Raw genomic sequence first — 65,424 nt, 5'->3', positions numbered from 1 at the left:
TCATCATGAGCTGGATGATGGTGTTGGAGACACTCTTTGATATCCAGCTGGCACTGCTCCACGCGAAGGTTGAGTGAACCACCCACTGCATAGTGATTCTAGAGAAGCTAGAATCTGTGCCAAAACTGCATCAGATTGAAAAGGTGGAGGAGTAGTCTGTGATTAAGATGCAACAATAGGCATCTCAACATGGATAGGAGGAGGCGGAGGAGCTTCATTTTGACCATCAAGTCTCAGCTGGGCATTAGACTTCATCAAGGTTTGATTGCCGAGGGGTTCCTGGATCTTCATCTTGGGCTCTCCAGTGACGTCCAAGCTAGAGTGCATGGTAATCTGAGTGATCAAGCAGCTAAAAGGAAAACCTGTAGTTTTCTCATCTCAGGCCTCCATCATGATATTAAGAATATGTTTGTACAGGTAGAATGGCAATCTCATGATGATGGCATAAAGAAACTAAGCCCTCTTCTCAATCATATCACTCCTCCTAATAGTAGGCCAGAGATTGTGCTGGACAAGCTTCGCGAGCAGGAGATGCGGGGGAGAAAAAGCACCAATTTTGATGTTGGTCGCTCGCTCTTCGCCCTGAGGTATGGCATGAAAGAACTCCCTAAGATCCTCCAAAAAAGTAGCCACCAAGACCTCATTTAAAGGACTAGCTGAAATCTGTAGCATTGGTACTTCAATGATTCGGCTGATGACCTGTGGATCGACCAGTATCATATGTCCCTCAACAGTAGACTGAAGGACAATCCCACTATCCTCATCCTGCACTACCTTCAAATGAGTGTAGAACGATGTAAGAGTAGTTGTAGAGATAGCCTCAGTGATACGTCTTAATAATTTCACTGATAATGTCAAAAGGAGCTACCATGGCATTGCCGCTAACTACATTCTACTTTGGAATGACTGGCCTGTTGGCAATTCTAGCTCTAGAAGCAACATTGCCTTCTTCTATCCTCTGTCATACCCTGCGCTGAGAGCTGCTAGCAGACATGATTCTGCAAAGAATAACAAAATATTTGTCAAAATAAAATCAAAGATATTAGGTCCTGTTAGTAAAAAAAACAAAATCGGCATTATAATGGCAATAAAATGGACTTCCCAAAAATTACAAACAAGCAAAATAGTCCAACACAGTCCAAATAAATGCCATAACAAATAATCCCAACTTAGCAGCAGATATCACAAAACAAATTTGAAGTTTTTATCTCAAGAAGATTCCATAAAAATATCTTAACAGTTAAAATAACTGAAAAGAAAATAAAAGATAGACCAAAATACCTGGAAATGAGATAAATGACATAAAAGGATAAAAGAATCCGAGATATTGCGAGAAACCAACAAAGAAACTCATCAAAATGTCAAAAAGGCAAGAAAATTCGAGAGAAAAAAAAAGAAGGATGCAGCGGCTAGGGCTGAAACACAATTTGTAACCCTGTAGGGTAACCGTTTGGACGCATTACTAACCTGTCCGAATGTGGGATGCACTTAAGCGTGTGACAAGGCCGCGCGCATCTAGACGTGTCTCCTAACCATCCGGCTATCTAAGCAGCACCCATTCGGATTCAAGGGGAGATCGTTCGGACGCTTCACACCGAAAAAACAGAAACTTAAAAAATTTGCAGAAAAATTATTTTTCCTAGTATTAGCTTCAGAACACACATGTATAATCAACTAATACAGTAGTCAAATAGCATTGCAAAAATATGTAAAGATATAATTAAGAGTTAAGAGTTCTTAAATAAATTACTCAACTCATGCAATGCGTGTGTGTGTGTGTGTGTGAAGACTTTTCCAATAAGGTATGAAGTTCACTGATATGACTTAAAGCAACTAAATTTTCTAAACAAGAGAGAAAATTAATGAAGATCATTCAAAAGTCAAACCATATTATACAAGGGCCTAACAACTCTCATCTGATACACTCTCCCTAAGATGCAGAACTTTTCTTTTACTTAGTCCTTTCGTGACTGTCTATTTTCGCAATGATTTGGTCACTGACTGTTTCTATAGGGACAAGTTCAAGAACATATTTATAACATAATAAGTGGTGGATCTTTTTGATTATCCATATATACTGATTTTTTTTAAATGCTTTTATCACTTGATGCTGCAACCTAGAGAGAATGCTAGAAGTTTTAGGTTCTAGTTCAACTAGCGAGTTGGACAATTTGACCATCTTACAAAAAAAATCTCTCTCATAAGAATCTTTAGAAGCAAAAAGTTAGAGAGAAAAAAAAAATTACCTTAGGGGAGCCTTGGATAGTGCACAAATTCATCGCATGAGAAAAGTAACTATCTAGCATTTAGATGCACAGGAAAACTTGGCAAATATTAGTTATAAACTCTCAATCATATATAAAAATAGTCAATTAATGCACTACGAATTGAGATATCTGGTAAAAATACATGCAATATCTGACATGCCAAGAAAAGAAAAAAAATAAAATTCCTGCATCTTCTCCCCCATTTTTTTTTTTAATTTTTTATTAAAAACAATAAAAACATGCTACATAGGTGAAAAGACAATCATAAACATAGCATGTGGTAAGATTAAACCTGCCTTAAAAGAGAAGGGATCAAAATTATCAATACAAAAAAATAGTTGTCCGACATGCTTTTTCTGTCTTTCCCAAATAATACATGCAAAATTTTCTCAAGAGCAACAAGAGAAATAGGGGTCAAATAGCAGTGGTTCCTAAATTGCAAAGCAAACAAAGATATAAGAAGTAAAATCATGCAATGCAATCAAACTTGATGCTCTAGGATTAGAAACCAAATCCTAGGCATATGTACCTTCACCAACTTGGTGAGTCCATTCCCCCTCAAGGGTTAAATGTATGCCTCCTTCCTGACCCATGCCTGCCTTCCTTTTGGTGGTTGTTGACAGGACTTCATCTGATGATCCATCCACTATATGATGCTCTGCATCCAAATAGCCAGCTCCCTATAGAACTGATCATCCTTCATCTTTTGGGGCTTCTTCATGAAGTGCCTCGATTTGTTTGTCTTGGGTTTGCCATTCTGATTGGCAAGATCAAATCTCTGCTGATGCCGTTGATGTTGAAGAGCCTGACTCTGTGGGGCTTGATTCCTTGGAGCTTGATCCCATGGAGCTTGATATTGGGGGGCCTGATGCCGTGGAGCCTTATACTGGGCGAGAGGTCTTATGCCGAAATTTGTTTGTCTGGGCACCTCTTTCTTGACCTTTGATCTCTGAGCCTTGAGAAGAGTCTACTGGGGTTGGACATGTCAGCTTAGGCCACAATAATGACATATGGGAGGTCATCTAATTGTTGGAGGCTTCTGAGCAATTGGAATATCTCCACCAATTACGTCATTTCCTTTGTCCACTATGGTGAGTGGAGGCTCGAGGATTGTGGGCTTAACAAAGACAGTCCTAGAAGTAGAGGGAATGTCAGAGGGAGGAGCTACATACCAGAGTCCGGTCTTATCTGTTGGGCTCTTCTGGATTGACAGCATATGGGTCAGCTTCTCATCAGTGACCCTCTCCAACTGAAGCTATGTCTCCAGTAACTTCTCCTCTAGGTCTTGTATCTTGAGCAGCAGTGAACTCTTTTCAGTCTGTAAGCTATTCAGCTCATGGATGTGCTGCTTACGAGTCTCCCTCAGCTTCTCGAACTCTACATAGAGGATTTTGTATGCCTCTTTGAGTTCTTGCCCGTCTTCATCACTGCTCCTAGAGTAGTAAGAATCCTCCTCTTCATAGGGAGCCACAAAGGCTAGAAACTTGTCTTGATCAGGAGATTCTTCTTCTTCGAACTCATCACTAAGAGTCGCATTATATGCCTTCCCATTTCCCTACTTGAGATTCCCACAATCAGCCCGTGTATGCCCAAAATCTGAGCATTCAAAACATCAGGGGCCTCTTGGGTCTTTCTTCTCAGCTTCCTCAGATTCAAACTCTCTGAAGGCCTTCTTCAATTTTTCAGAGAATTTCTTCTTGAAATGATCATTCCTCATTAATCTTCCAAAATTCTTGGCCAGCATTGCCACTACATCTTCTTCTTTCTCAGAGTCTTCTTTATATGAGACTTTGGCTTTTTTAAATGCCTTGAGGGCAATAGCCTTCACCTTCTTGACTGGGGGTAGGGACAGCTCATAGGTTTGAAAAGATCCCACCAACTCTTCAATCTTCAACACTTCTAAGTCTTTGCTTTCTTCAATGGTAGTCACCTTGATTCTAAAATGCTTAGGCAAAGATCTTAGAATTTTACAGATGAGTTTTACATCCGAGACAGTCTTCCTAAGACTCACCATCGAGTTTCTTAGGTCGCTCATCTTGGAGTAAAACTCTCTAAATGTCTCATCATCCAACATCTTAATCTCTTCAAATCTAGAAATTAACATTTGAAGTTTGGCAGATTTAACAAGTTTTGTGACTTCATATGTTGTTTCTTAGATTTGCCATGCTTCTTGAGCAGTTCCACAGTTTGAAATTTTAGTAAATTCAGATGATGAAAGGGCTTGACATAGAGCATGGAGGGCTTTATCATTAGAAAGTCGTACGTTCCTTTCATTTGCAAGCTTAATATTCGTATCCACTAGCTCAGTCCAACCGGTTTCAATAGTTTTCCAACAATCAATAAATTTTAAAAAGAAACGCATACAAGCTTTCCAATAGCCATAGTTGGTGCCATCAAAGGCTGGAATAGTTGTAAGATTTTCAGACATATTAAAATAAAATAGAAGTCAACAAGAAGGATAACACTCAAGAATTAAATCTAAACAGAGTGTAACAAGCTCTGATACCAATTAAAAAATAAAGTGACTTCTGATTTAATGTGCGTGTGTGCAACGTGTGACAAAATACTGTAAAAGCAGAATTTAAATGACACAAATATGTAGAAACTCAATTAAGAGAAAAATCACTTCGGTGCAGCCAAACCTAGGATATCCACTATTCAGAAGATAGAGCTAGTTACAAAGTAGTAGCATTCACATACCCTTATGCAGTGGTCATACCTTGAACTCTAACGTGTAACCCAACACGAACGCCTCCCAACCAAGTCACCTACTTGAATGGGTCTTTAATGGAATCATTTACCTTAAAGCTTCTCCTTAAGATAGACTTCACAAGAACACAGCAACAACACTTCGACAACAGCTTAAGAGGAACCAAATTAGCACAACAACTTCTAAAATATACTCTTTAAGCACTACGGAATTCAATACCGAATTCTTACAAATTACATGCCTAGAGGCCTCTATTTATAGGTACAGAAGACCTAAATAGAGTCTGAGGGCGTCCGAACAGTAGCTGAGGGAGTTTGGACGAACAACTGTGCAACCAGCTTTCCATATTCACTAAAATTCTTTCTTGAATAGAGTTGCATCCGGATGGTGTTGCCCTAGAGTCCGGATGGTTGCATTTCTGCTGCACACAATTTCCATAATAAGGACTAAGCGTTCGGACAATGCAGACTGACGTCCGGACAGTTGTAAATCTTCTGTACGTCTTGCCTTATCAAGGATAGTGTCTAGATGGAATAACCACGTTGTCCAGACGGTTGCAGTTGTCTTCCCATATCTATGTTTGGAAAGGAAATCCTTTTACTTGTCGAACACTGAAAGGCATCCGAATATGTTGCTTAGACGTCCGAATGGATGCAACATGGAACAGTTCGAATCTTTTGGACACAGATGGAAGTCTAGACGGAAAGTTCTCATCGTCCAGATGGAAAACCACGCCGTCCAGATGGATGCTTGAGACTTGAACTTCATTCTTTTGAATTCTGCACAGGTCTTCTTGAAGTACAAAACCGAGGTGTAGACTCTGAATATAACAACATCTCTGTTTAATAAGCATCATTACATAGAAGTGATTTTGTCCAACAGAATGCAGCCAATCACAAACTAATGCCAGTGTTCGGTGAATTATTTGATTCAAGATTCCTTAATTTGCATTTGTTATACCTAGTTTATGTTGTATATATAACGTCTTGTTGTAGTTTTGTGTTATTTCTTATTTTTAGGTGTTAATTGAAATCTAGTTCAAAACACTTGAATTAGGCCTGAAAATACATCAAGGGTATTTTAGTCATTTCCAGAGTTCAAGGTTGATCCTAAAAAAGATAAAAACCGGCTAAGGTAATTTGATTGATCGAGTATATGTACAGCCAATGATGCGAACAATTGATTAATTAGTTGAACCAACTTCGATTAGTTGAGATGAGATTGATCAATTCTCAGAGCACCACAAATTCAATCGATCGAACTACGATCAATCGACATTATATTCAATTTGAGAAAACCACTTTGCTAAAAAAGATCAATGATATAGAAGAGAGGCTTTTGGGGACACAATTGCAACTAGAGAGAGTCTTTAACGAGAAGCTAACTCACATGCTTTTCTTTCAAAAGTGCCCAACCGACAAGACCGAACTCGAGTATGTTCCTTCTTCTACTTCTGACACTCCTTCTACTTCCTAGACTATTTTTGTGAAGTCAGTTATTTCTGAGTCTCCACCCTCTAGTATGGATAAGGGAAAAATTGTTATGGAAGGAGAAGTTCCAATCATCCCTCAGCCTCTTGCCAAGCTTCCTATCAGAAGAAAGCCTCCCACATGCCATCATTGTGGCGAGCTCGGGCACATCAGACCTAAGTACCCACATCGGCAAACTCAAAGGAAGACAAATTGGCAGGATCCTAAAACTCCCATGTGTCACCAATGTGGAGTTAGCAGTCATGTCCGGCCTAGGGGTCCTCCGCCTCAAAAGAAGCCACCCAGGCATCATGGACTTCTCCCAAAAATCATGTTCCAAGGCGTCAATAGTAGCAAAAGCCTACTCCAGCAAAAAGGACTTAGGTCCCCAAGACGCCTTATGTGGAAAAACAAAGGATTGTAGAAAGGGAACTCGTCTATGAAGGAACACCTTTTGTCAGTTCTCTCATGTGAGATCTGGTAAGATATCTGGAGCTGTAACTAAACAAGGGAGGACAGAACAAGGAAGAGAACACCCACTCCCCGAGAGGGATCATACCTACCTAGTAAGTGAGGTCACACATGCCTAGGATTTTGGTTCCTAAATCCTAGAGCATGACAGGTACACTTGCATTGGATCGTTATATCATCTCATCTTATGTATGCTTTGCATGTTGTTGTGGAACTATCTTTTCTATCCTTATATACCATCTTGTTTATCTTAAGATATTTATGCAGGTATTAAATAGAGATGATAGAAAAAGCACGTCGAGCAGCTGCTTTTCTTTCTTGGTATAGTCAAACCTCTCTCCTTGAGGTCAGGTTTGCTCTTACCTTTCATGCTTGGACTAAATTGTCTCATTTCCTGTGTAGCATGTTCTTATTGTTTTTCTATTTTCAATTTCAACAAAAGGAGGGGGGGAGAAAGATGCAGATATTTATTCCTTATTTAGCTTTTCAAATATCTTATGTATTTTTACCTGATGTCTCAGTTCTTGGTACCTTAATTGTTTTAGCTTTTACATAACTGAGAGTCCATGTGTGATATCTTCAAAGTTTCCCTGTTGCATCTATTTGATAGATATTTGCTTTCCTAATGCGGTGAAAATGTGCACTATCCAAGGCTCCCCTAATGTACATTTTTTTATCTCTGATTTTTTGCTTCTGAAAATTCTTTTAAGAGAGTATTTATGTGCTAGGATTATCAAATTGATCAATTCGCTAGTTGAACCTAGCCCTAAAAATTCTAGCTTCCTCTCTAAGTTGCAGCACCAAAAAGAAATAAGCAGTTATACTTCTGAGCTTATTGTTACATGAATAAATTCACTGCTTCTGTGCTGATACTGCTATATATCTTGTCCTTCATGGTGCAAGTAAAATTCAAAATTGTGCTACTTTTTAGGGGGAGAGTATCATATGAGGGTGACTAGGCCCTAGTATGATAAGCTTTGACTTTTGACCGATCCAACTGTGAAAATTCTCTCTTTAGAAAATTTAGTTGCTTTAAATCATATCAGCGAAGATCATACCTTACTGAGAAAGTCTTCACACACACACGCATTGCATGAGTTAAGTAGACTGTTTAAAAAATTCTTCCGCAGAGAAATTTTTGCTAGCTAATTACTTAACTCTCTATTATATTTTAGCTTCAACATTCCATATCAATTTATAACCAATTCCCTTAATTAGAGCACCATTCGGTGCTCAATTCCACACCAAACCCCTTCATATAACAAATCACGGCTCATAGATATAATCAAGTGGTCCTACTAACACACTAAACCGCATAGCCACGTTCACAAGTTAATAAAAACCTATAAATAAGTCCCTTACTAAATTCGAGCCTTAAATCATACTTATAACATTCAAACAACTTCATCCAACTTAAACTTTTTTCGATCCAATAATTAACAATCAACATCATCAAATCACTAAACCAAAACCAGATTTGGGTTCCACAAAAAACACCCATCAAAATCAGTCATCAACTTGATCAAAGCCCATAGCCATAAACTCCAAAACAGCCCCTCATTCGCAACCAAAATTCCATCAACAAACCTCAAGAAAACATTATTAAATGCAATCGACCAACCACAAACATCACATGGCCATAAAAGAGAGGAACTCCAAAATCAACCCTTCAATCACAATCGGTTAGCACCAACCAAAATAGGGGAATCATCAAACCACTCTCCATGAAACTTTTCTACCTCAAATCCACAGAAATAATCACTCAAAACATAGAGGAACCCATTCGATCATCCCCTTTGTTAGTATTTTATGTTGGCTACATTCTGGATGACAAAAACAATTGATGTAACAGTTGCAATTTAACAGGACGATCGGTTCGTTTCAAAGTCTTCATGTTTTATGGATAGTGTTTATTTCAAGCCATGTGATTGGTCTCATGTTTCTAGAAGATGTTTATGAAGATTCCTTGCAAAATTCAAGTTAGATCAACCGGTTTCTATGCAACCGTTCTGACGGGCCTTTGAAGGCGTCCGGACACACCGCAGTGTCTAGAAGTCCGGATGTCAAAGCAACAACGTCTAGACATTAGGTCAACCTTCTCCAATTTCTACACGGAGTTGGATTTCAGTCGACACTATTTGTGAAGTTTCTGCAAGACGTCCAGATGACGTGGTAACATGTCCAGACGCTACCCAGCATTCCAGAATATTTCGGGTTTCTTTTCTAGTGCGAAAAGGAGAGACTGTGAAGATCGTTTGAATGCTTTGCCAAGCCGTCCGGACATGGTTTTGCTATGGGAAGAATTGCGCTATTCAGGAAAGGCGGTTGCAAAAGACTGTCCGGACGAGGCTAACTTCCGTCTGGACACCAACTTGCTAGAGTCTGAATTTAAGTTAAAATAGGATTTGTAAAGCCTATATAAAGAGGGCTCTAGGCTTGTTATTTGTAAGAATTCAGTATAGAATTTCATAGTGCTTAGAGAGGGTGTTTAGGGAGAATTGAAGATTTGCTAGCTCTCTAACTGTTGCCAGTGTGTGCTACTTTGTCCGTGTGAAGTCTATCTTAGGGGTTGACCCTAAGATAAAGGATTCCATCAAAGACCTCTTCAAGTAGGAAACTTGGTTGGGAAGCGTTCACGATGGGCTTCGTGTTATAGTTAAAGGTATGACTACAGCAATAGGTTTTGTGAGACGAGTACTTTGTAACTTGCTTTGTCTTTGGATAGTGGATTTCCTATGTTTGGCTGCCCCGGAGTGGTTTTTCTCTTCACAGAGTTTTCACTTCGTCAACAAATATCTTGTCTCTTTTATTTTCCGCATTTAAGATATTTTGTTGCACACAAACAGTCAAACACACACTTGGTTAAATTAGAAGTCATTATTTATTTTCACCCTTCAAAATAATCAAGAAACCCTTAATCATATCTCCAAAATTACTAATTCAAAATCCATAACCTAAAGCATTACACAGCCAAGCTCAACAAATCACCCAACCTCAACACATTAAACACACATAACCGACACTCAAAACACATACTAACGATCGGCTAAAAACAGGGGAACAACCAAAATCAACTAACATAATCAGCCATGAAAGCTACAAGAAACAAAACCATAAAATCATTAGAAATTAATTATAGCTTCTAGGCTTAAGAACCACCAAAAAATTCTACTAAAACACAACGGAAACAGCCTCATATCGCTAGAAAATCACCAAAAATAGCCCCTATTTGCTTCACCGGCGTCACCCACCGAAAATCGCACCGTCAGCTCCGACGACGTCGACTTGTAACACCCTGTATTTTAAGATATTAAATAAAATATCTTAAAATATGATTTATGACCTAATAATAATGTAAAGGAATAAATATGAATATTTATGAAAATAAATATTCATTTATTAAGGAGCCATAATAGTTTTAGTTTAATAAAAGTTTAAACGGACCTTAAACTTTGAAATAACGAAAATAGAGTCAAACGAACTCCGTTTTGGTCGATTCAAAATCCAGAACACTCTTCTTGGAGTCTTCTAGCTACCCTCCGAATTTTATAATTTTTGGACTCCATTTAGTACCCAAAAACATTCACAAAAAATTATACCTCTTAAATAGGACGAAAATTCATATATAATATTATGGGCTCATTTCTCTCTTAAAAACCTAGTCCAACCCATGTGAGACTCAGCCCACACGTTCACAACCCAGTCCACATGGCATCCCACACGTTGCTCAACCCATCAACATTTCAACCCAGCACCGTTGAATCCTAACCTTAGTCATTAAGCAAGTCTTGATGATAAGTCGATTTGCATTTTAGTTATAAATGAACTAAGTAGTTTGTTAGAGATAGTAAATATTAAGTTTTGTAATGATTGCTTCATAGCTAGCCTTGACACCCGTCGACCACCTCATCATGTAGGTGCAGCCCCCTTGTACGATCACATGGTTCTCTTCTCTTTCTTTCTTCACGTGTTCATGCAACACCTTACCAAACTTGCTGCCCAAGTTCAATTCCCATCCAATGGATTGAATTAAGCTCAAGAGATCTTGACCACTCAATTTAGTATAAAAGGAAAGGAGTAACCCCTTCATTTCACGCCAACTTCTTCTTCTTCTTCTCTTGGTTTTATTCGGTTTTTGCAGCAACTTCCCCTCTCTCTTCTGGTTTATGACTCACGTAGAACAGCAAGAGAAGTTCCTTTTCTTCTCTTCGTTGTTTCTGTTTTCTGCAGAAACTTATCTCTCAAGTTCTCTTCTCTCTCGGTCTTCATTGCAGAAAATCTCTCCCTTTTCCTTCTTTATTTTCTGTATAATTGCAGCAACCAATAGATGCTGAAAAACCAGCAGCACTTCTCTTCTTTACTTCACAAAAACAGCAAGTAAAACAGCAGCCTCTTCTCTTTGAAAAGCCACAGAAAACTCTCCCTCTTCTGCAGAAAAATAGTGCAGCAAAAGCTCTCTCTCTTCTCCTTGTTTCTCTCTCACTTTCAGCAGCACTTTCTCTGGTTTTATGCAGATTATTATTGCTGTATATTGCAGCAAACAAAACCCACAATCCATTTCTTTCTCTGTTTCAGATTTTATCAGAATAGTGGAAGAAGAACACCCACTCTTCCATGTTTTGGACAGCAGCTAAGGTGCAACAAAACTCCCCTTGTTCCCTCTCTTAAACAGCAGTGAAACAAGAGCAAAAACTCTCTCTTTTCTTCCTCAGTTTGTAGAAAAATCAGCAAGAAGAAAAGCCCTTCTTTGCTCTCACTCTTCTCGGCCTGTAACAGAAAAGAAGAGCAGAAACTCTCCCTTAATTTTCTATCTCTGTTTCTCTCATAAACAGCAAATAACCCTCCCCACTGCACAGAAAAAGAAAAGCAACAAAGCTGCAGAAAACACTCCCTGTTTACCTTCCTACTAGCAGCCCGGAAACAAAAAGAAAGAACCTGTTAGGGATAAAATCAACCCTAGAGACACGTGGATTCGAAGACATCTCGGAGTCATGTCTCGGACATTTGGTGGGTTCAAAGACATCTCGGAGTTATGTCTCGGACATTTATTCCACCCAGCAAAGAAAGATCGTCTAGGCAAAAAGACGTCTCGGACATATAAAGACATCTCGGAGGTATAACGACGTCTCGGTCTTTACATTCCAGGCAACGGTATCTCCTAGTTTAGATGGAACAAACATATAACGCTTCGGGGTAATAGTGCCTCGGGGTAATAGCGCCTCGGGGTAATATCGCCTCGGGGTAATATCACCTCGGGGTAATAACGCCTCGGTGTAATATCGATTCAGCGCGACAACATCTCGGCCTTATACAAACCTGTTATGGTGCGGCGATACCCCGAGATCTCCAAGTCGGAGCAAACATATCTCGGGTATCATCAACTCGGAGGTTGGTTACAGAGTGCCGCAGTTGTCTTAGAATGCAATGAGGATAGAATCCCAGAGGATCAGGGATAAACCACAGTTCCATAATTAATGGGATAAGATAGTTATAGATACAGGACAATATAGTTATTGATGCGAAATCCAGTTTAAAGAGATGCAAACGCAATCAACTTCGGACTCTACAATCCCAGTCGAATTCCCTGAAGATATGGTTAAAGTTCTACTAAGCTAGGACTCCAACTCCTAATCCAACTAGGTGTCAAGAATTCTAGTAAGATTGCAAATCTGGTAAGACTGCAAGTCCAGCCTATAAATACGATAGCCGCACCAGGTATGAGATCACGAATTCTCTAAGCTCTTGAGATTAAGATTAAGAATACTCTGCAGAAAATTGATTTGAACTGACTTAGGCATCGGAGTGGGCGTAGTCGGCACCCCCGACGAGTTGTTTGTTATTTTTGCAGATTACGAGGAGAACGAACATCGAGGAAGGCAACGAATCACAAGGCGACACGTCACCGTACCGGAAACTGTACCAACAGAACCCTCTCCTTTTACTTTATTTCACGTCCAGCAAAGCAGCAAGTTCTCAACTACTCTCTCTCTCTGTTTTTAATCCAGCCCTCTTCTCTGTTTCCACTTGGTCCAGCAGCAAGGAAGTTTCCCTTTCCACCCATGTGTATCCATGTGTTCGGTTTATAATGTTAATGAAAGGGAAAAGAATGAAGAAAACAAAGAGAAGAAACACTTTGTTGCTCGAACGGTTGCAACTCTTTTAAAAGGCAAACAGAAAAATACTTTATTTCGTGTGCTACAGCAAGGGTGCAGTTTTAGCCCTTTTTCTAGAAGTCTTTGTCAACAATTGTGTGGAAATCTTTTTGGAAGCAAAAGACGGTAAGTATCTTTATACTTACTGAGGATGATGCTGGTGGACTTTTCCTTAATATTGTGTTTACTTATTTATTTATTTGTTTGCGCATGTGATTTTACATATTTTCTATTTTAACTAAACTGGTTAATAACAAAACTGGTGTGCAAAGGCCATCAGTAGGGCATAGGCCCTGTGAAAGATCTAATAAATAACAACACTGGGATGCAAAGGCTACTAGTATTAATATAATAAGCTTTGAGTATAGGCTCTGGATGAAAGAAGCATAGGCTTCAAATATAAGAAGCATAGGCTTTAATTTGATGGATAAGCTTAGGTCCCTGATAAAAGAAGCATAGGCTTTAAATATACGAAGCATAGGCTTCAATTGGAAGGAGCATAGGTTCCTAGAATAAGCCGTTAACCGAGCAAAGGCTATAACTAGAATTAGGTAAGAAGAAAGTTGCTTTAATGAATAAAAATCTGCATATAAAACTGTCATATCACTGCTTTATTATTATTATTATTATATATATATTCAATTCATGCCCGGAACATGAATTGCATATACATATAATCATAGAGTTATATTTCATTGTGTTGCATTTCATAAATAAATCAGCATTCATTATATTATTGGAAACAGCTGACTCACTTAGGTATTTTTGTATTATTGTTTCTATCTGTATTATTTATTAATACAGGTTTTGAGGATGAAGAGTATCAGGACTATCCAGATGCTTAGATAGATATGAGTAGCAGTCTTTTGAGGCTAGGTTACCTCTTGTGTTGTGATCTCTTGGATGTGATGGACTACCCTGCTTAGTTTATCCTTTCATGTACATATGTCAAACTCTTTTTATATGTCTCTGATGCTATAATATTTTGGTATTACTGATACTTTATTAAGTGCCGCTTGTGGCACGTATGCTATTATTTGAGATGTATTTATATTATCAGAACAAAGGTTATTATTTTATATATTGAGGTTATTCAGTCAGCTCTGATGTGTCATTGTTAAGAAAAAAATATATTCCGCTGCCAATTTATAACTCTTATGATGTCGTAATGTCACGTGAAAATCGAAACTTTCACTTACGTCTTTTTGTAAAAGGCGGGGCGTTACACGAATGGTCTGGAAGGATCGGGTCTCTCTCTCAGGTTGGATCTCTCTCTGTTTTGGTTCCTCAGCTGGTCTCCCGGTTTTGGTCGAGAAGGAAGACAAGGAGAGGTGGAATCTAGAAAGGAGGAGGAAAGAAAGAAGAAAAGAATAAGAAAGGGGAATGGGTGCGTGCGAGGAAAGAAGGGAGAAGAGAGGATCGGCCGAGTGGGGGAAAAGAAGAGGGAAAAGAAAGAGGGAGAAGAGAGATGTGCGGGAGTGAGGGGAGAGAACGTGTGGTCCAAAGAAAAGAAGAAAAGAGATAGGGTGGGGACACGTGACGCAATATGACTGGCTGGGAGAAGATAAAGATACCCCTCCAACCAATCAGACGTGCCACATGGCAGAGGGAGATTGCCTTTTTTATTTAAACCCCCAACTACAACAAATTACAGCAAGGCCCCATTTTATTAGAATCCTATCTTTTAATAATTATCATTTAACCCCCACCTATTTTTAACTATACTTTAATTAATTTAATTGAATATTTATTCAACTAGGATCCACTATAATAATTATTCTAATTCTACTATTTCATTTTAAACTTAATTTATTTTCTTAACATAAATACTATCATCTAAAATGTAATTATTAGTCCCATCATTTAATAAATACAATTTATTAAATGCTAAATTCTTATTAATTTTTTTTTTTTATCTTTACATTTCATAATTTTATTTTATTTTATTTTTTATATATATAGTTGAAAATCATGGAAAAAAAAAAAAAAAACATGTTTTTATCATGTGAACAGGTCGTACTCAGGAAATTAAGCCCATGGCAATTGAAAAGTGATATATATTTTAGTCCTTCTGTTTGGCAAAATATATAAATCAATTCTTGTAGGAGATCAAATTGTAATTAGCTCTCTGATTTATAAACTTTGGCTAAAAACTATTTCGGGGTGGTTTGATTACTCTCATTTGGCCAAAGGGTTGACTGACCATTCCTCAAAATTCTCCTCTTTTTTTTTTTCTTTTTTTTTTTTCTTTTTTTTATATTTACACTTTTTTATTGTAAATGACACTTGTCGCAATATGATTAGTGTTGACATGATACACTAACTGTTTTTCTTAAAATTTTAGATAGAAGTTGAGTGTAAGAACATATTAATATTTTTGGCTTACCAAAAAAATATTCTAAACAAACTTTTTACCCCATAAAACTAAATGCAACTGAACAAAACTATAAGGATTGATTTTACATTTTTTTTTCCTTATGTTTTTATTATTGGAAGAGAGAGATTAAAGAGACCTGATATTGTCGGGGACAAACTACCATGAGTACTAATTATTATTTTCATGCCCACAAAAATAAGTGATCTTATAAGGCTATAAGTATTGATTTTACATTTTTTTTACTTGTGCTTTTTTCTTGTAATAAGAAGATTGATTAGAAATGAATATTATCAGTATATACTTGGTTGAGGTACATAAATTTTGTTTTCTTTTATATTTTAGAAAACTACACTTACCCCTTTTGGCTTAAACCATATTTGTGATGTTTTTCAAATTTTAAAGAGTGAAAATTGATTCCCTTTAATTGCCTAGCTCTTTCGCTTAGTCATTTCCATTATAATTTTTGTTAAATCCGACAAAAAAAATGTTTAACATGCGATGCGTGTGAATTGAATTATCCATTATACCCCTACAATCATGTGAAAATACAATTCTTCCCTTAGATTATTGGGGGAAAAAAAGGGGGGGGGGGGGGGGGGGGGGATCTAATCTCTTGCCATGGAGACCCCATGGCCAAACTAAGGGTCTTTGGCCATTAAGACCCACAGCTTGGTTGTGGGTAGTCTCCATGTAATGTCCGGAACATTATTTAATAATTAAAGTATAAATTTGAGTAAATAATTGATTAAACTTAATTAGGTGTATGTAAAATGCAAAAAAAAAAGACCAAAATTTATAAAATGAGTTTATGAATTAAATAAAAATAAGTTTATTTAGTGTGAAAAAATAAAACAAAGTGTTTTATTTTTATCTTATAGACTCGTAAATGGTAGTGAAAAAAAGAAAATGCAAGTGAATATTTTTGAAGTAAAAAAAAAATAAGAAACTAAATAAAGAAAATAAATTAAATGAGAGAAGTAAAAGAAAATAAGAAAAGTGAAATAATGGATTGAATAAAGAAAATAAAAATTAGAAAATAAAATAGAAATAAAAAAAATAGAAAAGTAAAAGAGGAAATGCTAGAATGCATAAGAAAAAAATAATAGACGTGGATAGCAACAAGACAAAAGAAATAAGAAAACAAAAAGAAATTTAATAAAAAGAAAAAGAGAACCAAGTAGAAGAAAAGTCAAACAGAAGAAAAAATAGAAGAAGAAAGTAAATAATATGTATATGTGGGGGCGCTGGTATGTGGGGCGACCAGCGCCCCACACATCAATCAAATGAAGGGCCGAATGGCCCTTCTTAATAAAAAAAATGAGTGAAAGGCCACCTGCCCTTCATGAAAATAAATAAATAAATAACTAAAAATAAAGGAAGGCAGCGCCTTCCACGTAAGAGGCTCACGCCTCTTTTCATGCTGTCCAAAAGAAGAAAAAGAAAAAGAAACTGGGGAGAGTTTCTTCATGAGTCCATTTGATTTCTCATAGAAAAATTATGATCTACAAAGATCTAACCGTCCAAACTTAAATTTGATTTCAGAAACGTGATCTACGAAGTCCAATCTACGTTTCTACCGATTAGTTTGAGGTAAAACGTTAAACTCTTGTCATTCAAAATTTTGAGTTAAATCTTGAAATGCGGAGTTTAATCTTGTTAATTCTTTAGGATTTGCACGGTTTAGAGCTTCCTAAACACTTCTCTAGTATTGGATTTCGTTTGGGCAAGTTTTGGTAAGTTTCCTAAAATTCTAACTTTTGGGTATTTAATTTTAATTGAGTTTTTATGTAGAATTAATGTTATTGGGTTAATAATATTATGATTGGGGTAGCGTTTTGGTGATTTTGGTATAAGATTGGAAACTTTAATTTGAAGGGTTAAATTAATTTAGGGTTTTTAAGTGTTTAAATCCTATATTGTTAATTTGTTGATTAATTATGATTATAGTGATGATTAATCCCCAAATTAGTTTTGGGTTTTATAAAAAATAGGTATTCATGGGAATAGGTTCTAATGTTAGTAAAAATAAATAGTTATAGGTATTTAGTTTAAATAGTATTTATGAGGTTAACCCTAAGATTTTCTTACGGGTTAATGTTATTTTAAATACAGTAGAATTTTATGTAAAAGTTTAATAAATATAATTCAAGGGTTAATATTATTGAGAAAATGTTAGTGAGAAATAATTTAGAGATTAATGAATATAATTTTAGAGCTAATATTATTATAAGTGCTAATGAAAATAATTTATGAGTTAGTGAAATTAATTGCGGGTTAGTAATTAATATTATGAGTAAATAGTTAAATAGTGATTTTAATATCTAACCTTTAGTAAATACTTTGGGTTAGTATTATTTGAGTTTTATTTAGTGTCTAGGACTTATGGGTAGACGTTTGGAACCCTAAAAATATTATGGGTTTTCCAATGGTTTAGCCTTGAGCGATTCAAGTGATAATTAGGGTGTTAATTATTTAAAGTGCTAAATAGTGCAATGTGTTATTCCACAGTGATACATTGCAAGGTGGTGTCTAGGAGACCTAATGCCTAAATTCGCGCAGCCAAGGTAAGTATTCTACTCACTGAGAAATTACTATTTTCATATATTATAGAATTGCAAAATATATGTGTTTTATAAATCCGAATTGACTGTATATTGACAATATGTTTTTGATGTTTTAAGTAGTTTCAATTATGTTGAAGTATCAATGATGTTAATGAGAAATGATGTGTGACTGAAAAGTGTGATTTACTGATTTGAAGGATTTGATTGTGAGATGTTGTAGGGATTTAAATTACGGAAATATTGGTAGAAGAATTGATGTGTTAAATTGTTTATGGATTTACATTGGAAGCATGAGTTTAAAGCATGTTCATGAAATTAGAAAGTATATGTATATTGTTTTAAAGCATGAGCATATGAACGCTAAACGTGCATCGAAGTGAGGTTTATAGCCCACGGGAAACTATACTTGAGTTAATTCCCATGAGGCTTGGATTAATTTCCATGAGGTACTTGGGTTAATTCCCATGAGGCTTGGATTAATTTCCATGAGAAACTTGGGTTAATTCCCATGAGGCATGGATTCATTTCCGTGAGGAAACTTGCATGAGCATGTATAACATTGTTTTTATGAGTGTGGTGTTTTTACATTATGAGTAGTTTTGCTAGACATATTAATATACATAAGAGTCTCAATGGAAAAGAGCTTATATATATTTCTATCGGATGGTTGCATGATTTAAATGCTATTGTTTTCTAAGTCTCATCTACATAGTATGTGTAAATGTTTTCTATTAGTCGGTGTTTGCTGTATTACTTATGGGGTTTTTCAAACAAAAGTTTATAAAATTGGTAGCTGTTATAGTGTATGTATGACTAAAAATGAAAAGTTGGTTCTTTGCGAAAACTCAATGAATAGTATACCTCTGAGGTCTTAGTGTGTTAATTTATGGTAAGACAGTGGGCTCATAATTTCACCTGTACGGATGCAGCAACGCCCGCAACCGTGCAGACATTTATACTTTGGTTGCAGGTTTTGCGGATATAGGTATTGACTCGTCCACCTAGCGTATGAGATTCTATGATTGGAGCATATTGCGACAGTCATAAGTTACGGACTCATGGGTAGTCCGCATTTTGGGTATTTTATTTATGGCTCGTGTCCTGCGTGGCACATGTATTTGTTGAGCCTGTATTTTGATATGTAATTAGTGTAATGTGTTTTATAAGCCTTAAATAGATAAACTTGTAAATGGCTCTTGTTGTTGATAATAGTTATGTATTAGATGTAATTCTGCTATTGATATGTGTTATGCTGTACATTGATATTTATATTCCGCTGTTAGATGTAACTCTGATTATCAGGTGCATGTTATGGGACATGTGCTATATGTTGGCTGAGCGACATGTAGTCGTGCCACTGTGAAAATCCGTTTGTATGTTAAAAAAAAAAAAAAAAAAAAAAACGGGTCGTCACACTCCACGACTAGACAGAGAGGCAAGGGCCGAAAAATGACCTGGCAATTTGAAAGGGTCGATTATAACTTTTTAAAGTTTGAGAATATTGCAAATGGGATGTAAGTTCAAGCCGGCTAAGAGCATTTTCCTTTTCTTCTTTTTTTTTTTCTTTTTTTTTTGGTTTCTCAAAATTGCATATTGCTATGGATTGTTGCTTATTTGCCACTAGCTAGGAAAACAAACTTCAAGGATGGAAAAGATGGCCGGTGATTCCATTGGAAAATAATTACCTGAATGCAAGGATTTTGTCATTAACATTCCACTTGCCACCTGAGAAGTGGCCGGGTTGTTGTATATAGCGGGTTCCCAAGAAACTTCGCAAGGTAAAGAAAGAAGCCTACACTCTTAAGCTAGTTTCAAATATAGGCCTATTTCATCACCGCGTTAATGAATTGAGGGATATGGAAATACACAAATCCTAAGATATTTGATGGATTTGGGAGGAACATATCTTCGAAAAGTCATTGAAGACAATGAAATAAAAATCTGTCATTGTTATTCAGAAGACTATATATAGACTCAACAGTAAATATTTTATGAAAATGATTCTATTGGAGGCCATCTTTATAATTGAGGTCTTATGGAGGAATACATATGATAAAAATAAAAAAAAATAAAAAAAAAACCATGGTTGAAATGTGGTATACAACATGACCTGATATTACTTAAGAATCAACTTCCTTTTTTTTGTTCTTGAGAAATTATATATGTTTGCCTTCAATGACTCTTTCAGTCGCAACCATTGTGAAGAAGGCAAGCAAATTGAGGAACACAAAAAGGACCTAAAGATATAGGATGCATGCTTCCTTTGTCAAGCTTTCCCGTTGTTTCTTTAAATGCTATGATCAGCAACAAAAGTCCATTAATTATAGGCAAGAAAATAAAACATTTCACAGATTTGCTAAGATATTTTGTTTTGTGCACCAGACCTGGAACAGTGGATCAGTGAAGAAGGAAGTCTAGATACTCGATATTATGCCACAAAGCTTGGCGATGCAGCATTAATGGAATTCAAATCAGTCAAAGATCATACTCGATATTATGCCACAAAGCTTGACGACGCAGGATTGGAATTCAATTCAGTCAAAGATCATACTCGATGTTGTACGTGCTACAAAGCTTGCTAGCGCAGGATTGAAATTGGAAGTAGTTAAAGATCATACAAACGTTTGCTTGAGATAGCGTTCCCTAAGAATTGATGTTTGGGACGCTTTCTATGCTATTTGGTCACTACAGAATTCTATCACATTTATTAAGATACTAGTTGGATGTCACGTGCAATGCATGTGCTTGGTTTCCGGTATTATGTATCACTATAATTGTTAACATTATAATTTTAATATCATAAATATATTATATTGTATACATATATTATATTATAGAATAGATTTAATATGTAGATTATTGATTAAGTATACATTGAATTTTATTAATAAATAAAGTAAAATTATAAAATTGAGTAAATATGATATACCAAAAAAAAACAGGAGAGAGTTAATTTAGATAGTACGCATATGTTGTTACTTCAAACCAAATTATCAACATAATAGCATATCTATTTTTATTTTCCCTTTCAACGGTCCTAATAACCTATACATAAACACTACCAAAGTAGTTTTATAGACAGCAATTCCACAGCTCCATAGCTGATGTATCTCTTTTTGGTTTAACATGTTGGAGTATATTTGTCACAACCACTAAAAGAGTAAGCATTGCCTCTTAATGCTTTTATTACCAATTAACGACTTCATTTTTTTTAGGGGGGCCGGGCATGAATGACGGTTTTATAGACCATGTTCTTGTCTCGAAACTACCACCAACCTGCATGTGCAACAGCTCTAGTGAAGACCCACGAGTGTACTCTCTTGTATCTTGTGAACCAAAAGCCATGCGAGTTGTATTAATTAAATATCTGTTAACCAAACCAAAACAATTAATAAATCAATTTGCTAAAATAGTTATGGTTTTTGGAAAAAAGAAAAAGAAAAAGAAAGGATATTTCTGTCAATCTGTCAGCATTTGTTTCCTTTTTTTCTCCCTAGACTCTAGCCTAAAGAGGCATGCCGTTATCTTAAATTCCACAAAGCTCTGCTTTCAAATATTGAAACTATCATCATTCATCAATAATGAAACTATTATCAATTAGACATATACATTAGTTTTTAATCGACTAATTGCAACAAAAAATAAAAATTAAAAAAACCTCGATTTCCTTGAAGCAGTAGAAAAAAATTTATCAGGGAACTTGGAAAAGAAGCCACATGGCGTGCATGTCTCAACCATGTATGCTATTATAAGTTATATTTAGTATATATGTATAACATGTAAAATGTTAGTATACTATATATAACTCTAAACCCATATAGTATACTATATAAAAAACTAAAACCTAAAAATAATGTTACTGTATCTATAATTAAATACATAAACTAAGGACTATAAGCCATAAACCCCAAACCCTAGCTAAACCACACACAGACCCTAAACTACAAACTCCAAGCTATCTTGCTCAAGACTTTTTTATTTTTTTTTTATTTTTTTTATTTTTTTTCTCTTGATAATTTTGCCTTAACATCTAGATAGTCCTCATCTATATATATTACACATATATACAAATATGCATGCATATAGAGTAACAATCTAATACAAGCAATATTTTTGGTTAATTAACATGTGAAATTTCTACAACGTGCACGCATGCATTTTACTATATGCATATACAACAATACAATATTATTCAAAAACATAACATAATTAAAAGGCATATATTGCTAAAATATCAACTTAAATTTCTTACCTAGCTAGATAGAAATACTGTGGTGGCAAGAATGCGGAGGAGTGCTGGTGGTAGTGGTAGCAAGAGTGACAATTTCTTGCTTACCATGATTTAAATGCTTTCCGTTCTTGGAGAGTATGCAGTGTATCTTGGAAGTCTCACTCTTGCAGATTGACGACTATACTGAAGCTGTTTTATGAAGCCTCATGGCCCTAGTCCCTAGAGCAGTGGCATTATCCATATAATGCTTACATATGCAATTATGTTTTCGCTATTGGACTATCTTATCACTAGAAAATCCATCCATTCTCTAACTCACAACATTCCTTTCAGGCATTTAGTCGAACAGTGCATGTGCTTCATCCAAGAGGTTCCTTTTCTATGTCATTTGAGTACCATACGATTTCTCTTCCTACACCAAAGAGCCGTTTTCGGGCTCCTTGCACATCCAGAAAATGCATGTGCTTCATCCAAGGTTGGGCTACGACAAAGGCCTGTCATTCACCCGTAATCAACCAGTGAATCTCACTTTCACTGGAAAATTAGTATACAAGATCGCACTGGCACGGGTTTTTAGATGGAATTATGGAAAGTCATGGGAGTCCGGCAACCCGTGATGGAAAGTCATGGTAAACAACATGATGAGACTCTCAAGATTCTTGTTGGACTAGGGTTGGCCATTGTTCGTGAGTGAGTTTGGGATGGACATGAGAGGTAACGACCATGTGGATGACGACAGGTATATGAATATATTGCTTCCTGGCTTGGGCAGCCGAGCTTGACCTGGATTGGGCCTTTTGCCCCTTTGGACACTTGTTGGGAGCTATTATTTGAGAGAACACGTAGTTGGATCAAACGAGTTCTATGGGGTGCTTGATTGGAATTGGTAGAAGACCCGAATTTTAAGCTTCTTGCACAGTATTTTTGCTCTCTAATCTCCTTTTCAGGGTATTTTATTTTTCATCTTGAATCTCGAAGAAAAATAAAAATAAAAAAAAAACATTTTAGCTTCCTGTCCCCGGAATAAAATTTTTTAACCCTGGCCCATACCCATAATTTATTCTAGCCACGTCCCTGGACAAAGATCTAAGAATCTTCTTAAGGAGTTTTGCATAAGATATTTTGTTACCAAGATTTATCACAGAATTTCTCAAATCATTAATCTTGATGTAAAACTCACTAAAAGATTCATCATCTAGCATCTTAATTCCTTCAAATTGGGAAACTAATATTGAAGTTTGGCAGATTTTACAAGTTTTGTGCCTTCATATGCGGTTTCACAATGTGAGATTTATGAGAATTCAGATGGTGAAAGTGCTAAGCAGATGGCATTTAAGGCATTATCATTCGAAATACGAGAATGAATTTGAATGATAGTCCATTCAACATTTGGTGTTTCTGGTGGGGTCTATCCAGATTCAACTATATGTCAAACATTTATAGATTTTAGAAAAAATCTCATTTTTGCTTTTCAATAGTCATAATTAGTACCATCAAAAGCAGGGACAAAATTAAGATTTAGAGACATGGTAGGAGTCAGGGAAAACACTCAGAAAACAAGTCTAAAAACATGAGTGAACCCGCTCTAATACCAATTGAAAAATAATGACTTTTAAATAATCAACCGCAACCGAGCATGCAACCAAAATATAAAAGCAGTAAAGAGATAGGCACAGATATTTTGATTACGTAGTGAAAACTTTTTGCACTAAAGAGAAAAACTACATTGGGGTAGCCAAATCCAGGAAATCTACTAACAGAAGAAATAGCTAATTACAAGATAATAGTATCCACAATACCCTTGCAATAGTCGTACCTTGAACTCTAATAAGTAGCTATACTTGAGCGCTTCTCAACTAAACCCCTTGTCTAAAGAGTTCTTCAATAGATCCCTTGAACTAGAGTTCCTCTCTAGTTAGGCTTCAAAACTGTTGAACGGTTACCACACAAACTCTAAGAGAATTAAAACATCTAATAATATTTGCCTAAAAACCTTCTCTTAGCACAATGGATTTCTATATAGAATGATCCTTAAAATAACACAACCTAGAAACCCTTTTAAATAGGTTTCAGAATCCTAATTCTACACAAACTCGGATTTCCCTAGGTAGCGTCTAGACTTGACTTCTGGCGTTCGGACAGTTGCAATTGAAACTTCATAAAATAACTGAAGCACATCTAGACCTCGAACCCTAGAGTTTGAGCGGTTGCACAAAAGGCTTCTCCGTTCGCAGTCTTCACTTTTACGTCTGGACATCCTAGCTCTCGGTGGTTTGCGTTCATTGGGTTGTCCGATCAAGTATCAAACCCTGACTTTCTATGGCTAGCATCAGGATGCTTCTTCTGGCTGTCCGAACGGTCTGCAAGAAAAATCGACTTTGCTGAGCTGTAAAGTCTTTAGAATATTTCCTTCATCATGACCCTTCCTTCTTAGTGATATTCTGTGTAGATTTTGCCTTGTTCAACCCTCTCCATTCTTGAATTAATATTCTACAATAAATCTTCTGGAAGTCCTCTGGAAATACAATGTCCTTAATATGGTAGCATTTTTGTTGACAGAATGTAGACAATAAAATAAACCAGCAATGGTAAAAAATTAGAGTCGATCAGAGTACATTTAGGGGACCAATTTAAATGGGGAAAAAAAATGGGCCAGAATTTTTGGGCCATCCAAAGTAAGGCAAACGAACTCGAAACGCTTCGCGCCGGAGAGATCTACATGCTAGGGGAGGGCATATGACCCCTTTCGACCCACTTCCCTTTATCGCCATCAGGTCATCAGGTTTCCCTCGATCATTTAGTGCTTGTTTGGTTTTACGATTTAAAAATAGCAATTTGAAAACATGATTTTTAAAAACACAGTTCAACATTTAGCAAAATCACAGTTTAGCTTTCAAAATTGTGTGTTTCAAAAAAAAAAATCATTGCTTATGATTTTAAAAAATTAGATTTTTTGTGCTATCAAATCGCAATTTTTTTTTTTTTTAAAAAAAAAAAGTAATCCAAAACGATTCATTTTCTACAATTTGGTTTAAAATCATACTTTTTGTTTACAAAATCACAATTTGCAGCCAATCAAAAAGATGACACATAATCAATTACAAGAATGCCAATGTTTTGAGAAGTCAACAAAAGGGAATTTTAACTATGCTAATTACAAGAAAATGATTTTCACATAACATTACACATTGGTCGGACCCATGCATGTCAGACCCACATGCATGGGTCCCACCAATATGTCTTGTTGTGCACCTTTATGTTGTGCAACAAACACATCCCTAATTGCCAAAGAAACAGTGAGCTTCGTCTCTCTTTAACATAGAGCTTCGGCTCTTGAGCTCCTCTCTGGCTTTTCTATTTATTTTAACCTTGAAAAATCTCCTCCTTCATGTTGTTTGGAGAGGAGGGAGGAGTTCTTTCCTAATAACTTTTGCCACGTGTTAGCATATAATTAAAAATACATCAGTCATTACAAAAATAATTTTAACATCATTCAATTACATACTTACATGTGCCAAAAGTTTTTATTATTATTTAAAAAAAAATGAAAAATAATTAGAGGTCTGACTTTTTTCAACTATATTGGTTATGAGGTAGAGATAAATTTAGTAGGTGGACTTAAACCAAAGTCTTGGGTATCATCATTACAAATACGTGAAACTGTCATGGACGTGTACGTGGAAATCTTTCTTTGCTTTTTTAGCTTTTTGACTTTGCTTTGCACATTTTGATATCAGATGAAACATATGAGAGGTTGGTTTTCTGTTCTGTTAATTTTGATATCAGGTGAAACATATGAGATGTTCGTTTTCTGTACTGTTAATTTTTGTGGACTTCATTGCAATCGCTTTAATTAATGGGCGATTCTTTTAATTTTGATGAATTTTTATAAAGAAAATATTTTGGTGACAGTGACGAGGCAGGATTTTAGTTTAGATAGGTCAAGAATAAAAAATAAAGTTAAATAATAATTAATTAAAAATATTTATAGCTTTAATTTATTCGGTTGTTTTTCACGAATCTTCATAATTTAAAACCGTTGCATGATTTGTTTATTACTTATAATCTTGAATATATTATCGAATAATCATTCATCCATTGATCTCCTATTAAAAAAAAAAAAAAAGTGATAATTTTTTTTGCTATGTTCTAAGCAATCTTTTCACAATACACCTCCCAAGCTCTCAACAAAAATACCTAAACAATCTATCTGAATTGTTGAACAAACTTGAAGAAGAAAATTTTGAATGACTGAGAAAACTAATGAAAAAGAATGACAATTTCAGTCCCAACAACCTTTGTTTTGTTTGCATCGATCTCATATGAAGTTTGATTGATCTTTTCAAATGAAGACGGCACAATTTCTTTCGTAGGACCATTCACATTTGTTTCGGTACTCCACACAAATATTTGAACCTAAAAGATTGAGCCCACGAGTTGAAGATGAAATTTGTACACGAGAGGCACGGGATGTGAGTGAGAGGGAGATCGAGTTGGCTTTGCACTCTAACCTCAAATTTCCACAATGAAAATCAAGGGAGTCCGTGAGTATAATAAAATGCCATTAATTATTGCCTGTTCTAGATCACTAGTTTAGCTTTGTTGGTGGTGATCGATGGGCAGCAAGCAATTACAACCCAATTAGTTTGATAAAGAGATTTGGGCTTCTGCATGCGCTAGCGATCGAGCTGTGTATGGCTAATACAAGAAAATCACCCTTCCCAGAGTTGCGCGCTATATATCAACATTTTTCCTTTTCATTAATTTTCCCTTCCTATTTAACATCACCCACAGTGATCAGTTGTGTCAAAGTTAATTTTAGAGAATCTATCTCATAAGATCATATAATTTTTTTGTAGTAAGGACGTCTTGTTTCTATTATGTGAAAGCTCATAACAATTGGAAAGGGATATTTTGGTTCTTCCGTAATGCAAATAGCATGATGTGGTTTGTGATTTGGAAAAAATATAAAATCAGTAACCCACATGTAATTGGGTCTTTGGAGTATAAAAAGTTAAAAATGAGATGTGCGCCGCTAGAGAAAAAATATCCGGTGATTTTACTTTTACTTAGCCCTAAACTAAAACAATGTAGTTTTATATATATATATATATATAATTTTTTTAAAAAAATATATATAATATATAAAGGCAATTAGCAATTAACCGTTACCTGCCTATCATAAAATTGACATGCCTTAAGTGGTAAGCATTTATTAATTTTTAATGGCCTTCGAAAGTAATTGTTGGTTAGTAAACAATTAATAACCGTATGACGGAGAGAGAGAGAGAGAAAAGACCTCTTCCCCTTTCTCCAGAAACTTCTCCCCATCGGTTCTTGCTGCTTGTTGGGGGAGGGAGGTTCCAAACCTCCCTCCTCCCGGTTTTTGTTTCTTCTCTTAGCCCTTTTCGGGCTAGAGTGGTTTTGTTTCTTCTTGGTTTTCTCCAGCGGAGGTTACAGTCTCCTAGTCACTAGGGCTATTTGGAGTTTTGAGTCCCTCCGGACTTGTTCCGGTGGTGGTTTTTAGTCCTTCTAGTCCGCTTGGATTATGGAAGTTTGTGTAGTCTTTTAGTTTTTTTAGTTTTCTTTGGTTGGTAGGAAAACATTTCAGAGAGGTGTCGGAGGGGGAGAATCCGCCGATCGTGCCGCTAGCGGAAGATCTTGGTTGGGTTTCAGTTTTTATCACTCTTTGAGCCCAGATCTGCGCTGTTTCATAGCTCTCTAGTCGACACGCGCCCCCTTGCCGTGCTCATTGTCGTCCTCTGGTTCAGACGCTGCCTTCTACGGCCGGAAAGCTCAGCAATGATCGGCGCGTGTTCTACACACTTTGGGCCGCGCGTGATGGCCACGTTTCGTATCTTTGCCGTGTTTGGTGGTGCCCAGGAGTTTTCTTGCTTTAGGCTGTTGCAGGGGTTTGTCCTATGGTGGCGTGTGTGTTGCACGCGTCGTCTCCGTTGGTGTTTTCTCCAACGGTAGTTTTTGCTTTGGGTGTTTTTTTGCTTTTGATAGATTGTATTTAACAGTTTGCTTTGGGTTTGATTTAGCCTGGTCATTGCTTTTAAGTACAGGTTTGTGACCGACTCCATAGTGCAAGTAAAGGTTCATATCTCAACGTAAAGGCACATTTCTGTTGGTTAGTCTTATTGGTAGCAGCTGTTGGTATAATCTGTGTTCTGGGTAACTATAATGGAGTACTTGTATTATGATGAGTCACTATAATCTGTATTTTCGTTACCTTTTGAGTGTTATTAATGAAATCATCACACTTTCCCTTAAAAAAAAAAAAAAAAAAAAAAAAAAAAAAAAAAAAAAAAAAAAAAAAAAAAAAATTAATAACCGTATGACTTTTTACCCTTAATTACCTGAAACGTACTATTAATCCTTCGTCCTTATCCTGAAATTACGTTCTCCAACCAACTAATGGTTGGTTGTGTCTTTTGACGACAAATGGCAAAAAGTCATCATTTCACATTTTAGTATTTAAAGATACGCATACATAACTGTTAGAGTTGGAGGGATTTGACTTATCCGCCCCTCCAACCAACCACCTTCACCTCCCATTACATTTAGATGGGAAAGATGGACTTAATTATGTAGTAATATTAGACATAATAAAAAAAAAAAAAAAAAAAATACATACAATTAAAAATAAAAATAAATTTCTTGATCTTCCCAATGATATATAGTTTAAAATATTGATAAAAAAAAAAAAAAAAAAAAAAAAAAAAAAAAAAAGAAGAAGAAGAAGAAGAAGAAGAAGAAGAAGAAAGAAAGAAAACAAAACAAAAAGCATGATGTGTTTTGTGTAATAAAAAATAAAAAATAAATAAATGCAAAACCGTTCTTATCAAGTGGCAATTAGCCTAATAGATTCTGTTTGTTTCAATGTAAAATACTTTCTATTTAAAAATATTTTTAAAAATAATTATTTTCAAAGATTTTTTTTTTATTGGCAATATTTTACAATATTTGGTGCATAAGAAAAAATCAATTTTTCAATAACGGAGCCTTAAAAGTATAAAAATTGGCTAAAACTATTTTTAAGTGGTCAGCAAAAAAAAAAAAAAATTGCTCCATATGTCCCAATCCCACATATGCAGCTAAACCAAAATTATTATCAAATTGTTCCATCCATGAGTCCATGACAAAATTCAAAAAAACAAATATTTAAAAACTTTACTTACACACCCGGAGTATCTATAAGCGGTTTTGCAATCTTAACTTCGAAGTTTAAAATATTTGCAATTTGGATATGCCACATTTTTCCGTGTCGTGTTCGTATCGGGTTCATGGGTCGTGTCAAAAATTGCCAACCCTACCTATGAAGCTAATTGCATCTTACTAAAATTTTAGTGACTAATTTTACATTTTTTGCCTTATTTTTGTTATTTGAAGAGAGATTAAAGAGGCCTGATATTGACAAGCACAAACCACGAGTAGTATATATACAAGTGCAAGAAGAAGAGTGGATGCATCATCAATATCTAAGAAAAAAGAGAAAGAAACCAAATTTGCAACTAATTAGAGGAAGAATTTAGTGCTATATATATCCAACAATACAAGCTTTTCTTGCAAGCCAAATTTTCAGGTTCTCACTTTCTAGCTCCTTTCACTTTATTATATACTTTTTCACTAAAAAGTTTTTAGATCCAGTTGAGTTTGTTAATACATTGATCAGTATAGAATTCATTGTCAAAATATATATAATAAAATACATTCAAGTACTATTCACTAGTTCACAAAAAATAATATAAATATTCATTTGTTATTTTAATATATATATATATATATATTTGAACAAGTTATTTCAATATATATATTCATAAAACAATGACAAAATTATATGTATATAAATATTATAAAATATTAAGATTATTGATTAGAGATGAATTTTATCGGTATATACTTAATTGGTTGAGGTACAAAATTTTTGTTTTCTTTGAAGTGTTTGATCATGCGCGCCATTGCCGGAGACTTCCTATGATATATCCCACCCAGTGTGATGTATGCATGCCAAGCCATTAATTGCGTTGCTTATTCCAATTGTCTGCATTAATTATATTATCGAACGATAAATCTATCGAAGAAATATCTTTTATTTTCCATCATGTTAATGGAAAATGTTGATAGAGGGTGCAAATTAAAGTAAAAGGACTTGGTAATTTAGAGGGTTAGATTATAACTTTTTTAAAGTTTGTAAGTGATTGCAAATATATAATGTGCAAGTTTGAGTGGGTTAAGTGCAGTTTTCTTTCTATTTTATTATCAAAATAGAATATATATAAAATTAAATTTGATCTATGATCCCTATATAGAACTTTTACGTAATCTATCCATCTCAGAATTTATATGACATATGATATGTGCATACATAACTCAAACGTGTTTCACTTTTGTATATATTTAATATTCTTATGAATTAAAAATGAAAATTAAATCTCAATGAGAGAAATTTTTTTTTTTGATTTTATAAGGCTATATTTGTCTTATTGAAACATTTTTAGAGTTATTTTTGTCTTTTTGTTGCTTTAGTTTGTTGTCTTTTTGTCATTCTGAACAACCGACCATTTTGACAAAAAGCCCCAACAAGTGCGACACATTAATACATCAAACTATTATTTTGTTGCAAATAAGTCTTTTTTTTGTCATTTTTTCAAAAATTCCTTATTTTATTTATTTAAAAAAAAAAAAAACGTTGTTTAGACGTTTTATAGCTTAAAACATGTCACTAACCGTTTTATGACGTTTACTAAACGTTATTAAACATGGGATCAAACTTTTTCATTGCGAAATTTACTGTTTAAACGACACCAAATAGTGTCGTTGGGGACTAAACGTCACTACATTTTTAGTGTTGCTGGCATAAAAACGAAACTATACTATTATTTTGAAAAAAAAAAAAGAAAAAGAAAAATCTAAAACCTAACTCTTTAATTAAATTTAATACGTCAAATCCCTTTTAAAAATTCATACCCTTTAATTTCCTTCTTTAGTATAAATCCCTCAATTATTTATTTATCTCCCTTTCTTTTTCTTTTTCTATTTGTGTTTTTCTTTTCCGATCCCTTTACATTTCTCCCTCCTCTCTCGCTCTCACAAACACGTTCAGGTTCTCTCTTTCCCTTTCTCCCTTGTTCTTAATTTTCCTCTTCTTCTTTTCCACGCCTCAATTCTTCTTCTGCAACCTCACCCTTCTCTTAAACTCACTCTCCTACGTACTCAGCCCATTTCTCTCTCTAGACCCATTTTCTCACTCTAATATTATTATCCAATTACACTCATCACAACCCAACCTTCCTCTCTAGTAAATATCATACCTATTCGGTCAATCACCCATACAAAAACAAATCAACCCAGAATCAAAACTCAAAAGACAGTCTAAATGTAATGATCGCACTTCCTTTTTGTTCCTCTCTCTCTCCAAGCCTCGAGAAAATCAAGGGAGGGGCTGTACGTGTGCTCTGCGGTATATTTGCAAGAAGAAAGGTGTGAAGGAAAAGAAAGAAGTTGCGTCCATTTTTATAAACGAGTGATCGAGGGAGTTTGGATAAGAATCTTTTTCTTTGTCATCTGTACTTTTTTTTTTTTTTTTTTTTTGTGAAATTAGTGACATTTGTTGTTCAAACGACATTAATTTAAAATTAGTATTGCTTTATTTTGGTGTCAGTAGTACTGCCAGGAAAAGAAACTTGAGGGCTCGAAAAGATCATGGCCTACCCCCCAGTTGGTGAAGAATTTATCATTAACATTCCACAAGACCTACCCCTAATTGACATTCTATTGGAACCGCCTGCTGTGGATTGGCCGGAATGCTGTATCTATAGGGTTCCCAAGCTACTGCGCAAGGTAAATGAAGAAGCCTACACCCCTAAGCTAATCTCAATAGGCCCCTTTCATTACAACCGAGAAGAATTGAAAGACATGGAAATGCACAAACAGAGATATTTTAAGAATTTCTTAGATCGAACTAGGAAGAGCCAGGAGGATCTTCGAAATATCATTGAAAACGATGAAAAAAAAATTCGTCTTTGCTATTCAGAAGATTGTGGCCTCGATAGTAGGGATTTTGTAAAAATGATTCTATTGGATGCCATCTTTATAATTGAGCTCTTCCTAAAGGTTAGAGAAAAAGGAGAAGATGAAAAAAAGTCTCAAAGGAAAGACAAAAAAGCGGAAGAAGAAGAAGATTATATTCTACGTAAAATGTGGCTGGCAAATGGTATATACTATGACTTGTTATTACTTGAGAATCAACTTCCTTTTTTTGTTCTTGAGAAATTATATATGTTTGCCTTCAATGACTCTTCCGGTCGCAACCATCGCGAAGAAGGCAAACAAGTTGAGGAACACAAAAAGGACCTGATGAAACAGGATGCTCCATTTGTCAAGCTTTCCCTCAATTACTTTAAAAGCCATGATGAAAAGAAACAGTCCGTAGTCGGTGAGGAACTAAGGCATTTCACAGATTTGCTAAGATATTTGTTCTGTCCACAAGACATGGAAAGGCACTGGACGCGTAAAATGGAACAGTGGAGGCGTGAAGAAGGATGTATGGGTTCATCCAAAAATAAAAAACGAAGGGAGTCCAGTACTCAATTCTGTGCCACAAAGCTTGACGATGCAAGATTGGAATTCAAAGCTAAAGATGATAGACGCTTACTTGACATAAGACTCCCTGGGTGCTCGGGACGCTTTCCATGCTGCGCTTTGTCATGCCTCGTTCCTTGCTTACCATGCTTGACCTGCTTGATCTGCTTTCCGAGCTTGACATGCTTACTTGCGTGCTTCGGATACCCTATGCATATTTTCAAATTCCCACAACTTGTGATAGACCGCAATACTGAAGCTATATTCCGAAACCTCATGACTTTGGAGCAATGTCATTATCCATCTAAAACTTACATTTGCAGTTATGTTTTGCTATTGGACCGTCTTATTGACACTGAAGAAGATGTGGATTTGCTTGTTGATAAAAAGGTCATTGTTCACCACCTCGGTTGCAACGCTGAAGTGGCGACTCTAATTAACAAACTAGGAGATCAGATTGTGGCAACTACACCCTCTTATTTCGATGATATCACCCAAAAGCTTAATGACCACTGTGAGTTCCCTTTGAATCAAATCTTGGCAATCCTGAAAAGAGAGTATTTCCCCAATATTTTTAGAGGCACAGCAACTATTGTTGGACTTATTGTCCTGGGTTTCACTCTCTGGGATTTCATTAGGTCTACTAACAATAAGTAGATTCGAAGTATGTATGGTTTAGTGTCCGTTGGAGTGCTTTTCTTTTAGTTGCAATGGATGCATGACATCTGAACTTTGTAATCCTACTTAACTTGTGATATCCTACCCGTCTTAATATATGGCTTGTAATCTTCAACTTTGTAAGTGGTTTATGATATTTCAGCACTAAAAATTGTGGGAAATCTGTGTGTTTGAGCATCCATTGAGTGTCTATATTTTGGCCAATAGAGTTCTATATATGCTCTGTACATAATAGTTTGTTTTCAAATTAATCATTATTTTCTGGTCACAAAGTGATATCAACATATTTGTTTAATTGAATTATGTAGATGGTGGTGATCCAGTGCATCATTTTGTCCATTTTTGTGCATCATTGCATAATACATTACAACAAAACATGCGTTGACCAAATAAGATCATTGTATAGAAAATTCATTATACCAAAACACTTTCTTTTTTCTTCAAATTAAACCCTTACGTTTTTTTTTTTTTTTCACAACGTTCATAACTTAAAACTTGGCATTAATAGCTAACATGATAAAACATTTCACAAAATAAATAATCGCCAAGGATGTCTCTCAAGACCTTGCCTTCATGATTCTCTTTCATGTTAACTGTCCAACCATACTAATCAGTCACCAAACATAAGGGAAAATGTGAAAGAAATAGAGAAAAGATAGGATCTTTAATGCCTTGAGCGAAATAATCATGCCTCTTACAATTGCATAAGATATATATGCATACATCACGCACATGTGATTTGGAGAGATCAAGATACGTGATTCATATGATAATCTGGTCCAGTTGACCATTGTGAACCATGCACCCTCATTAGAGATAATTGACCATTAAATGTGAAAGATGGACTTACATATGATTAGATTTGATTTGTTTTTTTGATTTTCTAAGCAATGGAGCTCTTACAATTTAATCGCTTGACAGTAATTGATTTTTCATCTTTTTCTATGCAAGATATAGAAATATCAATAACCTACCAAATTCCTTTTTTAATTTGTATTTCTTTGAATACACGTAAGATCGACACCAATATTTTTCTTTTTTAAAACAAGAGAAATATTTGAGAGCTCTGAGTTTCTTCTTGTATATTCAACATAATGAATGATTTACATCAGAAATGAATATTTATACTAAGACTAGAATTACAATAATATGTATAGCCCATATCCAGCTCACACCCCACGCCATCTAACAGTTTAACAAACTCTAACTTAATAACCAACTTGTTAAACTAACTTTGACTTGTTGACTTCACACTAACTGAAAATTAGCTCTATACTCCCCCTCAAGATGAAGAGAAATATCTAATGCATTCATCTTGGACTTCAACAAATGAAAAGGACCTCGAGCCAAAGCCATCGTGAATATGTATTCAATTTGATCTTGAGTACTGATGTGGAGGGTGCGAATGAGACCTTCTTGGATTTTATCTCGAATGATATGACAATCAAGTTCGATATGCTTTGTGAGTTCATGAAATACTAGGTTTGCAGCAATGTGTAGTGCAACCTTGCTATTACAAAAAAGTAAAGCAACTTGAGGATGATAAACTTGAAAATCCGTTAGTAAAGAAAAGAGCCAAATGAGTTCACATGTTGTTGAGGCCATGGAACTATACTCTGCCTAGGTTGAAGATTGAGAAACTGTGTTTTGTTTCTTTGATTTTCAAGAAATAAGTGACTCACCCAAGAAAACACAAAACCCAGTGATGGATCGACGAGTATCAGGACACCCCACCCAATCCAAGTCACAAAAAGCTTTTAAGTGGAACTTAGAGGAAGAGTTGAAGAAAAGCCCTTGACCAGGATAACTTTTAAGATACCTCAGTGTTCTATCTGTTGTATCAAGGCTGTTGTCTTGTGAAAAATAAATATGACTTTTAATTTAACAAGTGTGTGTAATAGTGTGCAACAAAATATCACAATACGGAAAATAAAGAGACAGATATTTAGTTGACGAAGTGGAAACTCAATTAAAAGAAAAATCACTCTAGGACAGCCAAACCCAAGATATCCACCATTCAGAAGACAAAGCTAATACATAGACAGTAACACTCACATACCCGATGCAGCGATCATATCTAGCACTCTAACGTGTAACCTAACACGAACGCCTCTCAACCAAGTCACCTACTTGAAGGGGTTTCAATGGAATCCTTTACCTTAGGGCCAACCCCTAAGATAAACTTCAGTTCAGCACAGCAACAACACTTGGCAGCGGCTTCAGAGTGATCGGATCAACACAATAACTTTTACAATATTCTCTCTAAGCTCTATGGAATTCAATACCGAATTCTTACAAACAACATGCCTAAGCCTCTATTTATTGGCTACAAGAATCCAAATTCGCGTCTGACTTGAATTACCTAGGCGGCGTCCAGACGGTAATTGAGGGCATCCGGACGAACAATTGTGTGATTGGCTTTCCAAATTCGCTTGAAATTCTTTCCTGAATAGAGTTGCATCTGGACGGTGTTGCCCTAGCATCTAAACGGTTGCACTTTAGCTACACGTAATTTTCATATCAAGGCTTTGAGCGTCCGGACCATGAGGTATGACGTCCGAACAATTGAACTGATGCACGTAATTTCAATGTATAAGGCTTAAGCGTCCAGACCATGAAGTCTGACGTCCAGATGGTTGAACTTTGTATGCATAACTTGTCTTATCAAGGATAGCGTCCGGACGAGTGCAATTGTCTTCCCATATCTGTGTTTTGGAAAGAAATCTTTCAACTTGTCAAACATTGAAAGGCGTCCGGACGTGTTGCTGAGAAGTCCAGATGGATGCAAGTTGGAACAGTTCGAAGGTTCTCAACACAGAGGAAGGTCCGAATGGAAGGTTCTCATCGTCCGAACGGATGATGCTTGGACAATTGAGCGTTCGAACGGAATATCACGTCGTACAAAGGGATGCAAGGGATTCGATTTCTCTGACTTGAAATATGTGCAGAATCTTCTAGAAACATATCTCTGAAAAAGAAGACTTCTGAAAATGACTGAACCCCTGATAAAAAGAATCATTACATGAAAGTGATTTTGTCGAACAGAATGCAGCCAATTACAAACCAACAAACTCCCCCTTTGGCCATTTTGGGACAAAAACACTTGTCCGGTTAAAAATACAATCCCGGTCCAAATCAAAAAATACTCAACCTTTTTTGTCACAAAATGACAAAGCGTAAAACAAAGTACTAGAAAAACCACAAATAAATTACTCCCCCTAAATGTCTCAGCTGGACAAGGGTAAACAAAATAATAAATATCCAAGAGTTAAAATGTTTAACAAATTATAAAAAAAAAAAAAAAAAAAAAAAAAAAAAAAAAGTCTCAAAATAAATAAAAACCAAACACAAAAAAAAAAAAAATAAAATAAAATAAAAAAATCAAGTAGCCTCAGCTATAGGTGCATCATCCTCGTCATCACTGCTACTGATGGATTGATGATGGTGCTTGAGGCATTCCCGGATGTCTAGCTGGCTCTGCTCCACACAGAGGTCAATTAGCCACATGGATTATTGCCACGTCGCCACTTAGCCACGTGGTAAATAAGCCACATATCTAAAATATTTATATTTTTTTTCAATTTTTTAGGAATTGAAATTTTTTCAAATTTTTTTTTGAAATTTTTTATAAATTAGCCACGTGCTTTATTGGACACGTCGCCAATTGGCCACATGGAAAATAAACCACATGGCTAATTATTTAATTTTTTTTTCAAATTAAAATTTTAGCCACGTGGGTTATTTGCCACGTGGCTATTTGGTATATAAATTAAAAAAAAAAAATTAAAAAACCGGTGCGGTGCGCATTTGGTATATTGAAATTTCAAATTTGACTTTATAATTAATTGTTTCAATTTTTGTTTTCTTTCTAAAAGCTACCTCACATTTAATGCTATCTCCCTCTCTTCACTTCCACTCTCTTCTCTCTCTCTCTCTCTCTCTCTCTCTCTCGTCGACCACTCACTCTCACTCTCACTCTCTTCTCTCTCGTCGGTCTCTCTCTAAGAAATTCCGTCTCACTCTCACTCTTCTCTCTCTCGTCGACCACTCACCCCTTCCAGCCCGGCCGCACGCCACCACCCGGGGAGATCGGCTGACTCACTCTCGCCGGCCGCCGATCTCCGTCAACCACAGATACTCTCTCTCTCTCTCTCTCTCTCTCTCTCTCTCTTATCCCTTGATGTTTCGGTGATGCAAGGATCGGAGGATCGGCCGGATTTTGAATCTGATTTTGGGTTTTTGTTGTTTTGGTTTGATGGTCGGGTTCGAATCCGGTGACTGGGCGATTTCCAGTGACTGGATTTTTGTTGTTTTGGGTTTTTTAAATCCAATTTCCGGCGACCGGGCGATTTTGGTGATTCTTGGTTTTTGTTGGTGATTGTTGTTGATTTTTGGTGATTTTTTTGGTGTTTTGTAAGTGATTTTTTGGTAATGAGTCGACATATGATTTTTGGGGGATTTTTTCTATTGGATTTTATGGGGGAAGGAAGGGGAAGATTTCGCTAGCCTTAAAGAAGTTTCCGACAAGGTAAAAAAGAAAAGAAAAAAAAGAAAAGAAGAAGATGAACAGAAAGAAGAAGAACAGAAAATAAAGTATGTTCTTCTTCTTTTTTTTAAAAGAAAATGAAGTGGTTAGCGACGTGGGTTATTTCCACGTGGTTAAAAGTGCATTTTTTTAATAAATAAATATAAAATAAAATGCATTTAGCCACTTGTGAGTGGCACGTGGCTAAGTAATCACGTGTATAAAATACTACGTTGCTAAGTGACATTTAGTGACAACCAGATTAACCACGTGGGACCCACGTGGCTAACTGCATGTGACTAAATACCAAGCTTTTTGTAGTGCTAATTAGTGTCGCATGTGGCTAAATACCAAGTTTTTTGTAATGTTATTTAGTGTCGCTTGAACAGTAAAACGACTCTAATTTGGAGTCCCAACCCTATGATTAATAACATTTCAAAAGCGACACTATTCAAGTGACACCAAATAAATAGTATCACTTTATTGCCCAAAATATATACTATTCACACGACACTAAACAATGTCTTTTTTTTTGTAGCGAAGAGAAAGCTAGAGAAATATTTGACAGCTTTGAGTTTCTTCTTATATATTCAACGTAATGAATGATTTACAATATCATAAATGAATATTTATACTAATTAAGACTAGAATAACAATAATCTATACAACGACTCACATCTAGCTCACACTCCATGTCGTCATCTAACAGTTTAATAAACTCTAAATTAATAACCAACAACTTGTTAAATTGACTTTGACTTGCATGTTGACTTTACGCTAATCGAAAGTTAGCTCTATATCAACTGTTGCAATAAGAACCATAGCTCGACACTAATCTTGGCAACATCCATATTAAAGTTTCAGAATAAGTAATCCTTCTTCAATAGCATGCAAATTTACAACCTGATACGCAAAGTCATGAAGAGGAGTTCAAAGAATAATTTCATTACACTTTGAATTATTAATGTTTAATGAACTGCCAAAGAAACTCTATATCAAATGCTTACAAACTGTAATTACAATTCCATCGATCTATGCAATTTCAGTAGACATTGCGAGTGATCAATCCCTCAAGGTTGAAATAGGAAAAAGGAAAATCAGTGCTGAAAATCATGTTCCCACTTTGTTTTTTTTACAAGTGATCAATGCTCATGCTGTCGGACAAACTCAACTACGGCTCCTGTGCTCTTGTCCCACTGGGGTTTTAATTACCTTAAAGCAAGCAAAAATTTATGGAAGTCCATAACTGCAGCCAAGATGTAAGAATTACCAAATAGAGAGATTAATTTTCTAATTGTACTAATTATAGATACACTGACAAATGTAGTATATATATACCTCAAATTTTACTGCATCATAGTAGAAAAAACTAACAGAAGCACATGAGTGAGGGAGCTTATCATAATTCCTGTTGAGAACAAATCCGATCATGTGTCCAACTCAAGCAATCTCATTCAAATAAGCTTATAAATGGATAATTTAGTGGGTTTTATACTACTGAGTTGGTGAACTCATACTTTCACCTATGCGAACGTGACTAACACCACGAGATTGACTAACACCATGACCGTGTAGATGTTGATGCTTTAGCTGCAGGTACCACGGATGTAGACGATGACCTAGTGGCCTTATATATGGGGTACTATGGCTAAAGCTCATCGCGATAGCTATATGTCACAGACTCGAAGATAGTCCATATTTTGTAAAGACTATATTTATACGGCTTGTGTCGCATGTGACACATATTTTGTACAACCATTCTTTTAATATTTAATTAATACTTTTATTAAGCCTTAAATAGATAGGCTATTGTATGGTTCCGTTGTTGTAATTAACATATGATAATTTTATAAGATTTAATTTTCGCTGCATATATGTTATATTCTGATATATCAAGTACATATTATGGAATGTGTACTATATGTTAGCTTAGTGACTAATCGTCATGCCAAAGTGATTATTCCATTTTGTATAAAAATAAAAGAAAAAATGGGTTGTCACAGATAGTTTTTGGCTCAAAGCTTTTTACAACATTAAAAGCAAGAACTTAACGAAGATATACTCAATTCTCAACTATAACATGCCTCCTTTTTAAAAGCTAGCATTTTTCAAGCGTTTCGATACATAGAAAGTAGAAACGGCCGAAATTTAGTAATTTAAGAATCTATAATTTTTTTAAAACCGTAAGGAATCCTGATCTAGAAGTGGATATACACCTGTAAGATAATGTTTAAACATGCATGGACATTCTACTAGATCAGCACCACAACCTTCCAATCAAACTTAATAAGTACGTCTAAAATTACTATAAATTTAGCAAAAGGGGAGGAAATATCAACTTGGGTATAGTAACTTACATAAATTTATCGCTGCAAAGGACATCCATTCTTGCCATTTCTTCAATTGCTGTCATCCTTTTTGTAATGGCACCCTTCGAAAATGAAAATTACATTTCAAACAATACAAGCATTGGTGTTTGAGTTTTATGCTGTGTTTGTTAATGAAGGAAAGCACAAAATTGAAATTTTTTTTCATTTGGTAAATATGAGAACCATTTGGATAAGTTAAATCCGTTGGACAAGTTTGGAACTGATATGAGTTGGTTCCACTTGTCTTACTTATTATCAGCAGAAACTTTGGTTGTATAAATTTCATAGTAGCCGATTGTTGAGAGAGAGAAAAGAGAGAACTAGCCCAAACACCATCTCTTTCCGGGAAGAATCTCTATTTGTGTGATAGTGAGATTTGAGTGTATTAGGACTTTGGATTCTGAGTGATTGTTTTTTTTCTACTATTTTATATTATATTTTTAATAGTAAATTTCTTCGTGATCGCCTCCGCCAGCGAACGTACTTTACATTGACAAAACCACTTAAACTTTGGCATGACTTGTGTGCGATCGTCCTGCCTTATTTGTCATAATTGTGGTCTTTTATACAACAAGTAGTATCAAAGCATTTAGGGCCTATTTGCTCTATACACACAGAGGCACATTTACAAGTAAACAAATCATGAGATGAATGTATTATGATACAGCTAAAGGTAATACACAGCTTGATCAATGCTATCTCTTAAATTTGTTTTCTTACTAAGGCTTGAGATAGTGGTAGATTTGCTCATTTAACTTGATGCCAAACCAAACATCCACAATGAAGCTCCACCATTTGGCATCTATTCAAGCATGTAGCTATATATCCACGTGGTAGGCATCTACTGGTGGTGGCAGCAGTGGTGGTGCTCCTACGGGGTTTCCCTTTGTTTGTTTTTTTTTAAAAAAGAAAAAAATTATTATTTTAATTTGATATGGCAAAAAAGTTTATGGGCACTAACGGACGTTCATTGCAAATTGGCAGGAAATTCAACGGAACAACCCATTTCAAATTCCCAAAAAGCTTATGTAGTTAAAATTGAAAAAAAAAAAAAGAAAAAAAAAAAGAAGAAGCTTGAGGTGTTATTCAAAATAACACTTCGACTTAGTGATTTATCTTAGAGTTTTCCTTATATTTTTAAATTATTTTCGTATGTATTTGAGAAAAATAAAAGAATGGAGATTAAAAATCAAAATTTTAAAAGAAATGTTATATATTATTATTCTCATTCTATCTTCATTTCACTGAATTAATGGGTAGTGCTACATTAGTGATAAAAGTGGGATGCCGTATAGCATATAATATTACTCAAATTTTAATATCAAAATCACTTAAAAGCGCAAAAAATAAAAATTAAAAATTAAAAAGTGGACTACTACCATAAAATTATTAAAATATAATTAACCGATCAAAATTGACTGAAAAACACATCACCGAAGGGTTTTAGGCTTTGAGGCTTATCATGGTTCAACACCGTTTACCCGCTGCCCTCCTCCGCTAGTTTCCTCTCTCACTGAGACTGAGAGACCACAAAACAACAAAAGCTTCTTCACCAGGTAAACCCAAATACTGTATATATAATATGGGTATATGTATAGCTTTCTTTATATGTACAAATATAGGTATGGGAATGCTTCTCACTTCCTGTTTATGTGGTAGTTTAGCTACTTCACTCATCTGCAAAAGGGTTTCTTTTGAAAGAAAATTTCTCTGTTTGGTTACCAAGAAAATGTGAGAAAAGCAGAGGAAAATGAAAGATTTTGCTGTGCTGTCAGAGTTTTTATCATTTGGGACGCGACAAAATTGAAACCTGTAATTGCTTGGGAGGTTTAATTTGTTGGCGTGGGCAATTTTGTTTGAAATTTTTTGGGTTCTTTCTTTTTCTTGATAGCCAATTCGAATGATTATGCAGATTTTCTTTAGATGGTATTGTTGGAAATCCTACGTTTCCTTGAATCTGTTCTTATTTGTGAATGCCCTGAGTTTGAAAGAAAATCCTCATTTAAGGTACCATCAAGCCCTAAAACATATCACAGAGTTGGGCCTAATGGCATTTCCACCATTAGTATGGGGGTAGTGGGTTTGGTTGCGGTTCAAATCCCTGAGTAAAAAGGGGGGGGGGGGGGGGGAGCGAGACGATGAACAAAGCAGTTGCTGAAACTTGGCAGCCTAATTGTGTGGTTGTTTTGGCTCTTCAACTGCTAAATTAGGACCCTAGCTTAAAATTTATTTTTCACTCTTTTCTGTGATAAGAAGCAGCATTCTCTATAAGATTGCAACCAGATTTATACTTAGATCCTGGCTTGAGGTTTGAATTCTTATTTTGTTCTGATATACCAGATTTTTTATGAAAACTTTGAGATTTGTGAATGTAACGACCCAGAGAAAAGTGCTAGCCACATTTACGCTATCACCTCAAAAGGACTAGTCAATTTGGAACTTCTCTCGAATTCTTTATAAAGCCCAGTTTTACTTAGTAACTAAACAATGTGGGACTTAACACTCGTGACTATCTTTATAAACTGTCCACTCTATGTGGACAACTCCACATCTTCCCAATATGGGACAAGGTTGTTACAATGAATTTGTTAAATATTATAGGCCGTAGGATTAAAGATTTTAAGTATATAAAATATTTTTTGATAGGTCAATATACAACTCAGACACCCATCTGGGATTCAACCTATGATATTGCCCTCCACCCTTTGTTATGTGTTTTTTGTTGGGGCCCCCGGATTGGGGGGGTGGGGGTGGATGATCTCCTCTTGATGTGAGGGCCATTGACAAGATTGCCATCTGCTTGTGGTTCCTTATGGTTCCGGATTTGTTGTATCAATGTGTTTCAATTCGGTGTTTGTACTTCTTTTAATATTATCGTAGGTATCGTCCGTCTAATTGTCTCTAAACTTGGGTTTATGGTTAGCATCTTTGAACAAATTCAGTCTTCCCCTAATTAATTGGACGATGTGTGCTTGTTTCTTTTTATTTTTTTAATTTATTTTTCATCTGTAAATATTCTAGTTGATGCTGTATGCCTGTATACTGTTGCAGATGGCGAGATGGGATGAGATTCTGTCCCTTCCTGTACAGAATCCTCCAACCTTGGAGTTTTCTTCTGCTGACCTTGTGTGGTCAAAGGTGGAAGGTTGGCGTGACAAAACTAATAGAGTTGTTCTAATCCCCTTTGCTAGAGTAGATGATTTTGTTCGGGGTGAATCAGCAAATAAAGACTGTCCAACGAGATTTCATGTTGAGGCAAGGCGGCGACGGCCTCCAGAGATGGCTTACAAGCCAAAAGTTGATGGCATTCTTGAATATATTCTGTAAGTTGAAATTTTTCCCTTTAGCAGCTCCTAGTAACTGGGCCTGCATCATGAGTTAAAGTTATCCTGTTGATTTCGTAGGTATTGGTGTTCTTTTGGTCCTGATGACCACAGGAAGGGTGGCATTGTACGACCCAGTAGGACTACTTATGTCCCAAAGAAGAAAAATGCTGGCCGGCCAAATACTAAGAGAGGGTGCACCTGCCACTTTATCGTGAAACGCTTAATTGCTGAACCATCAGTAGCGCTCATCATATATGACGACGATAAGCATGTAGATAAGAAGGGGTTGCCATGCCATGGTCCACAGGACAAGAAGGCTGCTGGAACACGTGCTATGTTTGCCCCATATATCTCAGAGGACCTCCGTTTGCGTGTCTTATCTCTACTATATGTTGGGGTTTCTGTGGAGACCATAATGCAAAGACACAATGAATCAGTAGAGAGACAGGGTGGGCCTTGTAACCGTGATGACCTTTTAACCCACCGGTATGTTCGGAGACAGGAGAGGAGCATCCGACGTTCTACATATGAACTGGATGCAGATGATGCAGTCAGCATCAGCATGTGGGTTGAGAGCCACCAGGATCATGTTTTCTTTTATGAAGATTTCTCTGATTCCGAACCTATCACTTTGGGCATTCAAACAGAGTGGCAGTTGCAACAAATGATTCGATTTGGCAACCGCAGCCTTCTGGCTTCTGATTCAAGGTTTGGAGCAAACAAATTAAAGGTCTGTTTTTATTTTGTAGTTACATTATTTATTTAAAGTTCATGTAAAGTCCTTAGTGTCATGAGAAACTAACTATGCTCTCTCTGCAAATTGATCTAGCATCCCATTCACAGTCTTGTTGTATTCAACTCAGACAACAAGGCTATTCCTGTGGCTTGGATAATAGCACCAAGGTCTGCTAGTTCAGATGTGCATAGATGGATGAGGGCTCTTTACAACAGAGTTCGCACAAAAGATCCTACTTGGAAGTTGGCTGGGTTCATTGTGGATGATCCGCTAGCTGATGTCCTTACAATCAGGTTGAGTGCTAAATCTACCACTCAAATTCCAAACAGAATGTGGCTAAGTATATGCTTGAAGAATTACTTTTCTTAGAAAATTATTCCATGGATCGCATTGGCTTATAGAGTTGGTTACATGACAACGTGATTAGTTTGTTTCAAAGCACTTGATTCAGTTTTATCTTAAATGGATCCACAAGATCTAAAGCAATATTGAGCCCTTGACACCCCTGTATCTAACCTACCTGCTAAATTTAGGGTTTAACTGCTTGTTGATCCAGATCATCTTGTTGATGCTCCATCTCTTGTATTCTATGGCTCAAAAGTAGCTTCAGTAATATCTTGACCTCAATTAAATTTTTATTCCTCAGAACTGTGTCATTAGATGTCTACCTTAGGCAGTGTTCATTTCATTTCTTCTTTGAAATCTATAGATCTTTTGGACTTTTAGATTGTGATTTTTAGGAGTTGCTCTAATATAGTTCCTGTGTACTGGAGCATTCTCTTTTCAAATGAAATAATTATTTACTTTTCAAAAGAAAAGGCGGCTTCAGTAATTTCAGAGTACATAATTGCTTATGGCAAATGTGTGATCACGCTAAAGGGACTGACCAAAAACCTCTTTTGGGGTTGCTAGTCCAATTTATGAGTTTGCCTTGGGCAGTCTGGAATAATAAGCATGCTGAAAACTTCTTGTACTGGAGCATAACCTTTTAGCATGATAAGCTGTAATTTCTTTCTTTCTTTTTATTTTTTAAATTGCACTCGCTTGAATTGTTGAATTTATATGTCTTATGCATTATTCTCAGGGATGTGTTTGAGTGCTCGGTGTTGATATGCTTTTGGCGGGTCCGTCATATATGGCATAAAAACTTAGTAAAGAAATGTTTGGCAACTGAGATGCTAGTGGAGATTTCAAGACGGCTTGGGCAGGCAGTGGATAAAATCTGCCAAGGACAAGGAACCATTGGCTTGTTTGAGGATCTATTGGATGATTTTATCGATGAGTCAGATTTTACAGATTACTTTAAAGCAATATGGTATCCGAGAATGGGTTGGTCTCCCCTTTCTAAATAGAGGATTTCTTTTTCCCTCGTGTGAGAGAAGCTAAGAATTGTATCTCTTATTCTAGCTCTTCAACATTTACTAGCATTTCTTGGAATGGACTATATCCTGCAAAATGATTTATGGGCTTCGAAAATTAGAGTAATACTAGAAGTCCCTCTTGTGTCACTCTTGTATTCCTCCAAAAATGAGGTGGCTTTTAAAATCACCATTGGGCCATTGGAAGAGACTTCTAGAATTACTCCTGAAATTAATGTTGATCTAATTATCAATATCAAAATCTATGGGGTGTGTGTGTATATGTATTTATGTACTTGTTTTTGGGGATATGGTCAGTCCTATGATTCTCACCCAATTGAGTCAGCAATCTTAGTTGGTAAAAGATCAACTTGATTGTATAGGGTAAAATTATGAAGTCTTGCTCTAAAGTAGTCTGTAGTTTTTTTTTTTTTTTCTTTGTTGGTAAGTTATTATTGAATTGAGACATTTCTCCTGAATCAGGAGCATGGATTGCAGCGCTAAAATCTCTTCCACTTGCCAGCCAGGAGACATGCGCAGCAATGGAGTTTTACCACAACCAATTAAAGCTCAGGCTTTTGAATGAGAAGGACCCTGGTGTTTATCAACGTGCCGATTGGTTGGTTGATAAGTTGGGTACAAAAGTGCATTCTTACTTCTGGCTTGATGAGTACTCAGGGAAGGATGATTTTTCACGATATTGGAGAGATGAGTGGGTGAGTGGTTTAACATCTTGGCGCAAAGCATTAAAGATTCCAGACTCTGATGTTGTCATAGAAGGTAGATGTGCAAAAGTTGCTGACCAGCTTAATCAAGATAAAGCTTACGTTGTCTGGAATCCTGGTTCGCAATTTGGTATTTGCAATTGCAGTTGGGCAGAAATGGGCAATTTGTGTGAGCATATGTTAAAAGTTATTAACATATGCCGTAAACGAGGATCTACTATGCCATCTATCAGCTTATTTCAGTACCAGAAGGCATTGATTGACCTGCTACACTGCCCTCCCCATGATTCTTTGATTCGTGATCATGCTGTCTCTTTAGCAGTTGGTATACAGAAGCAGTTAAATGCACTAGTTGATTTAGATAGCAGCCAGCCTACTTTAGATCCCATTCAGAAACATACTGTAGATAACATTGAGCAGGAAACTGTTGATATGGATTGTAATAATCAGGATAAAGAGTTAGTAAATGAGAGTAACTGTATGGATGAGGATGTATCAGCTCATGATGAGAATTGTGAGGATGTAAATGATGTTCCTGACAGTATTAGAGGTGATGTGGTTCGAAAAAATGAAATGATTGATATGGTTGCCAGCGGAAATGGAATTTGTGGTGAGAATGCTGGAGAAGAAATTCCTTGTGCTCAGATGGATGTTGAGCCATCATCCATCTGTATTTCCCCACCTAGGTTGTATTCTGTTGATGAGGTTGTAGCTAGCAATGTCTTTTCAGAGGATGGAGATAGAGTTTTAACTGATACGGGAAGCAAGAATCTACCTCTCAATGATGCTCCCAGTGACGGGAATCAGTTTCAAGATGATCTCTTAGATAAAGATTGCCATGAGAGTATGATGGATGTGGAGTCGCAATCCATTGATGGTCCTCCATCAAGTAGGGAGTTTCTTGTGCAATGCACAGTGACCCATCAAAATGTTCTCCCATATAATGATGTTGGGTCTACAGTTTGTAGCACTCCTCTTACTGATCCCAAGACCTCTGCATCTATATCCTTGCCTGTTGAGTCACAGGTGGTTGATATGGTTGAAACTTCAGGTGTCATCAAGGAGAATGAAGGGATAGAATTGAAAAGTACTCATAATCACATTGCAGATGATTCTGATGTTGGTCATGATGCAAAGGCAGTTAGCAGCATGATGACTGAACACACAGAATTGTAGCTAAGATGCTGCTTGGTATGGCAAGTTACATCGGGGAACAATGGCCTTCTCAGGTTTCAGCTCATGAATCTGGCTCGTGTGAGAAGCATTCTTCAATTGCTTCTTTTTTGATTGGTGTAAATTTCACAAGGGTGCTGGAAATGGAGAATCTGATAACAATGTTATTTGCCAGCCAATGTTTTTAGTTGTGTCAACTGTACGGCCGGTGAAGGAACTGTTTCAGAGCCACCAAACACGGGGCAGATGCTGGTGTTGTGATTAGCAATGGCTGAAAGTGGTGCTCCATCTTAGTCTCTTCATGTAAATATTTCATCAGTTTAATTATAGCAGGAAGGCTGACTCACCTGATTAGTTGGGGAATTTTATATTTTTGTAAAACCTTTTACCATTTTTGGGAAGTTGTCAATAATGGCCTCTGATCTTTTATTTATGGAGGAGAAAAGAAATGCCTCTGTTTTGCCCTGGTCACATTTGTATTGTATTGAGTTTAATATCTATTGAACTTGCCAGAAAGAAAGTGAATGTTGGGATACGTGTCTTACTCATGGGAGCAGGTTCTTTAACCAGAAAATGACAAACAACAAGAATGACAGTATGTACATATTGCCTGGAGCTTCTCAATGTTATTTTTTACCAGATTTTTTCAAAGTTTCTTGGATATCCTGTACCCTTTCTTTGCGTAAGTCCAAATTGGTAAGAATCAGCTTTCTTTGCTATCATTGTAGGTTTTATGTGCAAGTTGTTCTGTAGAAAAACAGCAGAATTGCATCTTCTGCAACAAGAAACTTGTATGTCTTTAGAAAGCTGGACAAAGTTTGAGTGCGTTTGGTGGAACGATTTTGTCTACTAAAAGTGTGATTTTATATCAAATCACAAAAAATGTATTATTTGGGAGTGCAATTTTTAAAAAATTGCGATTTGAAAACGTAGAATAATTTGTAGTTTCAAATTGTAGACAAGGGGAGTGCGTTTAAAAAAAAAAAAAAAAAAAAAAAATTAAGTACTAAACTGCGTTTTTACAAAACGCTTAACAACGTTTTTAAAACTGCTATTCTTAAATCGCACTTTTAAAATCACCAATTCAAACGAACTCAAATAATCCAATAATTTGACATGGCAACCACGTGACACTAACATAATTAAAAATAGTAAGTTATGGTTCTCTAAAAGATATTGAAATTCTTCATTTATTTATTTATTGTAAGTTAATTATTTTCTCTAATAGATCATTGGTAGCCAAGGGTTAGAGAACGACCATAAAACCCTGTTCAATAAGTGTAACTGATCTTAGAACTTTGTTTAATAAGTAAAACAAATTAGCTGTTCATTCTAAAGTTGGGTAGTAAAGATTGAAAACAACAAATCACTTGTAAACTTTGGGATAACTTGACCAATCCTCATAAATAGTGAAAGTGGATAGATTTTTTTATTATTATTATTTTTATTTTATTTTTTATGAAAAACCATTAGGAAGATGTTGGGCTGACAAAAAAAAAAAATTCAAGTCTTGCTTTAAAATCAATTAAAAAAACAAATTAATTCAATTTTGAAGTAATTTGAATTTGAAAGCGCGGTTTTTAAAAATTTAAGATTTGAAAACGTAGAAAAAATTGTAATTTCAAATTGTAGGTAAGGGGAGTGTGTTTTTTTAAAAAAATAAAAATACAGAAGTTTAAATACTAAACTGTGATTTTACAAAATGTTTAACTGCGTTTTCAAAAATTATATTTTCAAATTCCATGTTTTAAAACCACTATTCTTAAATCACACGTTTTGAAATCTCTAATTCAAAACGGACTCAAATAATCCAATAATTTGACATGGCAACCACATGACACGGGACATAAATAAAAATAGTAAGTTATGGTTCTCTAAAGGATATCGGGATTCTTTATTTATTTATTTATTTATTGTGAGTCAACTATTTTCTCTAATAGATTATTGGCATCCAAGGGTTACAGAATGACCATAAAACCCTATTCAATAAGTGTAACCGTTATTAAAACTCTGTTTAATAACATTAGCTAAATCTGGGCAGTAAAGATCGAAAACAACAGTCACTAGTGAAATTTGACCTAACTTGAACATTCCTCATAAATAGTGAAAGACTGAAAGTGGATAGATTTGGGCCATAATTTGAATTTTTATTTTTATTTTTTAATGCAAAACCATTAGGAAGATGTTGGGCTGACCAAATTTTTGTTTTTTCAAGTCTTGTTTTATAATCAATTTTTTTTAAAAAAAAAAATAATAAAAAAAAAATAAAAATAAAAATAAAAATAAAAGGAAAAAGAAGAAGAAAAAACAAAACAAAAACAAATTAACTCAATTTAGAACTAATTTGAATTTGTATCCAATTTTTGGGATAATATTAACTCAAGCCTTGTTTTTAAGCGCCGTATTTGAAACAAGGGCCATTTCTGTCATTTCATAAGGTGCCACCTTTCAAACCAGAGAAAAATATGGGGAAGTGGGGCTGTTTCGTGGAGCGTAGAGGGAGTAACCGTCTTAACTGTCACTCCAAACAAGGATAAGGAAAACACCACACAAGAGAGAAAGAGAGAGTCAAGAACCAGAAGCAGGGAAAACCCAGTGAAGCGATTGAGATAACAAAGGAAAAAAACAAGACAAAAAAGTCAGTGAAAAGGGTATGTGTTTATGAGAGATATTTGGAGTTTTGAGAGTGATGGAAGGGAAAAGAGACGAGGGTATAAGGAAAGGGCCATGGAAAGCAGAGGAAGATGAAGTGCTGTTAAACCATGTGAAGAAGTATGGCCCCAGAGACTGGAGCTCCATTCGATCCAAAGGCCTCTTGCAGCGGACTGGGAAGTCGTGCCGCCTTCGTTGGGTCAATAAGCTTAGACCCAATTTGAAGAAGTAAGCAAGCCTTCACCACCACCATTAATTGCTAGTTCTATACATGTTTGTTTTTATGCAAAGTGCGTTTATATGTACGTCTCTAGAATTTTGATGATGGGTTTCTCTCATTTTTGCTTGGGGTGTGTGTCTATGCAACTACGCAACTGTTCTGCCATGAATGTAGTGGTGTTTGATTAAAATCTTGATCATGGGTTTCTTTCCAACAATGTTTGTGCTGGTGTATCTATGTAGCCCTATGTAATTCTCCCATGGATGAAGTTGTATTTGATGAAAATGTGGATCATGGGTTTCTTTCCAATTGTAGTCAATACCATGTTTAATGCCTTGCATGATGTATAACCAAGATATTTGATTATTTGTGATGGATTTCTCTCATTTTTGCTTGGGGTGTGTGTCTATGCAACTACGCAACTGTTCTGCCATGAATGTAGTGGCATTTGATTAGAAGCTTGATCATGGGTTTCTTTCCAATTGTTGTCAATATTTGCTCCATACCTTTTCTACTGTATAACCAATCCAACAATGTTTGCACTCATGTGTCTATGTATCTATTTATCTTATGCGAATCTCCCATGGATGTAGTTGTATTTGATGAAAACGTGGATCATTGGTTTCTCTCCAATTGCTGTCTATACTATGTTTAATGCCTTGTTTGATGTATAACCAAGATATTTGAGACAGATTTTCTCTGATTTTTGCTTGGGTGTGTGTCTTTCCCTAAGTGGGTGCAAATTTTCACTAGAGGAGGAGAGGGTGGTGATTGAGTTGCAGGCACAGTTTGGGAACAAATGGGCGAGAATCGCGACGTATCTGCCAGGAAGAACTGATAATGATGTGAAGAACTTTTGGAGTAGCAGGCAGAAAAGGCTGGCAAGGATTCTGCAAACTTCAGGGACATCCTCCAAATCACAGAAAATCAAAAGGGAGGTTCAGTCTTATCATGGTTGTTGTCAAGGGTCTAACAGTTTTCCTGCATTGGAGGTACATTTGGATAATTCTTAAGTTACATTTATTTGATTTTAGGATGTTGAACCAAAATCATAAGTGTTTTCATGTAGTTTTTAAACTAAATATTATTTGCAGAAGTTTAGAATGCCCGGTTTTCGTGTTTTATATGGATATGAGAAATGACAATTTCCATTTTTTTCTTTTTTCTTTTTTTATTTTTTGCTCAAACCCATTTTTCGTCGCACTTTCATTTGTTACTCTTGATCAAAGTTCGTTTGGTAAAACTTTTTAGACAGTGCTTTTTGCTTTGGAAAATGCTAGAATTACAACAAGTGCACTACAAGTGCACAACTCCAAGGCACATTGAAAGAGATTTACATGTGTGGGTCACACCCTAATGTGCTTTGGAGTTGTGCACTTATAGTGCATGTATCATTTCCCGCTTGCTTTTTGGTTGTAATGTGAGACATAAAACAAATAAAAAAAAAAAAGTTTGAAGTGTTTTGTATTGTTTGTTGATGCTTTTGTTTTTTTGCTAAAAAGCTCTACAAAAAAGCTATCTTAAAAAGTGTTTTCAAATTAGCCTGCCCACCACCTTGATTGGGGATTGTTCATTCTCACAGACATTGGTTTATTACAACTTTTTGTTGGTGGATAATTACTCTTTAATCTTTTTTAGGCTCAAAAGTTCAGTTCTTCGTCGGAGGAATCATCGGCCAGGGCTCAGTCATGCTCATCATCCTGCATTGGGAACTCTGACCTGATCAAAATGGTGCCATTACCAGATCTTGTTAACCCCAAGTTGCTTAATTTGGAGACAAACCTTATTCATCATGAATTCTCCCCGGCTGAGAAGCACCCATCATGCATCGAGTCCCAAACACAAATCCCTTTTATTCTCCAACCAGAGCTCACCTTCTCACCAGAAAGCCAGGACCTCTTGGCCAGACTTGAAGACCCCAATATTTTTGAAATGTTTGGACAGTTAGACGCTTCTGGTCTCGGAAATGGATCTCAGCTTTCCATTGGACCTCAATTATTTGAACTGGTAGGAAGTTGTAGAACTGGTGCTAATGAAAAAATTGACAATTCCATTACCCCCGACAGCTTCTTCGACGACTTCCCGACAGATGTGTTCGATCATATTGAGCCGCCTCCGAGCCCTTCGGAGCGTTAAACTGTCGACGACATTGTGTACTTTGTGTTGTTAGAGGCTAAACCTTGTACTAGTTTGTTTATTAGCTAGGATTTGACAAGGTCCCTGTGGCATAGTAATTCTTGTAACTGCTTGTATTTGTACTAAGACTCTGTGGCCTAACATATAATGACAATTTGCTGCTCCAGTCTGTCAATGTATGTTCATGAAGTAAGCATATCCCAGACTTTCATAATGCAGAATAAACTATGACAGAAAACAGAGAACTCGAAATGATTGATTTTCCAACATATTCATATGTTTATATTGGCTTTGTTGGTATCAATGATAGCACATGTTATTTGTTAAAAAAAAAATATATTGGCTTTGTTGGTAACGTTGTTTTCTTTTCCTTTCTCTTTTCTCTTTTCAAAACAAAAATATTAACAAACAACTTAAAATACAAAACACTAAAAATTATTTTCACATTTATGTCACATCAAGATATTTGGCTTACGTGCTATAAAAAAACTATGAACATGTGTTGTAGTTCTTTCAACGAGCCAAATTTAATTTCAAGTATTCTTTTGCAAAACCTAAACCAAAAACAAAAAGCACCTTACAAAACATGTTAACGAGCCAATAATATCTATCCTCTTAGAGCACTCCCAATGGGTTATATACATCTCAATCTAAAATAGCAAATCAAAATCAATTTTATCTAGTTAGCTAATGAGTTTTAAAATGTATCATACATCCGATTATCTATTCTTAACTCTATATTTTATTTTATTTTTATTATTCTTCATTATAGAATTTTTTTTTTCACGTGGGTCCCGCTTGAGATAACTCCACTACTTTACACAATTTCCCTTAGATCTCCACTATAAAGGAAGAATGTGTAGTCATGGAAAGAAAAGGTTAAAAGAATAAAAAAAAGTAGATAAGTGAATAATATAACTTTACTTGTAGAGTTGCACAATTTATGGAATTAAGAAAAATCTATTATAGAGTTTGAATACATAAGCCGATGGAATATCTTTTTAGCACTTTTATTATCTATTCTAACTTAAAGTTGCAAATCCATTGGGAGTGCTCTTAGAATCAAAGCATTATAGATGGTGGCAACCATTAGCGTTTAAAATGTTTAAACATTGAAAAAAAGGGTATTAGATTCTTTTTTAATTTCTTTCAATTCTTTGAAATTAACAGGGCTAGAAACAAAGGTATCCCAAAACAGAGGAAGCCCCTTCAAGACCATCACATGCACATATGCTGATAACGCTTTGAAACAAGGAATAACATATTCACGAATGAATTCGTTCAAGTAAGCAACTAATCACTTTGCGTTAGACTGATTTTTGTAAGCTTTCAAACAATTCCTAGATTCTTTTGGCAAAAAGTTCAAGCAATGCTCTACACAAAACCCTTCATCACTTCCCTCGTTCAATTAACTTAGAAGTTTTTGCCCGTTTCACTGTACTAAAAGAGAAAAGGTGACATTGTAAGGAACCTGCGGGATAAAGACAGAGAAAAGGGAGAGGGGGGTTGTTCTTTGTAGAGAAGAAAAAAGCCATATAGTGAGCACTGGTATAAACTTCATTCATTAGAGGGAAAATTCATTATTTTCGAAATACATCCTTCTTTGCTAAAACAGGGGAAAAAAGGGGTACATTTATTCACTTCTATGAAAATGACAATAGGTCTTACTCTGAAGAAAGGAAGGTTCCTTCATTTCTTCTCTTCTCGCATTACTCAGTCAAAGCGAAAAAAAATTCACTTCAATAAAGAACAACGCTTTTGTCTGATTATCTTGCACATCCAATGAACCTCAAGACTAAAAGAATTCAAATCAGAGGAATCCAATGTAAAATGCAGGCAACCACACAAGAAGAAAGGGTGTTGTGCAGGTTCACTACGCCATTCCATTGACGCCGTCTACCGCAGCAGGTGATGGAAAAAAACTGACTCCATTCTGGCCATTGCGTGTAAGAACCTCAAAACTTCCAGCAGTAAATGACTGGTCTTTGTGGACGATGGGCCTTCTTAATTCAGTATATGCACAATAATCTACTTCATAAACTGTGACATCCTTCTTGAATGCAGATACTGCCACCCCAACTCCTTCCCCTGCATAAACACAATTCAACAACAACTCACTACTTGGAGGATGTTTTTGCTGAAATATAGAGGAACTTTCTTTCTCTTTTTTTTTTTTTTTTTGGTTGGGGGAGGAGGGGGAGGACAAAGGTGAATCATCACCATTAAAATATTAATTACATAATTGTCTTCACCTTTTTTTATCGGTTTAACTTTCTGGAATAAATTGTAATTTAGCATAGTGCCATATAAGAGGTCTTAAGATGAATCCGGACTCTTCCTTGTTCGTTTTTCTATTCCTAATTAGGTATTTCCTTTTGCATACTTCCAGTGTACTAAAGGGCGCCTTACGCTTTCAATAAATCTAAATTTACTTATCAAAAAAAAAAAGATGAATCCTGACTCTACAATTTAACCCTGATTTTAGTTAAATATTTCGAATATCGGACCTCACTTATTAAGAAGAGTTTGAGTCTACACGTGAGAAAGAGTGTTCAAATATTTTTTTTTCTATTTCGTTTTAAAATATTAAATAATTAAATTCACTGTTGTAACAAAGAGAGAAAGATCCAATTGCCAACATTTGTCCTTTGCAATATATAACGGCATAGACAAATCAATCACATCAAGTTAATTAATGGCTTCTATAGGTATTCTAAATTATACAAAATTATAGAATTATTGTGTTCTATTTCCTGGTATGCTTTTATGATTAGAAACTCAAGATTGAGAGATTCACTAATTTTGACCAGACAAACGAAGATGGTTAATTTTGGTTGAAACTTGGACAATAACCCATACCCAACCATTTGGCTCCTATAGGAACCAATTTATTGCGTACACCATCGTACCGATTCGTGGATTTACTAGCAAATTTGGCTTATGTGCTGAAAAACTAGAATAAATGATGATGTATCAATCACCAAGAAGTGCATTACACAATCATATTAATATTACACAATTGAAACTGCTAAACTAATTCTTGATATAATGAGAGAGATTGAAATTCAAGAGAGTGTCAACAAGAATGAAGCATACCATGTGTGACAAGCAGCAAGTTTTCTGTAGGGTATTTATCTGCCAGTGCCTGAACAGTATGAACATATCTATCCCTTGCACCCATCACTGTCTCTCCCCACTTCGGCAACTAGGGTTTCCTCAAACAAAGAACTGTCTATCAGCCACACTCATTGTGCAAATATATACACCCATGTCTAGTTATACCATGAAATTCTTGACAGAGAATGAAAAAAAAAAATCAAAAGGTTATTCTAATTCCATGCATACCTCTTTATACACTCGTTCCACAGTGCTGTCTACTGTCCCAGCTGGAAGCATTGCTTCAAGCTCTGAGATATTGAAGCCAAAATCTCCATCTTTAGGCTCTAAACCAGGTCTGATTGCTTCATTGTTTAGCATCTCACATAACCCATACTCGATTGAGGCCTGAAAATTGATTACCCAACAGAGTATCCAATTACCATCATATGGAAATATCAAACTCTACCAAAACACACAGATATCAAAGGAATATGTACTGCTCTACTCCGATCGGGACGCTGTAACAGTAAAAATCAGTTTTGAATCATTCTTTTAAGGGCTAATTTTCATACAAAAGAGAGATGATGTGGGAATAAAAATCAGTTTTGAATTAATAAAAACTTGTAAAAAAATAAAAATCATGGGCCAATTTTTACTGATACGGGAATCATATATAACCTTGACTTTGGAGGGATCGATGGAGACTTCATCGGCGGTGAGGGCGTTGGGAGAGTCATCGACGGCGCAGAGAGCGGAGATGGCTTGGAAGGCGGTTTGAACGCAGCGGAGAAAGGGGGAGACGAAGACACGGTGGATTGGGAAGCCGAGTTGGGTCCGGATCCTCCGGCCCTTGCAGAAGGCCCGGACCCGGCCCGCCTCAAACAGCGGTGGGTCCCAGGGCCTCTTCGCCGTCGCCACCCACAGTGGCTCGAAGTTGTCCATGCGGTCCCCGTGACGCATTACGACGACGTTTTGGTGTTCCTGCGAGGTGTTAGGTTCCGCCGAGGAGTCCATTGCTTGCGGGAGAGAGAGAGATATAGAGAGAGAGGTCTTGTTTGGATGAATCGATGTTTGGGAAGGAAAGAGTTTTATAGACAGGCGAGAAGGCGAGGAAAAGTGTTTTTTCCAAGCAGAAAAGCCGAAGACCATGTGGGTTGACCCGATCGAGATTCTCCGCAATTCACTGATACTGGACATTGCAGGCCTCTAACGGCGCAGAAAAATGGTTGAGCCTTCCTATAATCCTATATAGGAATAGCAACGGGTATGATCGTTAATGGGTTCGAAATTTTTTAAAAAATAGGTTTATAGAAAATTTTTGTATAAAATTTTACAAATTATTTTTCAAATACGTGAGAATTACATATTTTTTTTTATTAATGATATTAAAAAAAATATGAAAAGTAAATGCTATTAAAAAAATATGTGATTTTCACATGCCAAGGGACACATGTCAATTTTATATGTGGATTATGTAAAATTTCTTACAAATCGGTTTGTAGAGAATTTTTGTCCTTATTAATGTGTTTCGGGTGTTTTATTTTTTATTTTTGCTTTGAAAAAGTATTTTGATGTGGAAAACAGTTTTGGATGTGTTTTTTTATTGTTCGTTAAAGTTTTTGTTTTAAAAACATAAAAGAAAACCAGTACTATTTCTCTCGAATGACATAAATTTCCTACAAAATAACCTATAAAGATTAAGTAATGGTAAAAGTTCTTCTTATTTCTCTTTAATAATGATGTGGTTTTTAAAATTATCATTGGGCTTGTGATTGATCGATATTGAATTTTGATCGAATAGTAATTTTAAAAATCATCTTATTATTGGACGAACACAAGAGGAAATTGTAGAAGAGTAATGCTGAGAACCTAATAACCATTTCTTTTTCTTTTTTGTCCTTTTCTTTTCCTCCCAAAGTAGAATCACTCCTAAAAATTATGTGTCAATTAGCATCTGAGAAGCACATGTGCTTTTAATAACAATTATTTCTCATATTCGCACATGCTTAAATGACACATGTCACTTTTAGAAACTATTTTGTAGAAAATTTATATCCTTCTCTCAAATGACTAATAGCATTGTTTGCCAAAAATATATATATATATATATATATTATTTATAATTTCTTTCTTAATACTCAATTTTTTTAATTTTTTTTTTTTTTGGTGGTTGGCCACTCGGCCCACTCATGGGGATATTTTTTAAAAAAATTTGGGGTGCCAAAAAATTTTATTTTATTTTATTTTTCTTTTTTTGAGAAAATGAGTTTTTAGAGTTCAAGTATTTTAAAAAATTTGATTCAATTCCAGTAATAAAATTTTGTTATTCATGTATATTACTGATCGAATGAATATGAATAATTATTCTATTTGGATTTTTTGCATTATCACTAAAAAAAAAAAAAAAAAAATTCTCATTTCTTCTTTTGGAGTGGTTGGCCACTTAATGAGGATATTCTTTAAATTTTTTGGGTAAAAAAAAAAAAAAAAAAAAAGGAATAGATCTTTTTAAGAAAATGATTTTTAGAAACATAGTATTCTAAGAAATTTGAGTCAATTCCAATGAAAATAATTGGTCATTCATGTATTATCAATCAACGAATCAATATGAACAATTATTCTATTCCAACTTCGATCTTGTCTTTCTAGTAATAGTCATTTTCATTCCTAAGTAAACATCATTCAAAGTATATTAAACTATTAAACGTATCTTATGGTTTGTTTTTTAAATTAAGATTGTGATATATTATTAAAATAGATTTTTGTAAAAATAAATAAAAAAATAAATACCTACAATGATAAAAAGAAAAGAGTGATTAGTCACCATGTTAACAGTATTTGTTGGTGACGGATCATCTCAAAAACTGAGGAGGTGTGTTTTCCAACTAAAAGCCAAAGACCATGTGAGTGGACCAACATGGAGTAGGTTGAAGCATATATTCTATGATAATTTTGATAATAAGTATCATTTTTGTAATCTTTAGGTTAATTATTATATGGTAAAACTAGTATTCTATGTGAAAACCTAAATTACATATGCCATTCCAAACCCGCGCCCACCCCCCCCCCCCCCCCCCCCATTTTCAAATTCTATAAGGACGTTTGAAAGAATTAAAGAAATGACGGAAATTTCTTTCTAACTCAATTTATAAAACTATCATGTGTTCATTGAATATGAGGATATATGACAGTTTTATAGATTAGGTTAGAAAAAACTTATGTCCGGAAAGAAATGTCTCCACTTGCGGTCAATAGTTGCCGTCTTTGAAATTATACTATAAAGGGTCCATCCTCCCCTCGCTAGGTAGTTTCCTATAAAAATTTTCTATTTACACCAACATTTTAGTCATGACTTTTGCATTTGGCTTATTTTCGGTGATTAAGTAATTTGAGATCTCTGGTAGCTCAAATAGTTGATGAAAATTGTTAAAATTCATCTTGCAATCCAAACCGTTTATTTGAATCACAAAAAATATTCAATTATTTAATCATTTAATCACCATATGCAAGTCAAATTCGGATTAAGATCCTCTCAAATTATCTGACTGAATTTAAGAGAATACGTGCAAGTGATTGTGATATACTACTTATAGGACCCACCTGACTGGATAAATGGTTAAGCAACTCAATTTTTATTTGATCAGGTGGGTCTTATAAGTAATCTTTTACAATCATCTAGCCGAATTTTTTTAAATTCGAACAAATAATTTGAGAAGATTCAGATCTGTCAAATTTACAATATTTGCTTTTCACGTGTCTTTTATGTGTCTTTTTTTTTTCTTAAAACAAGTCGCTCATGATTGCCTTTCACAAGTTTTAAGATTGTTTATAAAAGTCATGTCTCTTTTTTCTCCTTTTTTTTTTTTTTAATGTGAATTTTAGTAGTTGAGGATTTATAATGCAATTCGTGTCACTGATTCATATCATAAGTGACGTATAAAGAAAAGTATAGATGATGTAAAGAGTCCCCACAAACCATGACACTGGTCGTTTAGCCATCTTAAAATAATAATAATAATAATAATAAAAAATTAAGTGAGAGTTTGACTCCGAAAATAGTGTCGGTCGTCTTGAATTTTGCTGATGGTTGATCTGCGAGTGTCACTGTCTAGATTCTTCTAGTGGAGCTCCCAACAAGTAGATGCTATTATTGTCACGTTCTTTTAAAAAAGTTATAATTGGTCTTTTTTACCAAGGACGGAGTCAGAAGTTCTTATGGGCAGGGGCCAATGACCGAAATTTTTTTTTTGGTAGGGGTTAAGTAAACTAAATTTTTATTTTTGCCTTATATTTTTTTTTAATTTTTTAGATTTTTTTTCCCACCTTAATTTTTTTTGTTTTTAGGAAATTTGGGAGGGGCCATGGCCCCTGCCAGCCCCCCTCCCTGTTTTTGACAGTCTTTTTTTAAAAAAAAAAAAAAACATTTTTTTTTAAAGAAAAACTTGAGTTATAATCTTTAATCTTTCATCACTTTTACAATTACGTACTCAAACTTTAAAAAGTATCAATTAGGGTATCAATCTTTCAATTTTTTTCAATTTCAACCATCGATTAGAATTTTCTGTTCAATCCTATCAAAATTTTTAAAATAACCTTGTATTTTTTTTAAAAAAAAAATTATAAAAAATTTTCATAGATTCCGACATATGTATTTTTTCAAATTTCGTTAAATTCTAACTAACACCTAAATCCCTTTTTTTTAAAATAAAAATAAAAAAAAAAAAAAAAAAAAAAAAAAAAAAAAAAAACAACTCCTAAAAAATATGAGTATTTTGAGAATTTTAACAGGTTTTAACGGAAAATTCTAATAGAGGCCTGAAATTGAAAAATATTGAAAGATACCCTGAATTAACACTTTTTAAAGTTTGAGTCTTTAATTATAAAAATTGTGAAATATCAAGAGTTATAAATAAAGTTTTTTAAAAAATTGATAACTTCACAAAAAGAAATCGAATTACACTCCGTTTTAAGCTAAAGGTACTGAACTGACAAACGTCTCAAACTGGGATATTCACGTTTCCAAACGTCTCCATTAGGATTTGCTATTAAATCCTACCAAAATTTTCAAAGTACCCCTGTGTTTTTCTTTTTTTAAAAAAAAAAAAAAAAAAAAATTATAAAAATTTTCAAAGATTTAGGCATAAGTATTTTTGTAAATTCCTTTAAATTCTTACCAACACCTAAATCTTAGCATTTTTTTTTCTTTTTTTTTTTCCTAAAAAAAGAGGGGTATTTTGGGTACTCCGTTATAATTTAACCGCAAATCCTAACGGAGTACCCTTAAGTAAAACGTTTGGAAATGTAGATACTTCAATTTGAGACATTTATTAGTTCAATATCCTTATCTCAAAGCGGCATATAATTCAATACTTTTTTATGAAGTTTTTTTTTTTTAAAAAAAAAAAAAAAAAAAAAAAAAAAAAAAAAAGTTCCCATATCCTTTGCGTTACCTTTACGGTTGTTTTATTTGCTTTTTCTTTTCTGGGTGCTGGACTGCTTTTCTGATGGCTGTTGGAGATGGCGTAAAGAAGAATATTAAATCAAAGTGGATTCAGTGTTCTTTATCCCAACACCCACGTTACAACCAACTTGTTTTAGAGCATGGAAAATATGCCGACATTTTCTTGGAAAATAACCCAAAATTTCTACATGGTTGGGCTTTCCTTGCAAATTCCCATCACATGTGTGTAGCTTTCCTTGATTTTGTTCTTAACCAAAGTACGGATGTGAATGTTTTGATGTGTTTGATGATAACACATCAAGTCTTGTGGCCCTATCCAAGTTGCTTTTCTATTTTGTATGGGTGTCTTGATGTAACAACATATCATGACTATGACTAGGTCATCATCTCCTTTACTCTTATCCATTTGAAACCATGTCCTTACTTGCACCCATGTTTTGCCAAAATCCATAGGTTAATCAAAAAGCTATTACTCAACCCAAAAGACACTTCACTAAAAACCAACCACAGTCTCACAAGTCACAACTACTAAACTACATTTATTTGAATCAAATTACTTTAAAAATTTCGTAGAGTATATAAGGGCTAAGCCTTAATGAACGTTTTAATTGTATATCAAGATAAAAAGTTAGAAAAACTTCACTTATAACTTATGATCTTTCATCACTTTTAAAAAAAAGTACCCAAATTTTAAAAAGTGTCAATTTATGGTATCTATCTTTCAACTTTTTTTAAAATTTGGGTACTTTTTTTCGAAAGTGATGAAAGATCAGAAGTTCTAAATGAAGTTCTCCGTAAAAGGTTTCTAAAGCGGAATAAAATCTTTGGCTTATCCCCCTTCTCCAAAAAATCAATTCATATTGAACTTAATTTGTCTTTTATTGGTTTTAAAAGATGTGAGAATGAACATGGCCCAAGCATGTTAAAGAATCTATATGGTGCTTGAGACATTGCCTAGGGTATGAAGGGAGCAAAGTTGGATCCCAATAACTATATGTACTGGAAATCCATCCAAAAAGCACTCAGATGTCATCAATATAAAGAAGAGAAATGCTTGGTTGTACACTCTCATCCCACTCCTATCCCACTCTTATCTACATGGACCAATAATATTGTTAAAAAAATCAGGGTCCCACTACACTCTCTATACTATCTCTCATATTATTGGTCCACGTAAAAAAGAGTGGGATAGTGGTAGGATGAGAGTGTACAACCAAGTATTTCTCTATAATCCTTGGCACGAAGTCTAGTAAAGATTTCTTAACTATTCTCTCTCTTTCCCATCTAGCCATCTGTCAGTCATCAAATTAATTGCCTAAACGTAAAGAAAGAAAGCATGTTGCAACTTGTTTCTTAGGATGCTTATCAATCTTCTTTTAGACCAAAAAAGAAGACTTTTCAACTTTTACATGTTTCTGGAACATCAAAAGAATGTTTCTTATACATTTTTTTTCTAACTTATGGAGCACTTAATAATTTACCTCAATACATAAAGTAATGTCAATCAAATTTTTTATCATTATCATAACCATTGATTGTCACTCCTTCTATCTACATACCTAAAACAAAATATGTATAGATGGCCAAATATTACCAAATAGAGAGTAATTTTATTTGAATGGAAAGCAATAAAGATCTCATGTTAGTGAATTCCAGCGATAGAAATCATGAATATCGATAATCACCTTCTATCATATTTTGTAAAATGAAATTCTAGGATAGTAAGTGTGGTCATGGAAGTCTCTTCTTTAGCACTAGCTAATTCTTTTATAATGCAATAACTATAATACCATGATATTTTTTTTACTTGATGTTTCTATAAAGGATGTGTTAAAAAATTAATTTTATTTCTGTAACGATCCACCCCTAATGACACAATATTGTCTGCTTTTGGATTTTCTGAACCAGACTTATCAGGAAGTCACCCATCCCGGTACTACTCTCGCAAAAGCATGCTTAACTGCGAAATTCTGATAGGTTCATGGACGTCACGGCTTTAAAACGTGTTGTGTCAAGAAGGGTGCGTTTATACATATAAGCATATTCACATTCACATTCACATACTCAGGCAATGTGGGACGTCACAATCACCCCCTCTTGAGACCCAGTGGCCCCGCTGGCAACCCTCATAGGCTTGTGCACGCTCCCTCATCTCTGGCTGGGCAATGACTCTAATACCATTTGTAACGACCTACCCTTAGTGACACAATATTCTTCGCTTTTAGCTCCTCCTAACCAGACTTCCCAGGATGTCACTCATCATGATACTACTCTCGCAGAAGCACGCTTAATTGCAGAGTTATGATAGGTTCATGGACATCACGACTATAAAACGTGTTGTGTCAAAAATTGTGCGTTTATACATATACATTCACATTCCCATACTCAAGCGATGTGCGATGTCACAATTTCCCCCTCTTCAAACCATTCATATTTCATCTCACCCTTCATGAATAAAAGATCATTAAACTAAATTATTTTTAATTTACCACCAATTTGTCTTTGTCAAGAATTTACTTGCTCCTCACTTTCTGTCCATACAAGCATGTAAAATATGCAATATTTGAGAAACTGAATCTCAGATTTGAGGGCTACTTTTCCAAATCTATTTAAGGGCTTATGGAATGCGATTTTTCAAGAGAGAAGATGCATTATTTCCGAAAAACAAAGAACATATTTCTTCATGTGCTAAGAGAGAAAAACTCATGTTCTTGTGCTTTCAATTGCTTCTCTCTTAGAGTCTTTGTTGTAAACCATAATCATTCATCAATAACAATCAAAGTCTACCAGAATTCTAGAAAAGAAGATCAAGTAGAATAATTGTCCAGAGATTTTGGGAGAGCGAATGCGGTAAAGGTCATGTGGGTCACTTGTCTAATATAGAGGTGTGTTAATTGCAAAGGTTTTATAAATATAAACAACTTGCAATTTCTCAATCTTTTATAGTGGAATGATTTCATAGGTTTGGTTACCCTAGAATGGTTTTACTTTTAAAGAGTTCTTCAAAAGATTTTCAATTCATCACCAAATTACTTGTGTTGATTCATTTATTGGTTTCATAATTTTTTGTAATGATTTGTGTGATGATTAATTTTTAAATTCCACATTATTCTTGTGACTACCTCTTAAACCCCCCTCCTAGGTACTAGTGGATTCATTGGGCTATATTTTTCAAATTATTCTCTTGTTTTGTATACTCTAATTATAATTTAGCTCTTTGGCTTTTGATAATCATCATTAAATCCCTTTGTTGCATATTAAAGTGAAATTTTAGTTTTCTCTTACAAAATAAATGAGAAGGGAAACATGCAATGATGGAAGTCACATATCTTGTTATGCAAACCATTTAACGCAACATCCACAAGTAGTTTTGGCATCAATATAGATAATATTTTTCTTAAAAATATGCTAGTAGATAAATAAGCCTGAGATCAAGAAATGGAACTTGGGGTGGTGGATCAGCCACCCCCTGTAGCTCGGTTTTTGGTGGACTAGTGAGGGTGACTGAACCTGACGCCTTCGGGGTGGTTATGTCACTCCTGAAGGAGTAATTCTAGACGTCATACTTATACCTCCTTGTGTCCCTCCAAAATTAATATGGCTTTTAAAATTACAATTGGATCAAAATTCAATAATAATCTATTATAAATCCAATGGTGATTTTAATTTTTTGAGGGACATGAATATGACTTCTAGCATTACTCCTCCAGAAAACCAGTTATTGAGGTGGGTGAAGCACAAAATAGGCCTCGAGGAGTGGTTTTGTAACTTCCCGCCTAGATAATTGCATTAATCATAATATCCATGTGTCGCTACTACTATTCTAGATAAACGACTTCACAGAAAATAGGTTTGATATTTTTTTTTTAAAAACAAAAAAACTCAGCTTTTAAAAAGGTAGAGCACGATTATGAACATAACTTTCATTCAATCTGGAACTTTGGTAAGAATTAGTTCAATATACTTATCTCAACATTGTTCTTGAGTTTCCGAAAAACTATACAATAACCAAAACAACATATAGGCCAACTAGATTTAAACGTTAAGTGTTTAAAAGTTAATCTCCCGCCGTCAACTTCCCAAAAGTTAAGAACTTCTTGTTCTACAAGTCATATTGGACGTGCAAGGCTCATCTGCC

At 35.3% G+C, this 65,424-nt stretch overlaps 4 protein-coding genes and 1 long non-coding RNA gene across 7 annotated transcripts; 4 read left to right on the top strand and 1 right to left on the bottom strand.

Annotated features, from left to right (window-relative positions):
• The first annotated feature begins 16,858 nt into the window (after positions 1–16,858).
• On the top strand, positions 16,859–19,278 carry LOC133880544 (uncharacterized). Its single transcript, XR_009902323.1, has 4 exons — positions 16,859–17,036; positions 17,115–17,179; positions 17,955–18,010; positions 18,940–19,278. It is a non-coding gene; the product is annotated as an uncharacterized LOC133880544 (long non-coding RNA).
• Positions 19,279–32,444: 13,166 nt separating this feature from the next.
• On the top strand, positions 32,445–33,485 carry LOC133879145 (uncharacterized). Its single transcript, XM_062317689.1, has one exon. The coding sequence runs from the start codon at positions 32,445–32,447 to the stop codon at positions 33,483–33,485; it is 1,041 nt and encodes a 346-aa protein (XP_062173673.1).
• An 8,349-nt stretch (positions 33,486–41,834) lies between these two features.
• LOC133879743 (uncharacterized) lies at positions 41,835–48,189 on the top strand. 3 transcript variants are annotated; one of them, XM_062318499.1, is made up of 6 exons: positions 41,835–41,956; positions 43,452–43,723; positions 43,805–44,456; positions 44,556–44,755; positions 45,547–45,791; positions 46,304–48,189. In XM_062318499.1, the coding sequence occupies exons 2-6, from the start codon at positions 43,452–43,454 to the stop codon at positions 47,719–47,721; spliced, it is 2,787 nt and encodes a 928-aa protein (XP_062174483.1). In that variant the 5' UTR covers positions 41,835–41,956; the 3' UTR covers positions 47,722–48,189. The 3 variants fall into 3 exon arrangements, with proteins under 3 accessions (XP_062174483.1, XP_062174484.1, XP_062174482.1); XM_062318500.1 differs by lacking the exon at positions 41,835–41,956 and adding an exon at positions 42,077–42,212; XM_062318498.1 differs by lacking the exon at positions 41,835–41,956 and adding an exon at positions 43,278–43,318.
• Positions 48,190–50,286: 2,097 nt separating this feature from the next.
• On the top strand, positions 50,287–52,726 carry LOC133879422 (transcription factor DUO1). Its single transcript, XM_062317996.1, has 3 exons — positions 50,287–50,598; positions 51,324–51,582; positions 52,229–52,726. The coding sequence occupies exons 1-3, from the start codon at positions 50,408–50,410 to the stop codon at positions 52,724–52,726; spliced, it is 948 nt and encodes a 315-aa protein (XP_062173980.1). The 5' UTR covers positions 50,287–50,407.
• A 1,536-nt stretch (positions 52,727–54,262) lies between these two features.
• On the bottom strand, positions 54,263–57,050 carry LOC133880605 (uncharacterized). Its single transcript, XM_062319590.1, has 4 exons — positions 56,504–57,050; positions 56,072–56,230; positions 55,823–55,931; positions 54,263–54,814 (listed from the first exon to the last, which is right to left on the bottom strand). Exons 1-4 carry the CDS (start codon positions 57,020–57,022, stop codon positions 54,600–54,602), a joined length of 1,002 nt encoding a protein of 333 aa, XP_062175574.1. The 5' UTR covers positions 57,023–57,050; the 3' UTR covers positions 54,263–54,599.
• Positions 57,051–65,424: the final 8,374 nt, after the last annotated feature.

The sequence above is a fragment of the Alnus glutinosa genome, chromosome 10, assembly GCF_958979055.1.
Source record: "Alnus glutinosa chromosome 10, dhAlnGlut1.1, whole genome shotgun sequence".
Lineage (NCBI taxonomy): Eukaryota > Viridiplantae > Streptophyta > Magnoliopsida > Fagales > Betulaceae > Alnus > Alnus glutinosa.
This window is presented reverse-complemented; position numbering and strand designations above follow the sequence as displayed.

Coding starts and splice junctions, on each gene's coding strand:
- LOC133879145 (XM_062317689.1), top strand. CDS start 32,445: ATGTGGCTGGCAAATGGTATATACTATGACTTGTTATTACTTGAGAAT.
- LOC133879743 (XM_062318498.1), top strand. Junction 43,724..43,804: donor GGCATTCTTGAATATATTCT/GTAAGTTGAAAT, acceptor TTGATTTCGTAG/GTATTGGTGTTCTTTTGGTC. Junction 45,792..46,303: donor AATATGGTATCCGAGAATGG/GTTGGTCTCCCC, acceptor CTCCTGAATCAG/GAGCATGGATTGCAGCGCTA.
- LOC133879422 (XM_062317996.1), top strand. CDS start 50,408: ATGGAAGGGAAAAGAGACGAGGGTATAAGGAAAGGGCCATGGAAAGCA. Junction 50,599..51,323: donor CTTAGACCCAATTTGAAGAA/GTAAGCAAGCCT, acceptor TCTTTCCCTAAG/TGGGTGCAAATTTTCACTAG. Junction 51,583..52,228: donor ACAGTTTTCCTGCATTGGAG/GTACATTTGGAT, acceptor AATCTTTTTTAG/GCTCAAAAGTTCAGTTCTTC.
- LOC133880605 (XM_062319590.1), bottom strand. CDS start 57,022: ATGTCCAGTATCAGTGAATTGCGGAGAATCTCGATCGGGTCAACCCAC. Junction 55,932..56,071: donor TGGAACGAGTGTATAAAGAG/GTATGCATGGAA, acceptor AGGAAACCCTAG/TTGCCGAAGTGGGGAGAGAC. Junction 54,815..55,822: donor CTTGCTGCTTGTCACACATG/GTATGCTTCATT, acceptor GTGTTTATGCAG/GGGAAGGAGTTGGGGTGGCA.